Source organism: Phaseolus vulgaris, chromosome 8 (genome assembly GCF_000499845.2).
Source record: "Phaseolus vulgaris cultivar G19833 chromosome 8, P. vulgaris v2.0, whole genome shotgun sequence".
Classification (NCBI taxonomy): Eukaryota; Viridiplantae; Streptophyta; class Magnoliopsida; order Fabales; family Fabaceae; genus Phaseolus; species Phaseolus vulgaris.
In genome coordinates, this window is record NC_023752.2 from 45,212,111 (window position 1) to 45,284,199 (window position 72,089).

The following is a 72,089-nucleotide window of genomic DNA, read 5'->3' on the forward strand; positions in this document are numbered from 1 at the left end:
CCACTCAATCCACCAAACAAATCATGGACTTCCCTCCACCTGTCCTTGAGGCTTTTCTGGCGGTTCTTGACATGATTTTTCTTAATACGTGATAAGCCAACCTCATTTAAAGCCATAACTATGTTAGTGTATCCTTGAGTGGTCCAGCTACCATCAATTTTACACCCTTTTCATACCTCGTCAATCATTGCATTAAGAAAAATTAGGTCTATCTCTGTCGTCCACTTCGTGAACTCTCGATAAGAACCTGATGAATTTGAAGCAACATTTTTCCCGCGATCCATCTAGTTAACTTAAATAAAGTTAGGATGACAAACATTGAAAAATAGGAGAAAATATATTATTTCATGAAATTAATTGTTTACATAATCTTGCCACATTTTGTTTGCTATAGTGTCCCTAATATGACACCTTAGCCTATAATCATGTTCACGAGCATGGGTGGTGGTTGGTTGGACATCTTCTTGTAACAATTCATTATCTACTTCTTCAAGTAGAGACTCATCATTGTCGACCCTGCGTAGAAATTTATGCAGAATACAACAAGCTAAAACAATTTTTGTCATAGTATCCACATCATAATGTGGCTCAGTCTCACTAGCTATAATTGGAAAACGTTTTTTGAGCACCCCAAAAGTTCTCTCAATTACATTTCTAAGTGATGAATGTCGATGATTAAACAAATCTTTTGCATTTTGTGGCCCTCTTCGCGAATATTCTTTCAAATGGTATCTAACCCCGCGATAAGGTTCGCAATTATATTTCGTTTTAACATAAAACCTGCATCACCAAGATAGTATTTTCATACAAAGATTGTGGAAAGTTGGGTTAGTATATACTACTACAACCTTTTAATTCTTCTGCACACCCAATCCATTATAACTAACCTTCTGGAATAACCAAAGGATCGTCTCGTACCAAAGCATCTTTCAATATCCTTGAATCGGAGGCAGTTCCTTCCCAACCGGCTAGGACATATATGAACTTCATGTCAAAGTCACAAGCTACAAATATGTTTTGGGTTGGCTAATCTTTTCTCCCTAAAAAACGAGGTGCATCAGGACGTGCAACCTTAACACGTACATGACTCCCATCTATGGCCCCTAAACAATCCTAATGTAAACAAAATTTCATAACTTTAATTCAACACAAAATAAATAAGAAATTAGACATAATTTCAAGTAATGTTATCATCAACAAACCTGAAAGTAGGGGAAAAATCGATTGTTGTTAAGGATGTGTGGTTCTACAACCGTTCCATTTGGTTGAATTAAGAATTCCCCCTCCAACCTTAAAATTGCAGTCAAAACATTATGAAAATGACGGAAAACTGTTTCTCCATACCGATGGAAAAAGAATGACACACTTCGATTCTTCACATTATTCCCAATAATGTGCAAAAAAATTCGCTATTTGTTCTTCTATGATTGATCGATATGCATCTTTAACAAATCCAGTTGCCCGTATTCGTTCACATAATTTAATGAAAGCTTTGGGTCTCATGCAACAATCACATAATTTAATCAAACAACAAATAAATATAAACAAACAAAATAAACAATAACATAAATTTAATGAACTATCATAACAAATATAACTATATACAAATATTCAAATTTCAGATATATTTATCTCAAATGTATAATAATTTATGTCAAATAAAATTAAAAAACCCTCAATAGAAATTATTTTTTCCATTGTGTCAAAATTTTATTTATAAATAAAAAATTCTATTTTTTAAAAAGAATACAAATTTCAAAAAATAATAAGTAAAAATATAACTTTTCTCTAAACTTTTACTGTTTTTTTTAATTACTACAACATTTTTTATAATGTTTTTAATTATAACATTAATAAATTATGTTAAATCTACAAAAATAAAACTCTAAACATTATAAATTTTGAATTCCATTATGTCAAAATAATTTTTTTAAATAAAAATTCTATTTTTTATAAACAATTCAATTTAAAAAAATAATTACTTTCTATATTTATTATTAAGAAATCTGATTTCTTCTCAAAAAATTTACTGGTTTTTTTAATTAATACAACATTTTTTATAAAGTTTCTAATTATAACATTAACAATGTCAGATATAAAAAAACCCTACAAATGACAAATTTTTAATTTCATTCTGTTAATATATTCATTTTAAAGAAATAAATATATTTACTTATAAATAATTAAATGTTTAAAACATAATAACTATCTACATTTATTCCTAAAAATTGAAATTTCTTATCTAAACTTTTTCTGCTTTCTTTACTTACTAAAATATTTATTTTCATTTTGTAATTTATAAGATTAATTTATAAAAACCCTACACATTACAAATTTCTATTTCCATTTGTAAAAGTATTCATTTTAAATAAATAATTTTTTTTTCTTATAAACAATTAAGTCTTATAAAAAAATTACTACAATATTTTTTTTAATGTTTTTAATGATAACATTAATAATTTATGTCAAATCTAAAAAAAAAATAACTAAACATTATAAATTTTTATTTCCATTCTGTAAAAATATTATTTAGATATAAAAAAAACTATTTCTTATAAATAATTTAATTTTTAAAAACTAATATCTGTCTACATTTATTATTAGAAATTCAAATTTCTTCTCTAAAATTTTTCTGCCTTTTTAAATTACTATAAAAAAATTTATAATCTTTTTAATTATAACATGAATAATTTATGTTAAATAAAAAATAACCCTACAAAATACAAATATTTATTTTAAATAAATAAATCTATTCTCTTATAAACAATTAAATGTTAAAATAATAATAACTATCTACATTTATTATTAAAAATTGAAATAATATTTATCTAAACTTTTTCTGATTTCTTTAATTACTACAACATTTTTTTAATTGTTTTAATTATAACATTAATAATTTATGTAATATATATAAAAAAAACTAAACATAAAAAATTTCTATTTCCATTCTGTAAATGAAATATTCATTTTAAACAAATAAATATTTTTCTTATAAACAATTAAATGTTAAAAAAATAATAACTATCTAAAAAATAAAAAAAAATCACATAAAGGACTTCAGAATCAAAATTAATTTACTAACTCATTAACATAATTAAGTACTCTAAAAACCTTGAACAAATTAAATTACAAAACCATAATCATCCAAACATAAATATAAAACACAAATTTAAAACAAAAACCAAAAATAAATATAAAAAAATAAAAAAAAACCTGAACAACAGCACAATAGATGAAGAACACACCAGGAGAACACAATGCAGTGCCTGAAAACAACATTAACTAACACAAAAATTTACAAATCTGAGAAAAAAATAGAACATAACTGATTATCCCATGATTATATGTTAATTTTGAAGAACATAATCGATTATGTTCAACGTTAAAATATGGTGATAATCCATTGAGTTTTGATAATCGATTAACCACCATATGAAGCAAAGGCAATGCTCACCTGAGATGAACTAAGCACTACGTAAGTCATGCCCCTACCACACTCTGATGCCTTACGAATCTCTCCAAGCCCAGTTAACCAATTTAAAAGTCATTACATATGAGGAGTAGGTTCAATTTCTATGATAAGTGAAGTGAAACAGCAGCCATAGTTAGTTTTATATAGTGAAACACCAACTTATTGCACACACCTACTCTCATCCATCTCACCCACTGCATTCACAGCCTTCAATGGTCAAAGAATTCCTGAGCCAAAGTCAGGAATCTCACGCTCAGGAATCTCATGTGCCATGCACAGTGCATGCAGGCACAATGCTTTGTCGTGTCGTGAAGAAGAAAAACAAGGGTAAAAGGATAAGTTGTTAGGTCTGACGTGGCATTTGTTGTACTACTCTCTACTTTCTCTTCATTTTGGAGAAAATCTCATACCCCCTCCATTTTCTCTACACTTCCTCCCTCACCCGCATGCAACAGTGGAAGCAAACGGGGTGGCACTGAGACTTTCGTCATCGACAACAGTACCACCCCAGAAGCAAACAGTGCCTTACGGTCCAATTCTAAATGGAGGATTAGGGTTTACATTTAAGTGTTTTCTTGCAACTATTTGCAGACAAATTTGCAGAAGAAGCATAGAGTACATAAACAAGGTAATGGTTTTTTAATTTGAAACTGATTTCAGATGAATTGTGGCACCTTTTTTCTTCTACATATACCTCCTTGTCAGGACTGATTTGGCATTGCATTGAATATCCATTTTTTTTATGCTTCTCATTTAATTCTTGGATGCATTTGATATTGATGTTCATGCAGTTTCATTGTTTGTTGCATGTTATTCTCATTTCATTGTTGGGTGCATTTCATGTTGATGTTCATTATATTGTTGTATTTTCCTGTTTAACTTTTTTCATCATATTAATGAACTACAAGAAATATAAAAGTATGAGTTTTATGCAAAACCTCATCAATTGTTCTTGGTAAACTAAATAGGTTTTTACAGACAATGGTTCATAATACATGTTTTTGCACCGCATTTCATATGAATTTGATTCCTCATTATTTTGCTTATATTGATTATGCACTACCTTTCAGTTAGATTTTCATTCTCTTTAGATTATGCACAAAATATTTCATCCAATTGGTTGATGTGTCAGATTATTCTAATTGAAACTATTTTGTTATGTGTAGACAACATTTGAAAAGAGTAGAAACACGACAAGTTCATTATTTGTTCTTGGTAAACTAATTTTTTTTTACAGATAGTGATTTGTCACATGTATTCTTTATTGCATTTACCTTTTACCTCCTCATTGTTTTGCTTCTATTAGATTCTGCAATTTAGATTATGCGCATTTATTTGGTCATGTGCAGTTTTTTTTTTACAGTTAATGGTTCTGTCACATGTATTTTGCTCTGCATTTCATATGGATCTTCATGTTGTTTAGATTGTTCATAAGTTACCAACATGTGCAGTGATTTTTTAGGCAAAGCATTCTATATGTTATAAAGAAGTTCATGTATTAGTCTAATTGCATGGTTTTCAAATTGTTCTAATTGAAAATACTTTGTTATGTGTAGGCAACATTTGAAGTTAGTAGTTGTTTTACTACCATATGATCCAACATTGAGATGATCCTGATTATTGTATAGTGCAAGAAAATTTGAAGAAAACTTTATAACCGTTGCTTATTAAAATTTTATATTTGTAGTTTTTGTATTGTTTGATAAAAAAAAATCTTTATTTGTGTAAAATCAAATTTTGTATAGTTTTGTATTGATGTAAATAACAAATGATGTGACACTGAATATTTTTATTCAAATATATGTATACTCACTGAATTTGATTTACTCCATTCTATATTCAAGTTTGATGTAAAGTAATTGAAGTAGCACAGTCTATGAAATGCAAACTACAAATGAGAACAGTAAATTAGATATTATATTCAATAGGTGTATGATATAATGGTCAGACTACTTAAGGAAAATGATCAATGGACAATGAGGTTCCTTAACAAAATGAAATTTATTATAAATGAAAACAAAAATGCGGAATGGAAAATGAATACTTTAATGTATAGGCCACCATATACATTAAAGAAATCAAATGATTGAATGTTCATAGAAACAAATCCAATTAATAATTGAGTAGTTTTGAGAATACTGTGAGCATTAAAAATATGAATATAAATTCAAAATAAATACACATAATTAGTTATAGAGGAATCACTATTTTCTATTGCATTGAGTATTGGAATAATGTAGAATCACATCAGATTCAATGTGATTTACTATGTTCTTTGTTCAAGCTTGATGTAAAGTAATTCAAGTAGCATAGTCTATGAAATGCAAAATACAAATGAGAATGATGAATTAGATATTATATTCAAATGTTGCCTGTTATAATAGTCAAACTGCCAAAGGAAAATGAACAATGGACAGCGAGGTTCCTTAACAAAATGAAATTAATTATAAGTCAAAACGAAAATGCAGGATGAACAGTGAATACTTTAATGTATAAACACCCTTTACATTAAGGAACACTAATGATTGAATGTTCATAGTAACAAATCCATCCAACAATTGAACAATTTTGAGAATACTGTGAGCATTAAGAATAACATAGAATCAGAACATTGAACATAGAAATAAAAAGATGAAAGTGTAATCTGTGTTTGTAATACCTATTTTGGAACTTAGCAAAAAATAATATTTGAGTGGTTGACTAAGGACAATATTAAAGACTGTTTTGTTACAGTCACAGTTGACTGTGAGGTTCAAAAAATAGTACATGCCATTAACAAAACAACACATTGAGTTCCAATTATGCTAATTTTAGAGTTTTTTAGAAAAATGGGAAAGCATTGCATTGTGTATTTTGATTTGAATTCAACATCATCATTCACAGAAAATATTTTTTCAAAATAGAACAACTTAATATCCAACAAAAAAAACAATAAAGCAAACTCTGAATAACTTCCAATGTTTATTAGAATAGTGTATAAAGTTAAGAAAGCATACGAAATTATCAGAACTTTGTGCAAATTTCCTTTTCTATATATCACATCTATTTAAGGCACCCTGATGTGCTGCATCAAATTTTTTTTGAACAAGTCAACGCAATGCTGAAGTTACCAATACACAAAATTAGTGTGACCCAGAGAAAAAGCATTGCCTGAACTGTGTTACAATTTGTCTGAGACATGGAAAGTTGAATATGAAAAGCATCGTTGTTTATTGCATTCTGAAACTCTACTATACATAAATGTACAATCCTATATTTAGTGAATTAGTGAAAAAATGCAGAGAAAAGTTATTTTCACAATATGCACCGAACAAAAATTCACCATAAGTGTCATATAAGGAAGAATTTAAATGTGTATTTTGAATGGATTAATCTGTATGTAGAAGTTTGTGGCATCCCACTATTTAAATGTACATATTATTGCGAATCATTTGAGTTCTATTGTGTCATTGTCTTTCTTTGTGAAATTTTTTACTCCATTTCTTGGTATACAATATGTCTGTAGTGAAATTGGGTAAACAGATCCATTACTTAAATGATGTGAACTCAACAAAGGATAACTGAAATGTTGGTGTGTAGCGGATGATGACTTTTTATGACAAGTGCACCACGTTGTCAGAAGTAATAATGTGTCCCTAAGGACGGATATCGAACCCACACGGAACAGTTGAATAATCAAGTAAAATGTTTGCTAAATATAAAACAAAACAATAAAAGTGTGTTGAAAGTGGTTGTCTTGGCAATGATTAATCAGAAAACAGGCAAAAAAATGGTTGCTTCAAATTGGAAAAATAGGGATTAGTTTTCATCTTTCTCACTCTTGTGTATTTCGATTAGCATGGTAACATTATGTCCTTTGATTGATACTAATGCCTGTATAAAATTCATTTATATCGATTCCTCGCATATAAAATTATTAAGATGCTTCCTAAATATCGATTCCTTGCATATTTATTAAAACAACTTAGAATCAAGCTCAAACGTTAATAACAATTAACATTTCAAGTCTATTCCTAGCACTCAAATATGTTAAGTGTTATTGTTTAGGTCAGAATCATAAAAATACTTTCTAGTCAGATTTAAGATTCTTGATCAAGAATTAGAAACAAAACAATAATACCAATAATCAATCATAAAGAGAATATTATATTCAAATATCACCTCAATACATAAGAGTTCTAACAAGTTACTCCCAATCCCAAAAGGTATAATTAGCCACTCATGATGACTATTACACGAAAGGATGACATGAAAATAAGATCCAAGATGTTTCTCCTTGACGACTGCCTCCTCTAATGTTTCCTACACCTCCTTTTCTCCCAATTAGATTACAAGTGATGTGAGTTGATTTTAGATGATTCCGTTTTAGATATGACACTTTACTTAGAATTGAGATTTTTATCAGTTATATGGTGAGAACCCAAAGAAGATTCCCACTGGACATGAACTTAACCAAGTGGTTAAGTAAGTGTGAAGGTTCACTTCTAGAGGGCAAAGGAAAAATACAAGTATATGGTGATTGATGATGAAGGGCGAAAATTAAATGAACATGGAAGGACACATAAAAGCATGATGGAAACCGAATTGACAATAAAGGAAACTAAGAACATAAGAACACAAAGATAAATGGAATAATGGAAAAATGGAAGAGATGAAGGAAGGAAATGCTTATGTGATGGAAGAGAGTTGAACACGGTACTTGGAGTGTGGTTTTCCTCCAAGATAAGTGTTAATGGTCGCCACTTGAGAGCTCTCAATCACTCAAGATGAAACCTAATTATAAGAGGAAACAAGCCTCACAAACACCTCACACAAATTGTGTAGAGTAACTTTTCTGTTCAAATTTAACATCAAAATACATGGAGTAAGGCACCCTATTTATAGGAGATGGTGCCTTGGAAAATAAGAAGCAAGGGTAGGATGGTAAATGTGTGAAGGGACTGCCTTTAGGGTTTGACTAAGTCAAAACCACACCTTAGGCCACTTCTCCTAGAAACTATGTCAAAAACAAGCTAAAATGATAACTACACCCCCTATATTATGCTAAAGGCACCTATGCTAGCCTATCTTGCTATTTGGACCCCTAAAGTTAGCCCAATTTGTTTACAACTTGTTTTATTCTTAAGAAAACCAGTAGGAAGAACATTTGATGTTCTGGTCTTTGCCCATTTCTCCTTCCGGTGAGGTTTGTTAGATCCCTGGTGGGGTCTTCACTTGAAAGTTAAGATGACTTCTCATAGTGTGAATGGTAATTTGAGTCCTTGGTCATCTCTTTGTTGGCTTGGATTGTATCAACAAGTCACTTAATGGTGTTTTCCTCTCAATCTGGCTCACTAGGGTTGAGCCTCAAGCCCCCTATTTAACCTAATTTGCTAGGGTTAAGTGACTTCTTGCGTGGTGTTGATGGACTCGTTTGGGCGAATAAATCATAAAAAGGCCCAATGTCTCTGGTGCTATCTCGCTCAAGCGAGATATAGATCGCTTGAGCAAGTAAAGCATTGATTTTGTCCAATGCTTTTGGAGCATTCTCGCTCAAGCGAGAATAGGCTCGCTTGAGCGAGATGCTCTGATGCTAATTTAGGTTTTTTGTGCACTTGTGCATTTCGGGGCTCTCCAGCTTCCTCCTTTAATCCATGGATCACTCAGGAGAACTCTTATATACAAATTTCAAAGTGAGATATGTGATGGATGTGTATAAAATCCAATCGTTTAGTGTTGCATCAAATGGAGGTTCTTACAAAACAATATCATATCCTTATAAAAATGAACTTTTAATTTGGAAGACATATTTCTTTACTAGATAATGAATTAGTACCACAAACTACCCCACAATACACACCTCTTTTAGTGATTTCTGTGTCTGGGTTTGACACAGACTATTTAGTTGGTAAGTTCATATCTATACTTATTTTTAATACATGTTCAATACACAATTCCAATTATTACATTCAATAATGTTAAAATGTGTTATATATATAATGGGAATTCTTATTGGAGTTGGAACATAATGAGAGTTGCAAAAGGAAGATAGAAGTACCAAAATGAAGGTCATATCCATAGAATGTGATGGGTAATTTTCTAACTTAATTTCAACATGTGTTGTGTTGGTAGACTGTCTGTGTAACAAAGTTATTTTTTTTAGAGTAGTTTTAGGATTCAGTGCACCCTGTTCGGGAAATATGTGGATGACTTAATGCCTTCCTATTAGCTGGTGAAGTAGAAAATTTTATCATAAGTATCCAATTTGCCAAAGTGAAGCTCTTTCGAGGTATTTTTTGGATGAATTAAAATCCATTTTTTCTACAAACCAGATCTTAGTTCTATTTCCGATTATTATGTTTGATTTATAACTTCTGTTACATGTTAATTTTGGTTTATATAGACAACGTCTATATTAAAAACTATACCGATTGTACAAAAGTTGAACATAATGTAGTGACTGAAGAAACATTACTTTTGAAGAAGAGGTACTTTTACATATGTGATAATTGTTGTTTTGCTGTCAAATTAATATGATTCTAGCGTAGACTTGTCTAACACTAGAGAGATGATAGTATAGTTGTGATCAGATGACCCCAAGTCGTCTCCCAACGAATCCAATAGTGATTCAGTTAACCGAATTCAAAATCTATCTACAAGTAATGAAAAGTTAGTAATAACAATAATAATAAAAGGGGGGGTTAAGATAATTATGCAGAAAATATAAAAGAGATTGAAATAGAAAATAAAAAAGCGGTTGATCCCCAAGTTCTTCCACCATTGAATTCTTCACAGGTTCTCTAAAGATTAATTCTTTCTCAATCCTCCAACAGAGCTAAACCAGATTGAACATGTGCCGATCTGATTCAACTGAAACTCACCAGTAAAACATGCGTCTACTAGTTTAATCAATACCCACTATGTTCCATGCGTATACTACATGGGAATGCTTATCTCCTCTCTCTTGAATCATGTGCCCAAGAAATTAATTAGAACAATGCGAACTAACTAAGAAACCAAAGTTTAAGATAAGGAAGACTGTCAATCATGCGTTCAAGTACAATCTCTCACAAAAACTAGTTTTCCAGAAGATTAGACAATAAAAACAACTGCTATAAAGAATTCAAAAATGAAACTTTTATTGAACAAAACCTCAGAACTCAATGGAGAATTACAAAAGAATCAACCAAAAAGGCTTAGCCTTCCATGCGGAGGCAAAACAAAAGAATTATAAAGAAGAAAAGAAACTAAGAAAACCCTATGAAGCTCTCCCTTTTTTCTCCTTGATGCTTGTGTCTTTTTATTGGCTTTTCTGCTCCAAGGATCTTGGGAAAATATTGCAGTTTAGATTTTGTGAACAATTTCCACTTTCCATAATTCTTTTTATTTTGCAAAAGATTTGCTTCTAATTCTGTTTTTGGAATCTTGTAGCTTTTATTTTCTCTTTCTTCTCCTTAGAATTTGTTTTCTGTTTTGATTCAAAGAAGCAACTTGGACTTTTGAATGTTTGGCCCATTTACAAAGGTAGATGCTTCAGATCATTTACCCTAAAAACACAAAATTACCAAAGATAATAGTTAAGGCCCAAATAAACTCAATTATATGAATATTAATTAAAACAATGAATTTATTTATTATTATAGTCCAATAATCTATGATTAAAACTATTAAGTGTGAATAAATATATGCTCATCAATATGACATTAATTTGTGTAGTGAAAACACATTTTGAAGTGAATATAATGTAGTTTATATTGTACAAGATGTTGGAAAGTATAGATATCGCCTTCACAGGGGCTAAGCCAATTATCTGAATCTACAAAACAAAGTTCTGAAGATGAGATCCTTCACATGATTGCCAGGAACACTATACAAGGGCTTAAGGATTGTAAAGAAGTAACTATGATAACACATTTTAATCTGATTATTTGTCTTGGGGTTTGATTTATTAAGACATAATACTGAAACAGGTGAACACATTTATAATTCTTGCTACTATAAAGCACGTTGTTGTTGATGATGATTGGTGGTATACTGCTTGCATTTGTACTAAGGGAGTTTACCCAAACTCAAAGATGTTTTTCTGTAATAAGCACGTCATGAAGGTCACACTTAGGTATAAAATTTCGAATTTCAGTTATTGATTTATCCCACAATATTTGTTGTACTACTGATGTAGTTTGAACATATTGTATTTGTATTTCAGGTATAAAGTCTAGCTCCGTGTCATTGATGATGACACTGATTCTACGACCTTCATACTTTTTGACAGAGAAGCAAACTCATTGTTGAATAAGTCTTGTGCTGAAATTTTTGAAAATCATGATAAGGTTAGCCTTAAACACCTTCAAATGTGAATTTTGTATAGTAAGTATTGGTTATATTGAATTTCATTGTAATTGTAGAGCGACAATCTTCCAAAAGAGTTTTCAGATGTATTGGATAAAAAAGTTTTGTTCAAAGTTGATTCCAAAAATGATAAAGGGTTCAGGTTTTAGCAGTCATTTAGAGTTAAGAAAATATGTGTTGAGGAAAGCATTATTCAAAAATTCATTAATGGAACAAACAAGTCATTGGTAAGTTCTGATTTCAAAATATACCTCCTTCTTTACTACTGATTTGTTTAAATGGAAATTTGTTTGAGAAGGAATTATATGATGAATATGGAAAATATGGCAAAGGAAAACTTCCTTTGACTGATACTTCTTATGATAACATCACAAAGGTATTTTTATTTGTGCTAGGAAAGTATAATAACTTTAAAACATTGTTTCTGAATTGTTGTATGCTTTGTAACAAGATTTGTTCACAAAGTTTGATAGTGAATGCAAAGAGTCTTAATCACAAACTATTGATTTGAGCAATGACAATCTTACAGTCACTCCACTTAATAAACAAACTCCACCCTGGTGCAAGTTGCAGAGGACAATCTGCCACTAAAGATATTCAAAAGAAATGTTAAAACTGAGAAGTAAAATCTTTTTTATACGTTATCTATTGATATTTGACATTTTGAGGATATGAGAGTACATTTTTTAATTATGTAATATTTAAGTACACTTGAACTATGATGCATAAACTATGTCTGTCTTTGAATATTATTGTATTGATATTTATCCTTGATGTTATTTATTGATGATTACTCTTATATATGAGTTGTTCTGTATTGTATTGTATACTTTTGTATTTGTTTATTTGTAGGTTTGTATTTTTTCATAAAAGTTGGCTAAAAATTGTGAAAGGATGTATAAAGGATATAAGTACTACGAAAGTAGCAGAGGTCAACCAGAATATTCCAATATGGAGCATAAATCCAATCAATGTCCAATTTCTGAACAAAACATTGTTATAAGATTGAAGACTCTACAAATGTAATATTGGGCAAAGAGCCTCATGAAATGATTTAGTTGTATTACCAAACATCAGGAATTTTGTTTTCAATAAAATTCTATTTATCCAATTTGTTTTAAATGATTTCAATATTATTTATTTTGTAAATTTCACGATGTGCTCTCAATGTTACACAAAATCATCGTAAACAAAAGAACAACATACAATCTAAAGAAAACAATATTTTAAACATCTATAATCAATTAATGGTGTTATCTGAATTACAAATACATAAATAAATTGCGATGATCGATGTGAATGACCGATACAATCCAAGTAGACAAGAAGATGACCAAAGATTCAAAAAACCATTCACATTATGAACAGTCATCTCAACAATCAAGTCGAGACCCCACCAAAGATCTAATGGACCTCACCAGTGAAAGAACAAGGCATAGACCAGAACACCAAATGTTCTTTCTTCTGGTCTTCTTAAAAATAAAACATGTTGTAAATAATTTAGGCTCACTTTTGGGGTCCAAATAGCAAAATAGGCTAGAGTAGGTTCACATAGCATAAAAAGGAGTGTACTTAGCGAAATGGGCTTGTACCAAGCCCACTTTTTTAAGACAAGGCACCCAGAATTAGGGTTTTTAATCTACCTTCTAGAAGTTATGCCTAAAGGTGCGGTTTTAACCATGGTCAACACCCTAGGCAGCCTCTCCCTTGCCATTTCTACCCTTCACCATCTTGCCCACCAAGGCACCCCTTCCTATAAATATGGTGTCTTGCCTCATGTATTTACACATTGAATTTGAATTGTAAAGAAACTCTACAGAAGTGATTTTGTGAGACTTGTGAGCTCATGTTGGGTCTTATCTTGGGTGGGTAATATCTCAAGTGGCGGCTCTAGTTATTTGGGTCTTATCTTGAGTGGGTAATATCTCAAGTGGCGGCTTTTGCATCACTCATCTTGGAGTCCCTCTGCTCCAAGTGGCGTGACTTCATTTCTTTCCATAAGCTCTCTTCATCCATTCCTCTTTTACTCTTTATTTTGTGCCACCTCCCTTCCATATATGTCTTCTTCTTTTTTTTAACTTGTTCTTTACTTTGTCCTTCTTCTTTATTTGTTCCTTGTCTCTAATTCAACTACATCATTGTCACCTTATAATTGTCTCTTCTCTTTGCCCTTCTGAAGTGAACCTTCACACTTACTTAACCACTTGGTTAAGTTCGTGTCCAGTGAGAATCTTCTTAGGGTTCTCACCATAATTGCTAAATCAAACAATCATAAACAAAGAGCAACCAATTAAATGTGCAATCCTAAAATCAACTCACATCAATGACTCAATACACTGTCTAACAACAATCCACATTTTGGTACTCTTCTTGGTTTCTGTCACATGTATTTTGCAGTGCATTTTTGTAACCAATGAATTGTAAATTGAAACAATCATTTAATACACTATAAAATCAAAGTTGAAGCAAAGCATTTGATTTAAGGAAAAGTATGGCACGTTCATGACAGTATCAGCAATACACTGCCCAACTACATAAATACTGTATGAATCCGATAAATAATTATAATCTATTACACATTGATCAACATTGTATCTCAACTACAAATACACGAAGTAATTTCCATTCTTACTGTCAATTACTAAATATACTGTTTAAGACCATTCCAAATATTGCTACTGTTATTTGAAGAATAATTTAATTCAGTATAAAATAAAAATGCAAGCATAGTTTAGAATTTGAGGAACAACATGTCACTTTCAATATCCACATTGGCAACCTACTAATGTGAAGACAAAATATTTTATAAATTTTCATAAAATGTGTTTTTTAAATGTGTTTCACTAATGTTTGTAAGTATCACATCCAAATTTGAAATGTGCAGGCACCTTTAGTCTATACTCTATTAATACAATGGTATTTTATTGTGTGAAACTTTCGTGTCTTGCTTAAAATGTTTGTATCTTACCAGAACAAACATATCATGTAGTACAGATACCTAAACAAACTTACATTAAAATAAACGTAGTGTTTTGCAGACAATTGGAATAACCAAAACTTGAGAAAGTCAAAGGGCAACTAAAAATGATAAATTTTCAATTCCCACTGTGAACTTCCAACGGTCACTACATATTTGAAAAATTGTTTGCTACGAAGAACAGAACATCGTTATTGTAATTGTTGTTGAACCAAGTGGTGTTCAAGCTTTAAAGAATCCAAACCCTTTGAAGGATGTTGAAGGCTTGACTGTACTTGCTGTTGCTGAGCTGTCTTAGTTAGGATCTGGGGTAGTTTGAGTTTTGTAATCCACTCTTGATTGAATCCAAAGCATAGGCATTCTCAATCTTTTAAAAGAAAAGTGTTTTCAAACTAAGTGAAAAACAACCGATTGTTTTGTCGAAACAACCGATTGTTTTATACTTTAGATATTTTTTTTAGAAAAGATTGAAAATTGTTTTTCAAATGGTTGAGTTGTTAAAACCAAAACAACCGATTGATTCGAGGAAACAACCGATTGTTTGTTTTGGTACCATAATAGAAAAATGGTTTTTATTTTGACTGAGCTTTAAATGATTATAACTGTTTACGCTCCAGTCTTTAATGCTTTGACCAATCTTTAAATTCAATGAATAAGTTTGTTAAGATTTGATAACAAACATCTTTGAATAAATTCAAAAAAAAAAAACAAACAGATTTGAATATAACAATCTTTTTAGAACAACAAGATTCTGATTTTCAAAGAGTGGAGATTGCTTAGAGATTGAGATTGATCAAAGAGTGTGAGATAGGATTTTTGCTTGTATTGATTTCAGATTTACTTCTGTAACAAGTGTAATCCTTGTATCTGTTGAACAAGTTTCTTCTGTGTGTTTGCTGAGAAGTGTTGTGTGTTCTTGAGGGGATCAAGATCAGCATTCTTAATGTTGGTGTGTTGGCCAAGAGAAGTGTGTGTCTTGAGGGGATCAAGGTCACTTTCTTGGTTGTGTTGTAACTGATCTAGGTTTGATTGCTTAGGGGAATTCCTCAGTGGATTCTGAGAAGACTGGATGTAGCTATGGGTTTAGAGTGAACCAGTATAAACATTTGTATGCATTCTCTCTCCCTTAACTCTTTAAATTCAGTTTTGATATTTTGTAAACTGGTATAAACAACCGATTGTTTCTGCGAAACAACCGATTGTTTTGCTGGTGTTGTGCTTTTAGCTTTGTGTTTTGAAAAACTGATTTCTTTATCAAGATATTCTTAAAGAAATTTCATTCAAGGCTTAAAAGTTTTCGAAATCCCTTCTTTAAACCATTCACCCCCCTCTAGTTTAAAGTCATACATTCTAACAATTGGCATCAAGAGCTTGGTTCTTGAAAGTTATTCAAGTTAATCCAAAAAAAAAATTCTATGGTTGGAAAACAATCTTTTGAGGAAGGTGCTTCAATCTACAAACCACCTTTATTCTGTGGATTGAATTACAAATATTGGGAAGCCAAAATGAAAATCTTTGTGGAATCTATTGATCAAGGAATTTGGGATTCAATTGAGAATGGTCATTACATTCCAAAGTTTAAAAAGAATGGTTCTTTCATTGCAAAACCCTGGTCTCAATGGACCAATGATGAATGTAAAATGGCCAAGCTTGATTGTACTGCTCAAAACATAATAGCTTCTACACTAGATACTAATGAGTTTTTCAGGATATCAAAATGCAAAACTGCTAAAGAGATGTGGGACACACACAAGGCTGCTCATGGAAACAATGAACTAAATGAGGCAAACTCAAAGAGTCAAGCAAGAAGGAAAAGAAGGAAAAACAAGAAAAGCCTCAACTTCTACTTCATGGCCAGAAAGGAGGATGACTCAAGTAGTGTAAGTTCATCTAACTCCTCAAACTCTAAAAATTATGGTCAATTACTTCAAGCTTTTCAAGAAACGCATGAAGAAGCCAACCGATTGGCCCTCTTGAACAATCGGTTAAAAGAAAAGAATAGTTGGCTTAAAAACAAAGTAAGATCACTGGAAGAGGAATTAGAAAATTCAAAAACAGATTTTGAAAACCTTGAAATCATTTACAGAAACTCCTCTTGCAAGTGTAATACTCTTGTTTGTGAAAATTGCGAAAATCTTGAAAATAAGGTTCACTATCATGTTAAAACTGTGGATAAGCTTTCTAAAGGTCAATCCAACTTTGAGAGTGTCTTAGCATCTCAAAACTGTGTTTTTGGAAAAGCTGGATTGGGTTTTAATCCACAAAACAAACAAGATAGATTTTCAAAATCATTTTCGAAAATGCCAGAAAAACAACCGATTGGACCATCGAAACAACCGATTGTTACATGCTTCTATTGCATAAAAAAAGGTCATTCTGTGAGGTTCTGTAAAATCAGAAAATATGTTGTTCCTAGGGGTTTTATGAAGTGGATTCCTAAGTGCAATAAAGATTCAATTGATGAATATAAACAAAATGGACCCACATTCATAAGGGGACCAAATCTTTGTACTTGAAAATCTTTTTTTAGGAAATCTTGGAGGAGAGCAAACAACAATGGTACTTGGGCAGCGGATGCTCAAAGCACATGACAAGGGACAAATCAAAGTTCCTGAGCATCTCCTTTAAGCAAGAAGGGCATGTCACCTATGGGGACAACAATAAAGGAAGGATTCTTGGGAGAGGATCCATAGGAGACAAAGACATCTTGGTCATCCATGATGTGCTCTATGTAGAAGGTCTAAAGCACAATCTGCTGAGCATTAGCCAACTATGTGACAAGGGATATCAAGTGATGTTCAAGTCAAACACATGTGAATTATGTCTACCCAACACAAAAGAGGTAATGTTGGTATGTAAGAGAGTAAATAATGTGTATCTTCTAGATATCTCTTCACCATGTTCAATCGGATGTCTTCTATCCAAGCAAGATGAATCTTGGCTTTGGCATAGAAGAATTGCTCATATTCATATGAATCACTTGAACAAGCTAATTTCAAGGGATCTTGTGATTGGGCTACCAAAGCTCAAGTTTGAGAGGGATCACATTTGTGAAGCGTGCCAAAAAGGGAAACAAGTGAAAAGTTCTTTTAAAATAAAAAAATGTTGTTTCTTCTTTAAAACCCCTTGAACTTCTTCACATGGATCTCTTTGGACCCTCAAGAACTATGAGTCTTGGTGGAAATTATTATGCTTTTGTTATTGTTGATGACTTCTCTAGGTACACTTGGACTCTTTTCTTGGAATCAAAGAGTGATGCCTTTTCTGCATTCAAGAAGCTAGCAAGAAGGTTACAAAATACAAAGAACTGCAACATAGGTTCTATTAGAAGTGATCATGGAGGAGAATTCCAAAATGAGAAGTTCAGCAAGTTCTATGAGAAGATGGGGATCCTGCACAATTTCTCTGCACCAAGAACTCCACAACAGAATGGTGCGGTAGAGAGGAAAAACAGGTCTCTTGAAGAGCTAGCAAGGACAATGCTTAGTGAATCATCTCTTCCTAAGTACTTTTGGGCGAATGCAGTAAGCACTTCGTGTTATGTGATGAATAAAGTGCTTATTAGGCCTATACTGAAGAAGACTCCATATGAAATCTTCAACAGAAGGAAGCCTAACATCAACCATCTCAGACTGTTTGGCTGCAGTTGTTTCATTCTCAACAATGGAAAGGAAAACTTGGGGAAGTTTGATGAGAAAGCGGATCTTGGCATCTTCATAGGGTATTCTCTCACAAGTCATGCATATAGAATCTACAATAAGAGGTTGATGACTGTAGAAGAATCAGTTCACGTTGTCTTTGATGAGGTAGATCACAGAAACATCCAAATCCCGAAGCCCAGAGCTGAAGAGGATGAACAGAGCATCAGTTTGGAGAAGCTGGAAATCTGTGCAGAAAAACAACTGGTTGATTCTCAGAAACAACCCGATTGAAATTCTGCAACAGAGTGAGTTGCCCAAAGAGTGGAGAATTCCTAAAGATCAGTCAGTGGAAAACATCATAGGGCAGATAAAGGAAGGTGTCTCCACACGTAGCTCCATTTCAAACTTCTGCAGGCACACAACTTTCGTCTCTCAAATTGGGCCAAAGTCAATTAATGAAGCTCTCAAGGATGAGAAATGGGTTGAAGCTATGCATGAGGAGTTAAATCAATTTGCAAGGAATGAGGTATGGTTTCTTGTCCCTAGAACTGATGAAATGAACATTATTGGTTCAAAATGGGTTTTCAGGAACAAGTTAGATGAAGATGGCGTGATCACAAGGAACAAAGCAAGGCTAGTTGCCAAGGGCTACAATCAAGAGGAGGGCATAGATTATGGTGAAACCTTTGCTCCTGTTGCTAGATTGGAGGTTGTGAGGCTACTGCTGGCATTTGCTTGTATGAGTGGTTTCAAACTCTTCCAAATGGATGTCAAGAGTGCCTTCTTAAATGGCTACATCAATGAGGAAGTTTATGTGGATCAACCACTGGGCTTTGAAGATCATAAACATCCCAACCATGTCTTCAAGTTGAAGAAAGCTTTGTATGGACTGAAGCAAGCTCCAAGGAAGTGGTATGAGAGGCTTAGCAACTTTCTGCTATCTCATGGTTATGAAAGGGGAATGGTAGAAAAGACTCTCTTCATCAAAAAGTCAAATTCAGAAATAATTCTTGTACAAATCTATGTTGATGACATCATCTTTGGTGCTACACAAGATAGGTTGTGTGAAGAATTTGTGGCTGCAATGAAAGGTGAGTTTGAAATGTCTATGATGGGAGAACTATCTTTCTTTCTTGGATTGCGGGTTAAGCAAACAAAGGATGGGATCTTTCTAAGTCAATCAAAGTATTGCAAGGAGATTCTCAAGAAATTTGAAATGAAGAATTGAAAAGAAGCAAGCACTCCAATGCCATCAAGCTGCTACATGGATGCTGATGCTGCTGGAAAGAGTGTAGATCAAACCAAACACAGAGGATTGATTGGCTCCTTGCTATATCTAACAGCTAGTAGGCCGGACATCATGTTTGTTGTGTGCCTTTGTGCTAGATATCAAGCAAATCCTAAAGAGTAACACTTCAAAGCGGCAAAAAGAATTATGAAATATCTCAAAGGAACATCAACTGTTGGGTTATGGTATCCTTCTCACTCTCCAATTCATTTAATTGGTTATTCAGATTCTGACTTTGTAGGTTGTAAGCTAGATAGGAAGAGCACAAGTGGGACTTGTCATCTCCTTGGCTCAAGTCTAATCTCATGGCATAGCAAGAAGCAAGCATGTGTTGCTCTCTCTACTGTTGAGGCTGAGTATATAGCTGCTGGTAGCTGTTGTGCACAGATTCTATGGCTTAAACAACAACTTGCAGACTTTGGATTAAAGATCAACAAAGTTCCTTTGATGTGTGATAACACAAGTGCCATCAATCTTACCAAAAATCAAATTCAGCACTCAAGGACCAAACATATTGAGATAAGACATCATTTTATCAGGGATCATGTAAACAATGGGAACTGTGAAGTAAAGTTTGTGGAGACCCAACTGCAGCTAGCTGACATCTTCACTAAACCACTACCAAAGGAGAGGTTCTTCTTCCTAAGAAATGAGTTAGGTATTCTTGATCTCAATAATCTCTCTTAAATATGTTTTGTTACTGTTAAAGTCTATTTGTGAAGACAAATAGGGGGAGAATTAATTGGTCTTGTGAATCCTTATCTGAAACTGTTTAAATATGTTAAAATCTCTGATATAAATCTGATTTCTGCTGCTGCTGATAGAAACAACTGATTGTTTCGAGTAAACAGCCGATTGTTTATCAGGTTTTATGATTTAAGTATGTGAAAAACTAACTTGTTGTTGTAAGAAGAATTGGATGGTAAATATGCTATTTTTGCAAGTACTGCTTCAGATTCAATCAAGTCAAACACAAGCACAAGGGATTTGTCTTCATCAAATAGGGGGAGATTGTTGAACCAAGTGGTGTTCAAGCTTTGAAGAATCCAAACCCTTTGAAGGATGTTGAAGGCTTGGTTGTGCTTGCTGTTGCTGAGTTGTCTTAGTTAGGACCTGGGGTAGTTTGAGTTTTGTAATCCACTCTTGATTGAATCCAAAGCATAGGCATTCTCAATCTTTTAAAAGAAAAGTGTTTTTCAAACTAAGTGAAAAACAACCGATTGTTTTGTCGAAACAACCGATTGTTTTATACTTAGATATTTTTTTAAGAAAAGATTGAAAACTGTTTTTCAAATGGTTGAGTTGTTAAAACCAAAACAACTGATTGATCTGAGGAAAAAACCGATTGTTTATTTTGGTACCATAACAGAAAAATGGTTTTTGTTTTGACTGAGCCTTAAATGATTATAACTGTTTACGCTCCAGTCTTTAATGCTTTGACCAATCTTTAAATGCAATGAATAAGTTTGTTAAGATTTGATAACAAACATCTTTGAATAAATTCAGAAAAAAAAAAAAAAAACAGATTTGAATATAACAATCTTTTTAAAACAACAAGATTCTGATTTTCAAAGAGTGGAGATTGCTTAGAGATTGAGATTGATCAAAGAGTGTGAGATAGGATTTCTGCTTGTATTGATTTCAGATTTACTTCTGTAACAAGTGTTATCCTTGTATCTGTTGAACAAGTTTCTTCTGTGTGTTTACTGAGAAGTGTTATGTGTTCTTGAGGGGATCAAAATCAGCATTCTTAGTGTTGGTGTGTTGGCCAAGAGAAATGTGTGTCTTTAGGGGATCAAGGTCACTTTCTTGATTGTGTTGTAAGTGATCTAGGTTTGATTGCTTAGTGGAATTCCTCAGTGGATTCTGAGAAGACTGGATGTAGCTCTGGGTTTAGAGTGAACCAGTATAAACATTTGTATGCATTCTCTCTCCCTTAACTCTTTAAATTCAGTTTTGATATTTTGTAAACTAGTATAAACAACCGATTGTTTTGCTGGTGTTGTGCTTTTAGCTTTGTGTTTTGAAAAACTGATTTCTTTATCAAGATATTCTTGAAGAAATTTCATTCAAGGCTTAAAAGTTTTTGAAATCCCTCTTTAAACCATTCACCCCCCTCTAGTTTAAAGCCATACATTTTAACAATTGTGACTGAAAATTGAACTCCACTAAGAACTCTATACTAATATGGATCTAGATGAGGCAAAGTGTGCAACAAATTGAAGGAAGATGATCTTGTAGAATAAGTTACACAGAAAAACTAGCAAAGTTTCAGGTAGAACCTCATACGCAGTTTGCATTTTTGGAATGTAGAATGTAAGTTTTATCATTGATGGATGTATTTGTTGAGGCACTTCAGATAAAAATCACATAGAACAAACTCCTCAATGAAGAATAATCCAACAAAGAAAATAAAGATGGTTGTTAACCAAGAATGCACAAACCAATTGTGTTTTTCTATTTGTCCTCTAGAAGTGAATCTTCACACTTACTTAACCACTTGGTTAAGTTCGTGTCCAATGGGAATCTTCTTTGGGTTTCTCACCATATTATGTTTAAAAAAACTCAAACAAAATGCAACCCATAAAATGTGCAAGTTTAAAATCAACTCAAATTATGTGGTATTCAAAGCATGGTTATCTTGTGCTTTATTGCTTTTGAGTTGATTTATGCTTTAAAATTCCATCACATTTTAATTATGTCTTTATCTTCCAAAAATTTCAATTCTGCTTTACAATTCAGTACCTTTCAATTCAGTCTTTAAATTCCTTGTCATTTACATTTCCACTTTTATTCATTAAGCAATTTAAATTATGCTTTTGAATTATTTTTGTCAATTTTTTTTACCTTAACTATTTTGCTTGAGTCTTATGTTCTTATTGTTATAGGAGTCTTTAAATCCATTATGCTTATTTTTCTTTTAATTGTGAAGAACTCAAAGTAATTAGAATTTGTTTAAGTGGTAGTTGATTTAGTTCCAAACAAAGAATTCAAGTGATCATATGAATTGAATCTCAATTTATTTGTGAAAAATGAAAGAATTAAAAATATGCATGCCAAGATTATGGAAAATTTGAATCCATAAAAAAAAATAAAGACAAAAACAAGTTTAGTGCAATTCACTTTTCAAGTTCAAAATTGCTAAAAAGAGGATTGTTTTTGCGTGGCAAATTGTTTTCATATTTGTGGAATTTTATCCTTCTCGCTTTCACAATTATATGAAAATTAAAACTTCATAGTTATAAGTTTAAGTAAGTTTCTTTGAGTCTTCAAAAGTGTTTTTCTTATTTGTCTTGTTTAAGTTTTGTCACCATTTTAATTCCATTTACGTTTAGCTTTCTTTTTTCAACTTTTCTTGCTTGTCTTTAAATTCTCTTAAAGTTTAGTTGGGGATTCTTTGTATGAGCAAGTTATAAGAGCTTTGACCTCTTTCACTTAAATTGTTTCTACCAAATATAGATCCTTTGGCATTTTTGAAAACCTTTTTGGAGTGAATCTAACCTTTTTTTCCATCCTTTACTAAACAGTCGAGTGATACACGTGAGTGAGTGCATAATTTGTTGTCTAAACTAACTGTTTGTTTTTTTGTGCACAATTATGCATCACTTATCTTTAGGGGAATCTTTTAAACCACCCTCTCCCCAAAAGTTACACCTTTTGGTGGAACTTGAGGAGACCAAGAAAAGTTTGGCTCAAAAGAAGCAGACATGGGGCAACTAGTAGAGAGGATGCAAAGACTAGAAGATACCCAAGAAAAATAAGTCAGAGAAAGGAGGTGGGAGCCTAGAAGAACTAATAGACATTACATGCACTATGGAAGCCAAGAAGAAGAAGAAGATTGGAGAGTGCAAAATTTCGAAGCTAGGCGCCATCATCACCAACATTAACAACCAAAGAAGACTCTACCTTTTGTAAAACTACCTAGTTTTAATGGGGATAGTGACCCAAATGTATATCTAGGATGAAAAGCTAAGGTAGAACAATTTTTTAATGTGTATGAGGTCAAAAAGGATCAAAAGGTTAAGTTAACTTCCCTAGAATTTGAGGATTGTGCCATGCAATGGTGGGATCAAACTGTAATGGGCACTGGACTAAATGATGGCATTGAGCTCTTCTCTTTTGTGATTTTTGGGTGGTGGCGGAAGCTTGGACGGATTGGTGGTGGATCAAGGCCCTCCTAGGAGGTGTGGTGGCCTTGTAGGTGTAGGAAGAGTATGGATGTGAGGGAGGTTCGACCAGCCCTCTTTGGTGGGTGAATGGGTTGAAGATCAATAACCTAAATCTAGAGAGATTATAGGCAAAGGGAGTATGTATGGCTCAAGTTTGGCAGTATAACAATACTCAAATTAATCTTACAAAATGAGAGCCAAGCACCTCCTTATATAGGATTGGAGGGCTGGAATTTGAAGAGCCAAATACAAATGAAATGCTAGCCAAATTACATGTAAGTGTGAGCACATGGAAGCATATGGAGCACATGGCACATGGGAGCACATGGCCACCTAGCCTTCACATGGTCGGCCTAGATTAGTGTGGTAGGTTCTAGAAACCGTAACTAATATAGGTAATCCAAACTTAATCCTAATTTGCAAAAATTAAACAAGGTTCACAATGCTATGCTACTTGCACCACAAACACAACTATGCTAACGCTTGATGGGCCTTCTTGGAACATCAACTCTCTTGGTCATGGACCTTGTTGGTCCTAGACGCTCTTGTGGGTGCCCTTCAAGCAAGGTTGGTCCTAGACGCTCTTTTGGTTGCTTTTCATGCAAGGTTGGTCTTAGACGCTCTTTTGGTTTCTTTTCATGCAAGGTTGGTCCTAGATGCTCTTGTGGTTGCCCTTCATGCAAGGTTGGTCCTAGACGCTCTTTTGGTTGCTAGGGCCTCTTCCATCACTAAATAAGAGACCAGTTGTGGTCTCTTGGAACGATTTAAAGTTATGCATGCGTGTGTGGTTTGTTCCTCCTCATTATAGGAAGGAACTCTTGTTGTAGTTCCAACGACTTAATCTAGGATCTAAGAGTGTAGATGAGTATTTCAAAGATTTAGAAGTAACTTTGACTAAAATTAATATGCATGAAAGTGAAGAGTCAAACATTGCTAGATTTGTGAGTGGATTCCGACGAATAATACAAGATGTTGTAGAATTATATGAGTATACTTCTTTGAAAAAATTGGTTCACCTAACCATCAAGGTTGAATCACAAGTTTTGAAGAGAATTAATTCAATTATTCTTTCTTTTATTTTTACTTTAATTATCTTTTCAATATGAGCTCCCAATTGTCTAGACCAACCTCCTGACACATCATTCGGCTTACCATTTATCTTGGACTGAGCTAGGTACCTCCCCAAATTGACATGACCAGCCAAGTTAACATGCTTAAGTGCTTGGGTCGGAGCCCTGAGCACATTCGACTAGTTCACAGCTCCCCAGCCTCGAGTCGAGCTTCACGAGGCAAAGAGGCTTACCTCCATCAACGACTGACATGATGTTTCTCTCAGAGAGTAGCTGGGAAGCGGTTTCCGAAGCGTCTTTTGAAATGACGTCTCACCATACTAAATATGGTGCATACACGTGGCATCTCATCAACGGTGCAGAGACCTTACTGTTTCGACTTCAAAATTAACACTTTTGCCTCTTCGAACTCACTACTCTCACTTTCAGTGCAAAACAAAATTCTTTTCCCCATCGCTGCACCACCTTGCACCGTCGTGCCTCACCAGAAAACAAGTATGTTTCCTCCATACAAAATTCTATTTAAATGATGGTGATTATCATTTGGTATTGATTTCACATAATACTTCAATTTAGCTTATTTTGTATATGTTTTTCCTGAACTATTATTTGTATTCCATTTTTGTTTATGTCTTAGTTTCTTTCAAAGATGGATTTTAGCTATGCTTATCCTTAGGCCAAAAAGGAACTTCCTAAAAAAACTTTTATTTACACTTCCTATTTGAGAATTACAGAGTTAAAGGAATCAGGGGCGTTAAGTAAGAAAGATGAAAACTTAGTAAAAGTTGTAGCCTGTAGGGAGGGTGAGTCTATATGTAGTGATGATTCATCGGACCCTGACGGGCTGTTCTTCTTTTTCTATGCCACCTTTTTCTCTAAAGTTTTGTTGCTTCTTCCCTTGTAGATCTTTTGAAAAAGAATTGTTAACCGAGCTAAATGTAGCTTCCCACCCAGCTACATCTAAATAGTTGGGCGTTCATCCGATGTTTTATTATTTGTGTTCCTAGCTCGGCATTTCACCAACTGTGGAAGTTTTCTTTTACTTTTTCGAACCCAAACACTCTGATCGTTAATTATGGGCTTCCTTAAACGATGTCCCTGGAGGGGTTTGCTTACCCTTTTTCAATCTTCATACAAAAACTTCAAAGGCTGATTTATCAAGGTTCGTGCCTCGACTGGAGATCCATCTTTATTAGATGTTTCCCTTTGTATTGGTCGCCCAACCCCCGATTCTAGAGTGCTCGATGTCTAGAAGACATGTCTCCAAGGGAACGAGGTATTTGTGAATTCTTGGAAAACCTCAAGGTCGTTTTCGACACGCCAACACTTTTGACCAAGGAATAACTTTTAGGTTCTCTCAAGGCCTACATCAGTATACCCCTTTTTTAGCCTTACCCTAGAAAGGAAATTTCAATTCATGAATTCTGAAACTTTGTTTGTCTTTGCAGATAACATGCTTTCTAACATAAGCAAAGTCGAGCTGACCGAGCGAGCCAAGAAGATATGGGCAGCTGCAAATAAGGACTCTTCGTTGCAGAAGAAGAAAGTCTCAGCTGGGGTCGTTCGTGTCCAATCTAAATAAGACGAGCACACAACCTCGGGTCTTATTTTTAAGAGGAAAAGATTGAAGGCGGCTCCCCCCTCAAAACACTCGCATTTAGATGATCAGGCTCCTGATCAGAATGTCTTAACCATCCAAGAGTGCAAAGTTGTAGGAAGTTCAAAAGGAAAGAGCTTCTGGGATCCCAACTTTAACATCCTAGCGCATGGCGAGTCATGCTTCTTACTAGACGAGGATAAGGCTTGTCTGATGGCCTATGGAAAAGATCATCTCCGCCAAGACTCTAATATGCTTTTCGGCCAGGCGTTTTCCTTTGCGTGTTTAGCTAATGTCAAAGCAAAGGATCGGAAAAAGGCTGAAGACAGGAGAGCCCAACAGAATGTCGAACTCCATCAGGATGTTGAGCGCCTCCATGCTAAAGTAAACTGTTTAGGCTTGGAGTTGGCCAACAAGACCCAAGAGGGGTTTGTCTTTGCCAAAGAGAATAGTAGACTTTCCAATGAGATTGAAGATTTGTAAAAGAGGAAAAGAAGAGGGGATGACGCGAGGAGAGGGAGTTCTCCAAGGTGGTTGATTCCCTGAAAGATGATGCAACCCAATCATTCATCGTTGGGTTTGAAACCGCCTTAAAGCAGGCAACCATCATCCACCACGCAATGGACTGCTTGGAGTTTAACCCATGCAAGAGCATAGTTGACGAGAAACTAGTGGAGGACTCCTAGTTCTAAATTTTAACCATGTTTTATACGTACATTTTAATATTGGAACTTATTTGTCATTTTGATTATCCCTCTAAAATGTGTATTTAACGTTTGAACTCAGATCATCCTAAAAGTGTTTATCATTTTTTATAACTTAAGGTCATGGTGTGCCTTATTAGGGCGTTAATAGACTTGCCTATAACATATAAATACATGCAAAATTACTTTGCCAAACAAATTGACTTCGTATACCAAACACAACATAACTAACATATTACAGCTTTGCTAACCTGATTGAGATGAAACATATAAAGCGAGAATAGTTCTTAACAAAAGTAGCTAAATCTTTAACGAATGACACCCTTCTAGGTCAGTCGAACCACTTGCTGCTTCAACTTTCCCTACATTATTGGTTATCTTGACATCATGGCACACATCTTGTCGAGCAATCTCACTTTATTGTGTACATTACAAGATAGTCTGGACTCATGCTCGGGCCAGCGATGAGCGTTGAAGTTGCCCACCCCCAAGTTAGGTCGTCTTATGGTGTGCCTACTCGGGTAACTATGTATGTTCCGAGTTAAGTCGTCTCACCATGCACCTACTCGGATAACTATGTTTGTTCCAAGTTAATTCGTCTCACAGGGCGCCTACTCAAGTAACTATGTCTGTTTCGAGTTAGGTCGTCTTACCATGCCTACTCGGATAACTATGTATGTTCCGAGTTAATTCACCTCACAGGACGCCTACTCGGGTAACTATGTTTATTTCGAGTTAGGTCATCTTACCATGCCTACTCGGATAACTATGTCTATTCCGAGTTAACTCGTCTCACAAGGCGCCTACTCGAGTAACTATGTATATTTCGAGTTAGGTCGTTTTACCATGAGCTTACTCGAATAACTATTTTTGTTCCGAGTTAATTCATCTCACTGGGCGCCTACTCAGGTAAATATGTTTGTTTCGAGTTAGGTCGTCTTACCATGAGCCTGCTCGGATAACTATGTTTGTTCCAAGTTAATTCATCTCATAGGGTGCCTACTTGGGTAACTATGTTTGTTCCGAATTAGGTCGTCTTACCATGTGCCTACTCGAATAACTATTTATGTTCCGAGTTAATTCGTCTCAAACGGCGCCTACTCGGGTAACTATGTTAGTTAGGTCGTTTCACCATGTGCCTACCCAGGTAACTATCTACTCGTGGACTTCCAAAAAAAAAAATTTCTATGGGTGACCTCATTAAGAAAACCCCTTTAGAGGAAAAAAAGTGTTGCCAAAGGAAACAAGGAAACATTAAAATATCTGAAAACAAATTATAAATAAATTTCTTAACTGAAATAGAACCTAAGGCTTGCTGCATTCAACGTTCGTGGGATGATTCCATCGTCTAGAATTTCCAGTCGATAAGCTCTGTCGCCCAAAAATTCTATGATCCTGTATAGTATAAGGGTTTGGTGTTGTACTACCATTTACTGTCGAGCTATAGTAGGACATAATCATTTGTCATTCTCAACACATGAGTTATGGAAAACTTGTCAAATGTTTGATCTTTGTTGTATGTATCTCCTTTTTTTATTTATTTTGCCATAGAGTTAAAATAGAAATATATGTTATGAATAATAATGTTTACTGGAACAATGATTGTATATCGTGAACTAGTACACCAGGTAAGTTCCCAGGAAAGAGAGGTGGGTCACCAATGGACGCACTTAAATACCAAGTTTTTCCTTGCCAAAACTTTCCTAGACATGTACTGTTACACTACGCTCTATATCCAGTACAAGAATAATTTCTCTCATGTGAGAGATCATGATAATGATGATGATGAAGCGACATCTCGGTTTTTACTGGAACAACGATTGTAAATTGTCAACTAGTACCCCAGGTAAGTTCCCAGGAAAGAGAGGTGGGTCACTAATGGACGCACTTAAATACCAAGTTTTTCCTTTTCAAAACTTTCCTAGACAAGTATTGTTACACTACGCTCTATATCCAGTAACAAGAATAATTTCTCTCATGTGAGAGATCTTGATAATGATGATGATAATAATATCACAACAGATTTAAATGATAATAAACATTTGTGTTATCTTCAGAATAACAAGATAACAAATTTAAATATATTTGTGATTTTTTGAAATAATATGATAACAAATTTAAAATATCACAACATATTTAAATGATAATAATCATTTATGTTATCTTCAAAATAGTATGATAGCATATTTAAATATGTATGTTATTTTCATAATAATATGATAACAGATTTTAATAATAACAATTATTTCTTATCTTCATAATAATGTCACAACAGATTTAAATGATAATTAATCATTTATGTTATTCTCGGAATAACATGATAACAAATTTACATATATCTATTATTTTCATAATAATATGATAATAAATTTAAATAATAACAATTATATTTGTTATCTTCAAAATAATGTCACAACAGATTTAAATGATAATTAATCATTTATGTTATCTTCAAAATAACATGATAAGAGATTTACATATACTTGTGATTTTCATAATAATATGATAACAATTTAAACAATAACAATTATATTTTTTATCTTCAGAATAATATCACAACAGATTTAAAAGATAATAATCATTTATGTTATCTTCAGAATAACATGATAACATATTTAAATATATCTATAATTTTCATAATAATGTGATAACAGATTTAAATAATAACAATTATATATATATATATATATATATATATATATATCATAATAATATCACAACAAACTCAAAAGAAAATAATAATTTATGTTATATTCATAATAACATGATAATTGTTATCTTCAGAATAACATGATAACAAATTTAAATATATTTATGATTTTCCTAATAATATGATAACAAATTTATATAATAACAATGATACTTTTTATCTTCAGAATAATATCACAACAAACTTAAAAGATAATAATCATTTATGTTATCTTCATAATAACATGATAACAGATTTAAATATATCTATAATTTTCATAATAATGTGATAACAAATTTAAATAATAACAATTATATTTTTTATCTTAATAATAATATCACAACAGGCTTAAAAGATAATAATCTTTTATGTTATCTTTAGAATAATATGATGACAGATTTAAATACATCTGTGATTTTCAGAATAATTTAATAACAAATTGAAAATATCATAGCAGATTTAAATTATAATAATCATTTATGTTATCTTCAGAATAATATGATGACAAATTTAAATACATCAGTGATTGTTATAATAATTTGATAACAAATTTAAAACATCACAACAAATTTAAATGGTAATGGTCATTTATGTTATCTTCATAATAATATGATGACAAATTTAAAAACATCTATGATTTTCAGAATAATTTGATAAAAAATTTAAAACATCACCACATATTTAAATGGTAATGATCATTTATGTCACGGGTTGTTAGCGGGATCAGTTTTACCTGCCCCACAGTGGACACCAAATGTTCTCACCGGCTAACCTAGATCGAATCTTGGTGGTGGACTCCAGGCTTGACTTTTCTTTTTTGTTGTTACTGCTTTAAGATGCTAATAATTTACAGTGAGGGGAGCTCCACCTGTTGATCACACTCTGACGATCAAGTCAGTGAAAGCATATAACTATCAGTATTTGAATATAAAGTATATGTATGAGTGTAGTATCGCGAGATTGAACTTACCTTTGCTCAAGGTCTCAAGCGCTTTTTATAGTATTCGTAGACCTCCTTCAGGAGTTTAACAAACATAAAGATATTCTGTTAATATATACCTTTTGTTTATTTTCATTGAGATTTACGATAATATTTGTGCTTAACTAATTCAGTTATTCTTTCTGTTATAATTTGTGCTTAAATAATTCAGTTATTCTTTCTGTTATTTTTACTTTAATTATCTTTTCGATATGAGCTCTCAACTGTCTAGGTCGACCTCCTGATGCATCATTGGGCTTACCATTTATCTTGGATCGAGCTAGGTACCTTCCCAAATTGATCTAACCAACCAAGTTAACATACTTAAGTGCTCGGATCGGAGCCCCGAGCACGTCCGACCAGTACAAAAACAATTAACGTAAAGCCAATCACAAATTTCATAAATTCATAACTATATAGAAAATGAAAAAAAAAAGAGTCAAAAAAAGTAGTGTACCAATTTCTCTGTTCCCTCAAAATAAAGTTGTCCACATCTAGCAACCGTTAAATGACAATAAATAAAATAAATTTTTAAAACTAAAAAATTGTTTTGTTAACTGCTGAAATTACAAAATGGCAACATAACCAAAATAAATTAATAAAATAAAATATTAATAAGGATAAAATATGAATCAAATCGTTTTTTTATTCACAAACAAAACTACTAACCATTCCCTACACTCTCTAGTGGAGGTAGAAGCATATGCAACTTCTTTTCAAGAATGCAACATGCACCGAATCCATATTACACACCGCTCTTAAGAATATTCCTTCGCATTGGAACCTTGCGCTTGGGGTAAGCACGACAGTGATAGGAACGTGCACAGGAAATAGTGCCTTAGGGTTCAGTGTCTTCCTCTTTCTACGTTCTTCTAATTGAAGGTTCTCCATGTATGAAGATTGTAAATAAGTAATAATAAATGAAGAAAAAAAAATGGCGAGAAGATGAACTCGTGGGAAGAAGACGAACTTTTGTTGCTGCTTCTGAAGTTTTTCCTTCTCTTCTTCCTCTATTTTGCTCTGAAATTTAACCATCTACAATTAACAAATAAAGAACAAACAAAACATCAGTATAGCATATAAAAAAGTAAGTTAAGAAGTTAAGAAAACGATGATATTAGACAAAGGTCAAATTAGAGTTTCACAAAGATTAATCAAAACATAGAAAGAGAAAGAGAAGTGAGAATAAAAGTATGTTTTTACATGAAAGAGAAAAGAAAAGAAAAGAAATTGGGAAGTAGGTACAAAAAAGAAAGTGAGGAGTATGGTCAATCATGACTTTTAAGAGAGATGAAGATATGGAGAAAAAAATTGTTTCACATCGTACAAAACTTTTAATAAACTATTTCACATTCAAAATTTAAATTTGGTAACTGCTTTCTACAAAATGATATAATATTTGTTTTAAAAATAGAAAACCAGTTTCCAATTAATTATAAGAATAATTAGTTATTTATTAAATACTTAAAAAAATAATGAAATGACTGAAATGTCTAAGATAAAATAATAAAATAAATAATAATATAAGAATAAAATTGATAAATATCAAAAGAAAAATCTCATTTATATATAGATATAAATAATATAATAGAACATATAACTAATTACACAACAAGAAAAATTCACTTTAGCTTCCAACAAAAAGTGAGGGCTATTAAAAAGAAACCACTAGCAAGGGTGAAGTCTACTCAAGTTGGACACAAAAATAAATATCAAACATTGTGTCTACAATGGAGACCTTTAACTCACACTAAAAATTATTAAAATAATAATAATAAGTTAGCATCTAGAATGGGGACAGAAAGTAGATATAATGAAAAAAAAAAGGTAACAAAATAATATTGAGTCTAGAATGTGGATACAAAGTGGATGCAAGTTAAAAATTATTAAAATAATAATAATATGTTAACGTATAGAATGTGGACACAGAGTAGATGCAATAAAAAAAATAAGTTGCAAAATGATACTGCGTCGAAAATGGGGACACAAAATGGATGTAAGTTAATATTTTATTAAATTTAGCGTAGGTATATGCGACACTAATATTTGTTTCCCAGGTACTGTCCCCAATGGAGACGATTTACTCACATTTGTTCGACTTTAAGTTTAATTATTGTTGGAGATCCCACATCGACTAGATATTAGGACATTTCATAGTATATAAGTGGGTATAAACCTTACCTTATAAGCTGGTTTTATGAAGTTGAGTTAGACTTAAAGTCCACTTCTTAATATGAGTTGGTAGTCTCGGCATGAGGGGGAGGTGTTGTTGGAGATCTCACATTGACCATAGATTAGGACCATTTCATAGATATAAGTGGGTGAAAAGACTTAAAGTCCACTTCTTAATAATTATTTAATTTTATAGCTATTTTAGTGTCCCCTAAACCTACGCTATAGTTAAATAATATGTTTTTCTTTATGTAGGCTAAGCCAACACTATCTTGTAAATTTGTGTCCCATTAGAAGTTGTCTCTAATGCATTAACCACCAAAACATTAACTTCTATTTTTATTGGGACGCTAAGCCCATACTAGTCCCATGTAAAGTCTCTTTTTTACTCTGTGTCACTCTTTTGAGGACTATACCATCATTATTTCTTGTAGTGTTAAGCGAGTACATGTTACAGGTTATACCATTATAAAAATAACAAAAATGCAATTACTTAATATTATAAATCAATAAGTATATTAAACATTAAATTAAATTTTAACAATAAAACAGAAAACAAATCAAATAGGAAATATTATTTTTATTAACTTTCACTTTTTCTAACATATTAAAACGGTTTGATCCAACCTTAAATAATAAATTTCCCTAGCTAAAATAAAATAAAATGTAAGTAAACTGTAATTTTGATATTTTTGTGACTGCATGTGCAAAACCGTATTTTTTTCTTACTATACCTCTCTCTTTGTACACAAAAGCAATATTCAAAATCGAAGCAAGTGAAAGGCACAGTTGTTATTCCCTTTTCCCTTCTCCGCTTATAGTTTCTGCCGAAAATGGGAGGCGAAGATAATGTAAAGCATCTTGAAGACTGCTCCGTTTCCAAGTCAGTGTCCTTTCTTCTTTATCTGTGTTTTTTGTGACAGTTTTTTCCTTTTAATGTTTACTTGAATTCATAACTTGATTAACCCATCTCACCCAATTGATGATTCTTACAAATCGTATTGGTTAATACTCGATGCCATCTTTTTGAAGACCCCATTAATAGTGAAATCAAATTTGATTTTAGAACTAGTTAGAAACTAGGAAAAGTTATGATCTTTGGGAATTAGGGATCCTAATTTGCACCCACCTTTGTTATGGGACAAATTTGTTTCCTTGAAGTGCTGAAGAAGGTAGTTTTGGACATGACATTGGAAAAGTACTTTCTTTTGTCACTTAGTTATTAAAAGGGACACTAATGATGATTTATGGTTTGATTATAAGGCAGAGTAAGCGTTTGCTTGGCATGGTTGCTCTACAAATGCTCATTTATTTTGTTAATTGCAGATATTGTTTGTTTGCTAAGTGTTTTTATCTTAACGAGTTGTCATTGTGCTTGGTGTTACTTGCAATGCAGTAACCAATGAATGTTTGACAATTCATGATGATATTGGTACTCAGGAACACCAGGAAACAAGAATATCGAGTAGACTATATGCTTCCATAAATTATGCAGTAAATAATCCAGTTGATCATTCAAAGTTCCACGAGTCACCGTGTTAATCCTCCAAAAAAAAGTCTTCAAAATTATTCTGACAATGTACAGAAAGGACACCAAGTTATCCTTTTTGGTTCGCCATTTTAGTTCTTAGGGCATATTTAATTATGTTTTAAATCTTTGAAGGAACATTTGAAATAAAAATCTCTGGAAAACTAAGTGGTGGTGACATGTGAAACCTCAGGATGCAGTTGAAGATTTACTCTAAATTTTGCTGTATTGTCTTGTCATCCAGATGGGGTTTGTTTGTGTCATCAAATCTTTGTACGCTTAAGTTAGTTGTCAGTCACTGAACAAAATTGTATCTTAGCTGATGAATTTAGTATTAACTGAAATCATGACACATTGCAATGAACTTAGTCCGTCACTTCTTAACCTCTTGCCCTCGTTTATAATTATTTGGTTTTCTAATAGGTTCTGACTTGTGAATTTGGGTAAGGTTGGTATCCTTATAATGGTTTATATTTTGCTTCTCTGGAAATCTTTCGTTTCCTTGAAGTTTAAGTTTGTTCAGTTCACAGTGACGTTTTTGTATTTTCAAAGGTGAATTTTGTTAAACTCTTGCTGAACATGGAAAGTTTGCAGTGCATTGGGCACTTGGGTGTTCTCAGTTGCAGGAGCATTGCTGGCTATTCCAGTTGGGATAAAGCGCAAATCTCTGGCACCCCTTGTATTTTTTGGCACCACGGGTACTATGTTGGATATTATCATGGGAATCACTGCTTGCGAAAGGGAACACGCTGAGCGCCAAATGAAGCTACTTGAAGCGCAAAATGCTGCTGCCGAGACTTCTTTGGGTGAAACAGAAATTGATTCATAAACTGCTATCTTGAAGTTTTCAGCATTGTCAAACTTGTTTGAGCATGATTATAACAAACTAAATGCACTTTTCTGGTAGCCACTAGTCAAACGTTCATCTAGTTGATGTATTTTGTTAGCCTTTTACAGTTTTTCCTCCAGCGGTGTTTTCAGAAGAAGGTGGATATGATGGATTTCTTTGTTAATTCATACAAATTTCAGGAATGTTTGATTACAATGTGTTTCCTATATAATGGTAATTAAAGAACACCCTTGTCAGATTCTTTTTGGGATAGCTATAGCACCCAATAAAGGATTATTTTGAGTGGCACACTGTACATCGAATAATTGGAGCAGTGTACTCCTTATTTTTTTTATCTAATAAGGTTTTACCTTGTTCATGGGCCATTGTCACAATTTTGTGCACGATAATGTAATATTGGATTGTTATATGCAAGATTTGGTAGACTAAAATACTTTTAATTTCCTTTGTGTATAGTTCTTGAAGATGCACTTCTATGAGTTCTACCCGATTGCCTATTCGATTGTGCATATCATGCTTTTTCCTGTAAAATGTTTTCACAGAATACGAGAAGCTATATTCGATTATCCTTTCTATTTATTTACTTTTCAAATTTAAAATTTTGCAAATTATATTTTAGTTCTTATGCGAAAATGATATTTGGTTCCAATCCTTAAAATGACAAAAAAACTTTATCAGTTTGTTGTAGGCAAATTATATTACTTATGCTTAATGTAAAGATTCTACCTATCTTCTAACTTTCACATTTTCGTTGAAGACAATTCATAGTATTCCTTACTTTCAGATTGATAATAGATTGAAATTTACTTAATTTAATTTTTTTTATTAGACTTTTTTTCCTAAGAAGTATAATTTTTTAATATGACTTTTTGTTTGGAAAAGTTGGGTGGTATGTTTTTTACATTGACTTCATTTTGTCTCCCCATATTTTTATGTTTGTTTTTCTCTTTTCTTTTATGCAGCTGTGGTATCAATTTTCTAATATAACTTTTTGTTTGGAAAGGTTTGGTTGTATGTTTTTTACTTGGACATCATTTGGTCTCCCATTCATTTGGTCTCCCATGTTTTTATGTTTGTTTTCTTCTACTCTTTTATGTAGTTTTCCTTGTGATGAATATGATGGTTGAACTTTGGAGTGTCTATGAAGTTCGGACACTCCTCTTAAATATAGAAAACGTATACGTAAAATGTCCAATTCAAAAAGTATTTTTATTAGATTTCTAATAATTCTAGTATGATCCTAACACAATTTAAAAAAAAATACATTAATTTTTTAAAAAATCAAACTTTATTGTATAAATTGTTATAAATAAAAAACAAATTTTTGTAAACCTGTAGTAAAAAAAACATCTTTCTGCTCCAAAAAATAATCTAAAACAATTTATATAATTCATAATTATATAATATATAGATTTGTGTTCCGATCTTTATTATCAATTTATATAATTTATAATTATATAATATATAGATTTGTGTCCTCATGTCCTACATTTTAAAAATTTTACTCTCCGTATTCTTATCCGTGTCGTATCGATGTCCGTATCGGTGTCTATGCTACCTAGGTGTCAACTTGCTTGGTATGCTTAATATGTAAATTTTTAAATAAATGAAAAAATTGGTATTAAAAACATAATATTTACAGCATAATATTTGAAACCGGGTGTGGGAGTGTTCAAGAATTTGCTGTTTGGAAGATGCGTAAGCAAATATGCAAAGTTCAGGATAGGTGAAATCATTAGGTTCCAAAACAAGGCATTGTTGCAGAAACCATTTCAAATTTTCCACTTTCGATATCTAAGCTGGGATCAACAATGATCTCAAATTTCAGAGGGCTGTTCTTTCCTTGTTTCAGCAACATTTTCAGAAGAATTAACCAGACACGGTAAAAGTTGAACTTATCAGGAAGATGCTTTTCCTCCGATTGCAAGCCCTTATCAACCTCTAACGTATTAGAACTCGGAAGTCCTTCCCCGGAGGGTCTTGGGTTAATAACAGGTCTTTCACTGGCATCGTTATCCTTGCATTCATTTCTTGGACCAAGATTTTGGTTATGGATTTCTTCTTTATAAGCTGAGTATACTCTCCCAGCCTTCATGTTCCCAAACAAGATTTCTGCAGTCCTGTTTTTAACGAGAACTGGCATGTAATCAGATTCGTCCCACAAGTATAGCTGCCAAAAATTGCATCAATAAGCAATGGTAAGCAAGTCTATAAGTTTATAAGAATAATCTAAAATGTCAATATTCATATGCATGACAAGACTTGGCTTCCCTCTTGCTATCTGATATCTTTAATTAGGAAACAAATAGTGGCACAAGACACATTCAAGTATACTTTGAAATTTATACACTTGAAAGATGCCTCAAATTTCATTGATTTGGCTATGGATAGTTTTGTTTCAAAAATAAAAAATATATGGAATTGTGAATTGTTCTTGGACAAGAAGCCATCTTTCTACATTCATATGAACTATGATTATGAAATGCAAAATAAATACAGCACATAAATTAATCCTCAAAATCTTATAAGATCTGGATGAGGAGAAACACATGAGCAAGAAGTGTGAACAAGCAATTACCATGAAGGGTCTATATATCGAGCATATTGAGTGACGACGGGTTGAACTTTTCCAACAGATCAGTGGAACAGCACTTCGCTCAAATCTGAAAGAAGGGAAGAATTATCATTCATCATAATGAAAGGCACAACAAGAAGGCTTAATTAATCATATAATCTAGTACTTTGAATCCAAGGGCGAACCACAGAGCTGGCAGCCAGTGCATATGAGATCATCCATCAACTTACTATCCTCAGTTCTGTAAACTCTCCTGCTAATGAAAACCTTCTCCTTCTTGGTATCACCAAGAGTCCTGGCGGTATGTAGTGGAACAATTTCACCAATAGATGCACAGACTATCGCCTTGCAGGATGTTGTTAGCTGAGACACTTCAATAAGTGAAAAACAGTCCCTAGGCCTTTCCTCTTCAAGCACCGTCCAGTTTCTTGGCAGATGCTCTATTTGCTGCGTCTATCACATTCAGAAGATTCATCAGTATATCTTAACTAACACCGTATGGATGAAGCGTATTGGTAGTTTATCTAAGTGAGAGAAGAAAACATGTCAATGACAATATTTTTGTTAAGGAAATTCAAATGTAAAATATGAAATGAACATGACATAATAATCTCAACTACCACCATCATTTATATATTTTGTTCAGAAGATAATTGAATTACAATGAAACCAGACCGGTATATAATACTAATGACATGTACAAACAGATGTTCCTTTTCTATGTAAAAATAAAATAAAAGGATTTGCGAGTAACTTGCCTCAGGACAACTGAGACAACTGGAGTCAAATGGATAGAATGGATAAATTTTAACTTTTTTTTACAAAAAATAGAGTATGCAAAAGCATCCCCTATAACATATGATCCTAATCAACTCGTAATATCAATAATCTGCAGCATTCCTAAATAGAATAAAAAAAAGAAATACAAAAGAGTAGGGGGCTATACCAAAACCTATTCAGGAAACAAACCTATAACGAGGTTGAAACACCTATTCCTAAAGAAATCATCTCCAACAAAACTCGGAATGTCATCCCACCACTGGTTACATTTTTCTTTTACACCGAAGCAAGGAAGCTTATCACCACAATGATAAACTTTTAATTGCATTATAGTGGATGGATTAAAAGTAAGACTATTTTTCGTTGGCCCACTTTCCAAAGCAACCGAATGTGAAAGAAAAAAAAATGTTAGATTGGCACTCAATGAGGTTTAATTTTAAAAGTAAAAGAAAAAACACTCCAGATGATTAATCACTTGGGATCTGTTAAAAATGTATTACAAAACTTCAATCCCTTCATGACTCAAAAAAATCATTTAACTCTCCATTAACCACTCTTTTTAGGATTGGATATTCAACTCGTCTATTTAAAGTATATGATATTTATTTTTTCAAAAAAGTTATAAATAAAGTTTGATATTTAGTCTCATACTCAAACACCAGATGCTGTACCAAAAACTCATCAGAGTCCAAAATTCATCCCTCAAAGACCTATGCTGAAACAATGAACATTGAACTATTTGACCCAGGGAATTGCAAAAAAGTTATTGTCCATCCAATAACAAATGGTGATCGAATCGATTGTTTTTAATTTTCATAATGTGATGGATTGATTGGATTTATGCATGAGTGAATTGGATGATTAGTTGGCAAATGGTACTCTCGTCTTACATAGCACAATCATCATATACTAGACACGAATTGGACAGACAAGTACACAGATTTGAATCCTGTAGTGTTTTTTTCTCTTTTGAATACACCTATGTGACTTAATCTTCTAATAATGAAACCAAAAACCGTAGGATACTAGGATGTTGTTTGCTAATGATACTTTTATGGTTCCATAATGTATTCTCTCACCCTTTTGATAAATTATATAATAGGGAAAACAATTACAGGGCAAAGAAAATACTTGATTGGACTGCAACTTGATGTTACAAATAGTGGATCGAGACTGCTGCACCCACTTTATGACCCTCCTAAGCTTATCCTTCGTTGTCGCCCCAACACGGCACCCTGTTACCAACTCTTCAACAGCTGCATAGAACCAATTATAAAATCAAAACCTTTTAAAGCTTAGACAAACAAATTGTATCCACATTCAAGAATTCTGCACCTCAAATAGTATCTCACATCTAAACGGGAGAGTGGAGAGTTCTAGCAAGACTAGCTGCAAACAGATGGTAAAAACTGTGCACATGTGAAGTGAGGTAACACGTGTAATTTGCAGGCTTCATTAATCATCAGCACGAGAAAAAACTTATGTAAGCAACATAAAACTTATGTTCAGTACGCTGAGTATTGTTTTGCAATCAAAATTAAACTTTCACTTCGGCAGCTCATGAAATAAAAGTTAACAGTAAAGTTACCACGGTGAACTCCAATATCAACTATAGATAAAATTAAAAACACTTCTAGCATATCCAATGGTCAACCATGGTGGTGTTGCCAGACTCACTTTTGGCCAACCCTACACTGGCACACAAGATTTAAGAACATCAAGTTTTATTTGTAATTTTGTTGAGATTTCACGTAGACTAGCTCTATGCTTAAAATTAAGGTTTAATTTACAAACTAGTTTTATAAGTTGAAGTTAGACCTTAACCCAAACTATAAAACAGTATTAGAGCATATTTTTAATGACCTTATTAAGTCACTAGTTATCACGCTTATCATAACACACTCAAAATGTGGAGATCTCACATTGATTCATGATATCACTAAAATAAAGTGAGATACAAACTTCATCTTGCAAACTAATTAAGTAGGTTTGAGTTAAAAGTCTTTACCTAAATTGAAATCCTTGAAAACTGAAAAAAGGACCAACAATCGTCTCATAATTCCCAAGAACCATTAGCAACGGTTGCTTATATAAGAATTGTTGCGTAATTGCTACATTGGTGAAACTGCACAACCATCGATTCTCAAATTTAAGAATTCCGTAAACGTCTAGCCTTTAAATGTTACGTAAGTCAAATTAGTTCTCAAATGTTTCATTTAAGCGTTTTCAAATTTGAAATACAAATGGAGTTCATTTAAGCGTTTTCAAATCCAGTGACCGTGTAAAGGTGTATTTTGCTGAGTCATGATCAGTTGCTTCGAATATATATATATATATATATATATATATATATATATATATATAAACAGACACAGATGTGCGAAGAATTGAGAATAATGAAGATAATAATCTAACCAAACAGACAAAATAACAAAGAAAGAACAGAGAAGTACAGAACAGACCCTTCGAGAGAAGAGAATGGTGAGGGTGGACCAAGGAAATCAGCGAAGACCACTGAACGGTTCTGGCCTCAACAGCGTCTCCATATTTTGCAATCTTGAAATCTGCCGCGAATAAAACAAGCGTTAGTTAACGCCGTCAAGTCAACAGATACAAGTTTGGAAGAAACGGAATTTACTCTGTAACAAGACGAGATCGCCGGCTGCTACCATGGAGCCCATGTGTTTCTGCCAAAGAGAAACTAGGAAATACGGCGTCGTATCGTCGCCGACTTCAATGTCGGTTCGGGTTATTTCTCGTTTGGAGGACTTGCACTGGTGATGAGAAAAAAAAAAGGAACGCAATTAAGTTAACAGGAAAAGAAGAGATTGAGTGGAGTACCGAGTAAGAACCTGAACGGGGAAGGAACGGTGAACGAAGACCAGAAGCTGAACGAAATCGCCGATGTGGGAAGAGGCTTTCGAGAGATCGATGAGAGGACCGAACCAGCCAAATGCTGAAGCCATCATCGACTGCGGCTATTGTTCTTCTTCTCTTCTTTTGCCGCCAAAAAAGCGGTTCACCTAATAAGAAAATGAAAAAATTCGACGCGTTTTTATTATTATTACATTTATAACTATTATGCTTAATGTAACCTGGGTAAATCTAGTGTTACATTAAAAAAATAAACTTTCTTTTTAAAATGTCTTCGAAAAACAAAAATATAATTAACGTTTATAATAACATTCTATTTACAGATAGTTACGATTGAAAAAATTATCGAAATTGTCCAAATAAAAAATAATTTAATTGAATTTCCATGATTCAGATATGAGAAATGTAACGGGAATACCAGTCAGTGTAAAAAATGATAACAATAAAGATGAAGGGTTGAACACAAAATTATTCGATTTCAACGCTGACCAAAGTCAGAAAGTAAGATACAAAAATGTTTGATAAAGCAAATGAGTAGTACAAGTGATGACCCAAAATAAAAAATTATTGGGCTGCAATCTAAAGAAAATAGAAAGGACGTATGAATCGGGTTCTGAGCCTCAATTAGAGAACCAAATACGTGCACACAGTAAGTAGATGGAACGGGCGGGCCAACAAAAACAAGCGCCAATTCCAATAGGAAAGTTCTGTTAGAAAGAGGCACTGAGGCCAAATCTATAACAGAACCTCCTGCTTTTATCTACACTCCTACACCCAAATCTCAGTTTTAAACAAGTTCATGTTCATAGTACATTGGCAAACTCAGACAATGTAATTTTCCCACCTATGTCGAACTATACACTATTATTCCACAGTAGAGCCGATCCCATTTCTTTAAAAGAAATCAACACTTGATCCCATAAAAATAGGAGCTCATATACAGCCTTACTCCAATATCAAGGGGCCCATCATCACCACCAACAGCATGAAGAGCCACTGGAATTGTTGAAAGAACATGCACTGTGAGAGGAAAAACTGAGGGATCAATTTCAGTTTCCGCTTTATTACCATCCACTTTTTTTATTACATCACTCTGGTTATACGGACAAGAAAGCAGTGCAACTTCTTCAATCGCCCTCCACTTGTTAGACCAGCCCCTCCTAAATGTACACGTATTAGTAGACATGCTAAGCACCAATGTGGATGTTGTTTCAAGCCATTCTGCAGTCAAGCCTTCAACATCATCATAATATATGCGTCGCTCAATCTGCATATGAACAATGCACAAAACAATAATAAGAATGACACCAATTACTTGAAAGAAAGCACCAAATTGCACAAGTAGAATCAAGCAAAGTCTTCATAAAATATCTACAGATCTTTTTTTATCAAGAGCAATGTATAGAATATGCAAATCCTGCATTTGATGTCTCCGAAAGATAACACGAGTAATTATGCACTTGATAGATACAATATTCCTATTTCAAGAAACTGATTCATCGTAAATCCATAGTGAAATGAACAAGGTACTTCTCTTATAGTAGAAATTGGATAAATTACAAAAAATAATAGTAGAACATTCTTATTCACTTTACATACATATGATACCAAGTACCAAGAACCAAGCCTACTTTTTCCATGATAATGTTATGTCAATAGACAAATTATTCAATTAATAGCCAACCTCTTAAAATCGTAAGTTTTCAAAACATGATGTCATCATTGCCTACAAAAGAAAACGGTTATCTTTGACAGCCATCCACACAAAACAGAGAGATTGAATAACCCATTTTCTTAGTCCTGTGATGTGTGAAAGCTACTCTACATACAAAAAGAACATATCTATTGAAGAGACACATTGACTCTATGTGCAAATTAGAACGGCATATGGTCAGAAGTCACTTACAGCTAGCTTTTGAATGTAAATTGACATGAATCTCGGGCCTAGTCCCAGAATTCTAGCTTCTGAAAATAAGACCTGCAGAATAGAAAGATAGACTTTAAGTGCAAAGGAAAATATGAAATCAAGACCTAGGCTTGAAACAAAACAAGAACAAAAAGCTTTCCCGAAAACAAAAAGCTAAGAAAGTTGCATGATGACGACTTTAAGAGAATGATTTAGAATAACTATACCTCCTTTTTCTTTAGGAGAAACCATATGTAAAGTTTATCACAGGCATCCTTAACATTTCTGCTAGCTAGCTTTCTCTCGTTGCAATGAGCAGCAATTTTTGCAAGTGCTTCAGCACCTGGAACAATATACTTCACAGCTGCAACTGATAGTGCTTCCCTGCCTTTGATGGATGCTGCAGCACTCTTATCAAAATTGATACCTGTGAAACATCTTTTCTCCACATCTATTTCCTTATAAACCTGCTTCGCATACAAATCCTCAGCCTCTATGGTAGCAAGCAATGTCCGGTGAACAATAATATCTGGATACCGACGCAGAGGTGATGTAAAATGAGTGTAAAATGGGACAGCCAAAGCATAATGACCCCATTCATTTTCACTATCTTTTAAATCTCCACTACAGAAGTAAGAAGCCAACTGCATTGGCCGAGTAGCATAAGAAATAAGTATGTAGTAAAGCACAGGATCACCCTTGAGCTTTTCCCTGATCTGCTCTAGTGAACAATGGAATTGACCAGAGGAAGTCGTGTTCAATTCAAAACCATGCTTCTGACAAAATGCCATAAACTCTCTCAGCTTTCGCATATTAGGTTCAGGATGCCTCCTTAACAATGCAGCATCAGGATAAGCTCTGCATATGACTTCAGCAGCAACTCTATTGGCCAAAAGCATAAATTCCTCAACAAGAAAATTTGAATCTTTCCTTTCAGAAAGCATACTATCATAAGGAACTCCATTTTCATCAAACAAGATAACAACTTTTGGGTTTTCAAGCCGTAGAGCCCCATCAGTAAACCTCTTGCGTTTCAAGACATTCGAAATTTCATAAAGACTCTTCAAAGACATAATAACATCGGACCATTCAAAATTTCCGTACACTCTGGGATAGCCATCTTCAGTATTGTTTAAACCTTCAAAATCAAAATCCTGGTCAATGATGTCCTGAGCATGGTCATATGAAAGCTTACAACATGAGTGTATAACAGAACGACCAATCCAACGGTCTACAACATCCCCCACATGATTTACATCCAGGAGTATAGAAACAGCAAGTCGATCCACTCCAGGACTAAGTGAACCAATATTCTCTGATAATAATGCAGGCAACATAGGTAACTTCCTTTGCAACATATAGACAGATGTTGACCTAGACTGAGCCTCACTATCTAAGGCTGTGTTAGGTAAAACAAAATATGATACATCAGCAATGTGAACACCTACTCTATAATTTCCATTAGGTAACTTCTCAATTGACAGTGCATCATCCAGATCAGTGGCAGTTGAAGGATCAATAGTAAATATGCACAAATTTCTGAGATCTATTCTACTTTGAATTTCCTTCAGTGGTACCTCCCAAGGAACACACGGAAGACAGGACAGAGCTTCAGGAGAAAATTCAGACGAACAGATTGCATTCTGAAACAAAATTGCATCTAATTGGGTCTGAATTTCATCACCTTTTCCAAATACACACAAGATGTGAGCCTCGGGAAAAGGATTTTCCTCAACCCAACCAACAATTTGTGCAGCTACCAGATCCTTTTCAATTGTCATGTCACCACTTTTCAACCTTTGCATAATGCACTTGGGTAATTTTCTAACAAGAAGCATCATATTAGGAAACTTTGGATCAGTTGGTATCATCTGGATGTAATCATTATCAGAAACCAAATTATTATTCTTCTTGACGTCCTTTTTGGTTATGTCCTTGTAACAAGCCCACTGCTTCACATTAAGATGACCGACAATACCCTCCCGACGAGGCGATCTCTCAATAATAGAGACCACCCTGCCAGTTGGTCTTTTAGAAGGGACAGAATTAACCAACAAACACATCTTTTCCACAGCATTAACTACTTCACTTTGTCCACTACAAGAATTGTTCCTTAAGGAATCAGGAGTAGCATAGTGATGTCCATTAATGCTGTCCCGGTTGGCTATTCCAAGTAGATCTAAATGGTTAGTAGAAACCTGGGAGGTATTATCCTCGCAGACAATTCTTTTTCCAGTCAAAGAATCATTTCTATAGGATATGGAGTTTTGAACAGCATCCTCCTTGTTTTGAACAGGATAGCTTCTGTAATGGGCAGACCCATGATCAGCATCTACCTTATGTTTCCCTTTACTATCCACTTCATTATCTTCTGTAAAAAGGTTGCAACCTTCCGGTGTTGAAGTGTTGTTACAAGACACATTTGGCCCTTTCATTTTTGTCCACAATGGCAAGGGATCAATCTTAACTGCAACAATATCACCTTCCACCTACACAGAACAATCATTAGATATATATCATACAGCAATACAAGGCATAACAAGACAATTTCTGTTATAATATCAACTATAAAAGAAACAATGCAACTAAATCTAAAATCCATGGAATTAGAAATGAAAATTACAATTGTCCAATATAAAGGAGAGAATTACTTCAATCACACATGACCAAAAATTATAATTACTAAACATCTTAGAGAATTGCTTCAGATCCACCATCCACTCCATAAGCCAGTACACACAAGTAACAAAGGCCTTATTTTATTAGGTGAGGTCAACTACATGGGAGAAGACACATTAACAGATATATTCTAGGTAGGTAATTACATCAATCCATGCAAAAGATAATATATGAATATCAGAAAATCTTAACGAATGGACACAAAAATGTATAAGCAAATGACCCAGAAAAAAGCAGAATAATAACTCACAGTGATTTGTATGTGATCATTAGAAAACAAAAAAAGAGGCAGTTTTCCATTAAAAACATTGGAAATATAACAACATTCATACTTACAGCTCTATTCTGGGCTGGAATCCCATTAATCAGAACGTCAGTTGGCACTCCATCAATTTTGCAGTAGGCCTACAAATCCATAGAAGATTTTAAACATCAATAAGCACCAGGTAACTGCAAAGTATATCTTAAATTACCTCCACTCCCACTCCCATAAACAACAAACAAAAATACCAACAAAACACAGCAAGATATAAGTTAGAGAAAAACCTCAACTCGATTGTGAGCATTGACATGAAAGAGAGCTTTAAAAACATCGCCCTTCTGCAAGCCAGAAGAAATTAACCAAATGTTATTTTCATAACAATGGTAGCCATATTAAATTGTGTGGAGACATGTGAGTAAAATAATACCATGTTACTAACCTCTAATGCCTTCTCAACAACCTCTAAAGACAAGTGTGGACTAAAATAACTTTTCTGGCCACAAATCCGAATTGGACCACAAGGGACTGAGTCCTTGTTTTTACTAATTCCCGCCGACCCTCTGCAACCAGCGGGCTCAGAAAATGATTTAGAATTAACTCCTCCGCCATAGATAGGCACAATTCGCAAATCACAAGATTCCACTTGCTCATTGATATGCATGGGGGGCATTGATGTAAAAGCGACATTAAATGCATTGGATAATCCTTGCTCATTAGGAGAACCCACATTGACCTGCTTCAGTGAACCCTCCAAGGATGTGGATACATGTGTAGGTGTTTCAATTTTCCCTGAATCTGGCAACATGCCCTGGGCCTCGTTCGCTTCAGATGCTATCAAATAACAGAAAAAAAACACCAAGAATCACACAAGAGAAAAACTGAAGACTTCATTTTTTTCGCATTTACCAGACACACAAAAAAGCCTCCTCAAACCATTTCGCCTCAATTATTAATCTAAAAACTTCAAGTTTAAGAAAAATAAACAGTTGATCACCGTAGCAGGTAAACCAAACCACCATGATACATTTTTCATTGATTAAAATAATCAAAAACCATACCCAACAAAGGAAACAGTAGCAGTAATAAAGACAAGACCCACCCGAAAACATAGGAACCATTGGTAAAGAACTGCGATCGGTGTTACAATCAAGAACATATAAATCGGCACACCCTTTCTTTTTCGCTTTGACTTGTCATAAACAGGACAAACACACAATACCAACTTCAACACACACAGAACCGTGTTCACATAATCCACAATACCCATAATCAACACAATAAAAAAATTGAATTTTGTCTTCCGGGCAAGAAAGAAAAATCTCCAACATCTCCACAATAATTTTAAAAAAATAATGAAATTACAGTACCTGAAGTGGAGGAAGGGTTTTGCTTGGATCGACGATTGGATCGGCGCTTCTTCTTCTTCTCCTTTTCAGCGTCGTCCGACCTCTCGACCAAGGATCCTTCAACCACGGTCCTCATAATTGTCGAAATTAAAAAGATGGGAAAAAAATCCTTTCTTGAAATAAAATAAAGGAAAAGGAAATTGAGGAAAAGGAAATTGAGGGAAACGAAAGGAATGAAGATTGAAGAAGAGGAAAACTAAGCTAGAAGAAAGAGGTCTTCCGTTTTTTGGAAAAAAATAAAATGGGAAGAACCCGAGAGAAAGGAATGAAAGAAAAACAAAAGAGAAAGAGGAAGAAGGGGTGGAGTGACAGATAGGGTTTTAAGGTTTACCTAAGAAACCGAAGCTTGTTATTGATTAGAAAAAGAGGAAAGAATGAAGAAGAGTAGAAGAGAAGGAGAAGGAGAGAGAGAGAAAGAGGTGGGTATGGTATGATGAGGTTGAAAACGACGTTATGATTGGTCGGCGGGGACAATGGGCGCCGACTCTCCTTTTCTTTCTCTCTCACTCTTTTCTTCCCAAATCCTCTCTCTCTCCACTTCTTTCTTTGTTTTTTCTTCTCTCTTCCATTACCTGCTTCCTACTCCACTTCAATATCACCTTCTGATCTTCTTTTTCTCTTTTTCTCTTTTTCTCTTTTTCTTCACCCAATAATCCTGAGGTGGGTAATACGAAACGTTTAATTAATGCAGGAATGTAATAAAGATACACCTTCAAGTAAAGATATTCAACTCCTGAATTAATGGTTAAATATATTTTACGTTTAATAAATTTATTTTTGTTTTTAAGTCTAAATTTAATATTTTTATTAAAATAAATTATTATCAATATTTATTTTAATAATTGTATTCTTGTCGGTTGACTTGTTCGCCAGTTGACTGATGACAAGTTCTAATTCCGTCTATCTTTTCACGAATCCGTCATATCTCTTGCTGCTCTGGAATGTGGCTCCGTTGAAACAGAGAGGTTCCTACCTGTTGATTGTACTCCAACAATCAGTCAGGGCGTATAAGAATAAAAAAGTAACAAATTTCAGTCTTAGAAACAGCGTACCTTATCCTGGGGACTCAAGTCCCTTTTATAGCTTACCTTTTGCAACTGCTTTCCATCACGATAATCTAATCATAATTGAAAGCATACTCAACAGGAAAATATTCTGCTCAAGGGCAGACTCTCACGGTGCTGCAACCGAACAAAATCTTTCCTCCAGAGAGTGCATAAAATAATAACAGAATAACCATCAGGTTGTCAACTTAAGTACCAGCATCAGGAGTCCAATTTGTTTACGTAAGCACCCTCAACGTGGCGATACGCTTCTTCTCATCATACATGCAACATAACCCTACGTGCCCTAAAACACATGGGCTTAGGTTTAAAAAGAAAGTATTTACTTAAGTTAGACCCCATGCGCACTAAGCACACCCCTAGGTCCATAATTACCCCTCGCCAGCCGCCTAGGCCTTATGCACAAAGGATTACCTGAATTATACAAAAATGGACTTATACATATATTTTGGGCCCAATTACATGGCCCGCTATCCTGGCCCAAGAGCCGAGTTGACTTGCCTGTGATAGGTGTTGAGGTCCGACCACTAAGCGCTGAGTTCTAAGCGCTTTGGTCCAGTACACAAGCCCGCAGTCTCGAGCTGAGCTTGCTTCAGCAAAGGGACTACTTGCACGCCCTTGGTGGCTTACGTCTCCTTCTCGTAGTGGCGGGTGTGGTGCAACACACGAAGCGTCTTTGAGATGACATCTCACCATACTCCATCACGAGCGTACATGTGGCCTTTCATCAACGGTTGGAAGGAATTGTCACTTGCTCTTCCCAACATCGTTTTACTTAACGTTGAAAAATCCTCAGCGTTTCTCAATGTTTCATTTCTCCTTTACGAAGCTTTTGCGTCTCTCTCAGACTCTTTGCACCTCCTTCCTCAATCTTGGAAACCTCATCACCTCGACTCGTTCTCTGAACACAGGTACCTCCTTCCACTCAACTCATGACTATGTTCTGGCATCATTGTCAGATTGACGCTTTCATTATGACCATATCGCCTGGGCTGAGACTGTTTTGTATTCATTCTTTTCTAATTATGTTGATTGTTATTCCTACTAGCTTCATCGTTTTTCTTGAATCTGAAATGCGTGTTGTTTTCATTGCCTGAATGTGTGTCTGCATTTGCTTGTTGTTTTATGTTCTAGATACTTTGTATGATGGATTACCAAACCATGTACCCCTGGAAACCTGAGAACCTTCTAGAGGAAACCTCCATATACACCTCTCATGATCAAATAGTGATTTACACGAAAAGCGAATGCCCCAAGAAGTGTATTTTTGGTAGGGAAAACGACAGAGGCCTTAAGTTAGTGCCATGTAGAGAGGACGAGCCAGTCTGTTGCGATGAGTCCTCGAACCCTGATGGTCCATTTTTCTATTTTTTATACCACTGTATTTAAGAAAGTTCTCCTTCGCTTTTGATATGAATCCAAATAGAAATGACAATAAAATTGGGAATTTAGGGTTACGGAACGAAATAAATTCAAAACAGTAACATTAGAAACATGGATAAAGGAAGGCGCCACAAACAAAGTTTGATAAGCCTAAGAATGATCACCACAAGAATCGGTGGATTCTTGATAAGATCGCAAGATGCAGGGAAAAACCCTAGCAGAGAAACACTCTCTAAAATTGTCAAAATATTCGTTTTTCCTATTCTGAGTTCCAATAGTGTATAAATTACAAGATTAGCTAGAGGTCTTTTCTTGTTTGTAAGAAAATAAGACGAAACTACAATCCTTATATTTCAAGAAGGATCATTTGCCCCAAAATATTAGCCACCTTGTGCTGTAAAGTCTCTTAGGCCTTTTTAAGCCCTCCTCTTGTCATGGGTCTGGGATGGCTTGGTCAAGTTCCTCCTCACTATGCCCTTTGGTTTGGATGTCCTCATCAGCTTTGCCTTGTATAATTTTGAAAAAGAGCTCCTTACCGAAATCAACATTGTCCCAGCTACATCCAAATAATTGGGCATTTGTTCGGGGTTTCTCCATTCTTTGCACACATTTTGGTCTTTTGCCATCTGTGAAAGTCTTCTTATATTTCTTTAAGGCCAAGCGTTTGGGCTGCCAATTGTGGGTTTCATTTAATGGAATGGTTGGGAAAGCATTGTTCTCGCTCTTCCAGCAATCGTATAAAAGCTTCAAAGGCAAGTTTTTGAAGGTGCGCTGCAACAAGAGGGACCCAACTCTTCTATATGGGTTCACCTTATACTGGACTCAGAAATTGACCTTCCAGGGTGCTCGATGCCTGGAGAGCATGTCGCAGAGGGACCAGGAAGTGTGCCACTTCTTCTCCAACCTGAAGGTGGTTTTTGATACTACCACTCTCATAAGTCAAGCGTTCTCCTAAGGGGACTAAAAGCGTACATTGGTATCTTTCCTTCTTTTACTCTTACTGATGCTGACTTGCTAATTTGTTTGCTAAACTTCCCTTGTTTTTCTCGCAGACAATATGTTGGGTAAGCTCAACAAGAAGGACTTGGCAGCTAGAGTTAAGAAGATGAAGGCAGATGCCCAAGCACTCCCCACTAAGGACCTTAAGCTAGAATTTGTTGTCGACGCCGCCCCTGCTCCTACTGAAGATGAGGAGACCTATTATGGGTCGTTCTTCAAAAGGAGACGAAAGACCACCACTGAACCCTCTGAGCTTTCCATCTCAGATGGGCATGCTCCTTTACAATAAGCTCCGCCACCAAGCCCTCCTCCTCTTGGTGACATGGTAGTGGTGCAGGAAGGTGAGGGCACAAACACTCAGGAGGAAGGGTTGTGGGATCCTAACTTGGATGCTCCTTCCTTCTTCCTTGAGAAGGTTTTACTACCCACTAAGACCAAGGAAAAGTTGGTTGGCCTCGAGGAAGATCACTTGGTAGAGCAGGCTCTAGTTACGAACTGTCTAGCTATATCCAAGCTGAGGGAGTGGAAAGGGTCGGCTGAGAAGAAGTCCCATGAGGTCACTGAGCTCCTACAACAGGTTGGAGGCCTCAAGCAAAAAATGTCAAAGCTTCATGAATAACTCCAACGATCGCAACAAGAAGCTAAGGCTCTCCTGACTGAGAAGTCCAAGGAAACTTTATTATCTGACAAGAATGCGAGGCTCCAATCTAAGGTGGATAGGCTAAAGGAGAAGCTGGCTCAAAAGGACGAAAAGCTAGTTCAGAAGGCTGAGGAACTAGTGAAAGATAAGGAAGCCCTCATCGATGACGCTGCTAACTCATACATGGCGGGCTTTGAAGACGTCGTTGCCCAAGCCTCAGGAATCTATCCTGGGATGGACTTCTCCCAACTCGACTTAGGCAAGATGGTGGCGGACAGGCAACTTGTAGATGAGTAGCATTTCTTGTAACCAGCCGCCCTTCGTGGCCTTCTAAACAATTTTAAACTTTCTAATATCTTGTATGTATTAACACATTAATTTACTTATTTAACTCTTTTAGTTTCGGCACACCTCGACTAGTATATTAACAATGCATGCCTTGGTGAAAAACGACTAGCATAAGCTTATCATCTAGTAGTAATATAACTAACTACCTAAACAACATAATGCACCAACCAAGTATGGGAAATTACAATGCTCTGGTAGAGCTAACCTGTGGATGATTCATACCCCCTGGCCGCAAAGAACGTCTTACTCGTTCAAACGTTAATTGATCATGTGAGCAAGAATCAGGCCTCTCGATCTTGTTGAACAAGACTCACATGCTTAGAAAGACCACCCACTTTCTGAGTGCAAATTTCCCCAGCATTGAGGATGACTTGAGTATCTGACTTGGGTGCTAATCTCCACACCAAGTTTACTCTTAAGTAATTGCCTTTATTTGCCTGGAGTATCTGACTTGGGTGTTGGCTTACATACCAAGTCTACTTTTCACACCTTCGTGGTACACTGCTACCCCGCAAGGTTAACCTTAGCTTTTCCTACAAAGTGCCCAAGCTCGGGTGGTTTCACCAACGCCGAGGTGGTTCGCATTACTGACCATAGATAAACAATTTCCTCAGGGCGCCTACTCGAGTATTCTGACCGAGTGACCTTACCTGTCTTTAGCTACACATTCTTAGTTATAGCTAATCACAACTTAGTACGTCTGGGCCAAGAATCTTACTGAGAAGAGAGCGTACTACCTCATGGTGGATACTTAGGGTGCATGAACTCATAGTCTTACCAAGACAGGTCATCTTCCCTAATTTAAGCCGAACTATCTTAGTTACGATAAACAAAAATTTAGGATACCTGAACTCAGAATCTTACTAAGACAAGGTCGACCCACCTCATAGTACATGCTCAGGACACCTCATAGTACAGGTCGTCTTCCCTGACTTAAGCCAAACAATCTTAGTTATGGCTAAACGTGATTCTGGGCTCCTGAACTCAGAATCTTACTGAGAAAAATTCGTCCCATCTGAATCATTATGAACTTTAGAACACCTGAACTTGGAATATTACCAAGAAAAAGTCGTCCTACCTGGGCTTAAATAATCACAACTTCAGAATGTCTGAACTTGGAATTTTACCGAGCTAACTTTTTACTGAGAGTATCTGATTCGGGTGTTGGCTTACACACCAAGTCAATTTTTTCAATGTTAGGGTAGGTTGACTTACCTACCCTCAGCGGTCAAACAGTCTTAATCCAATTTTGGGTGCCTAAACTAAGAGTCTTACTGAAAAGAGGTTATACCATCTGAATTATGCAGGCTTTGAGACACCTAATATTGGAATCTTTCCAAGGGCACAATTTCTTTCGCTTTAGAGTTTATGACTTGGGTGTTGGCTTACACCGAGTCAACTCTTCGATGTTGAGGTAGGTTGGCTTACCTGCCCTCAGTAAAACAGCCTTAAGCCAATTCTGGGTGTCCGGGCTCAAAATCTTACTCAGAAGAGGCTTCCCCATCTAAATTTTACAAACTTCAAGGCACCTAAACTTAGAATCTTACCAAGGAAATAGGTTGCCTCGTTCAATATTCTCGTGAGTAGTTATACACACATGGCGCTTACTAGGATAATTCACCGGCCAAGTCGCCTTATCGTGCGCCAACAAATAATTTTGATAACTCATCTTTCAATAGCAGTTTTTCATGGGGCGACCTCATTAAAAAACCATCATAAAGGAAAAAAATTGCCCCTTAATTATTTGAATTGTTCATAAAACATTGATAAAAATATATCAACTAAAATAAAACTTGAGGTTAGCCCCATTCCCCGTTCGAGGTATAGCTCCACCCTCCAGAGTTTCAAGCATGTAGGCTCCGTTTCCAAGCACCTCCACCACGCGGAATGGGTCAGTCCATTTGGGAGACAACTTATTCTCTAGCTGATAAGGATGAGCCTTTCGCATTACTAAGTCAGCGACCTGGAACTTCCGAGCTCTTAGCTTGGACTTTTGCTTCAGCTCCACCCTTCTCTTCAAAGCTTCAGCTTTGACACGTGATTGCTCTCACACCTCGTCGAGTAGGTCTAGGTTTACCTTCTTCCCTTCATTAGATTCTTCTATCACGAAGTTCTGGAATCGCGGCGAGCTCTCTTGAATCTCCACGGGTATCATGACATCTGACCCATACACCAAACTGAAGGGCGTCTCCTTCGTGGTGGATTAAGTAGTGGTGTAGTAGGCCCACAAGATTCGAGGCACCTCTTTCGCTCAGGTCCCCTTAGCCTTCTCCAACCTCCTCTTTAAACTTATGAGCAAGACTCTATTGGCAGACTCGACCTGACCATTCGTCTGAGGATGCTCCACCGAGGCAAACACCTGTTTAATCTCGAGCTCTATGCACAACTTGCACAACTGTTGACTTGCAAACTGAGTACAATTATCAGACACCAAGTGTCTTGGAATACCGAAACGGAAAACAATGTTCCTCCCCACGAAGTGTTGGACCTTATGGGCGGTTATCTTCGTAATTGGTTCTGCTTCTATCCACTTGGTGAAGTACTCAATCGCCACCACGAGATACTTCATTTGACGAATTGCCAAAGGGAAAGGACCCAAGATGTCTATTCCCCAAGTATGGAAAGGCCAAGGGCTATGTATTGATCGCAACTCCTCGGGAGGTGAGTGATGCCAATCAGCATGCTTTTGACACTGCTTGCATCATTATGCATACCTCATGCATTCCTCCCTCATAGTTGGCCAATAGTACCTAACTCGAACGACCTTCAAGGAGAGAGCTCGCCCTCTGACGTGGCTTCCACAAATGCCTTCATGGAGTTTTGCCATGACACGAGTACACTGATTCCCACTTACACAGGTGAGGATAGGATAAGTGTAGCCATGGTGAAACAACTTTCCGTCAACTAGGGTGTACCTTCCTGCGTTCCTTTTGACCGTCTTTGCCTTTGCGGGTCCTACCGGGAGTATACCATTAACAAGATAGCGTTGGTATGGCGTCATCCAGGTTTCCACTACGTTGACCTGTAAGACCTCCAACGACTCCTCTCCCGACAAGCCATAAATGCTTATCTAGGGCACCTTCAACGTTTTTTGTGTCAATGACCGGTGCCTCCTGACCTCCAAGGTCTCTACATGACTGACCTCTGTTGCTCCATCTGTAATGGTCCTGGGTTACTTTAGGGTTTCTTGGATAACTGACCTTTGTCGACCTTCCTTGCCTGAGCTCGCCAGCTTGGCCAATAGGTATGCTCGGGCATTTTGCTCCCTTGGAACATGCACCAGCTCGAAGATGGGAAAAGTTTCCCTCAAAAGTGTAAGATACCACAAGTATAAGGCCATTTGTGGATCTTTGGCCTGATACTCACGTGTGACTTTCCTGGTTATTAGCAACGAGTCACTTTTTACCAACAAACTTCGAACGCCCAATTCTTTGGCCAGCAGCATCCCAACTACCAGGGCTTCATACTCAGCCTGGTTATTGTTGGCCTTGAAGGCAAATCTAAGGGCCTGCTCAATCAGCAGCTCGTTAGGTCCTTCCAGAATAATCCCAACACCGCTACCTTGCTGATTAGAGGATTCGTCCACGGAAGGACCCACTAAAAGTCTCCACCATCCACCTGGGTGGCTTCTGAGGATAGCTCTATCAGACAACTCGACTACCCAGCGCACCATCTAACCTGCTACATTGGGCTTTGGAGGACCTTCTGGATTGGCAGATCGATCATTACGATCACAGTGAAACTCTGAAAATAGTGTCAGAGTCACTGAGCTGCAAACACCACTGCCAAAACTTCCTTTTTGATGGTTTGATATCGTACCTCTGGCCTTGTAGCACCTTGCTCACAAAGTATATAGGCCTCTGAGCTTGATCTTGTTCTTGCACAATGATTGAGTTGATTGCCCGATCTGTAACTGTAAAATAGAGACGAAGGGGAGTACCTGGTAGCGGCTTACAAAGGACAAGCGGGCTGGCTAGCTACTCCTTCAACTTGAGGAACGCCTCTTCACACTCGTGAGTCCATGTGAAGCGGTTGTTCTTCTTCAAACATTGGAAGTAAGGGAACCCTTTATCTCCTCCTACTGATAGGAACCTAGACAGGGCGACCATACGCCCAATTAGTTGTTGTACTTCCTCCACAGTGGCGGGGCTCCTCATCCCTATGATTGCTGCACATTTGTCCGGGTTCGCTTCTATCCCCCGTTCAATGAGCAAGAACCCTAGGAACTTCCCTGTGTCTACCCCAAACACACACTTCTATGGGTTTAACTTTAGATTGTACTTAGCTATTGTAGTGAATAACTCTTCCAGATCAGCGACGTGATGATCCCTTTCTCCCGAGGTGACGACCATGTCATCCACATATGCTTGTACATTTCGTCCAATCATGGGGGCGAGAATCTTATCCATCAACCTCTGATAGGTGGTGTCGGCGTTCTTCAACCCAAAAGGCATGACTTTATAACAATAGCTGGAGAGCTCCGTCATGAATGCAGTCACGGGGTGAAGGCGGATCTGATTGTACCCTGAGAACGCGTCTAAGAAGCTCAGAAGTCGGTAACCTGAAGCATTGTCCACCAAGGAATTAATGTTGGGCAGCGAATATGAATCCTTGAGACATGCCTTATTCAGGTTTGTAAAGTCAATGCACATTATCCAACTTTTGTTTGCCTTCTTTACCAATACCACGTTTGCCAACCACTTAGGGTACTGGATTTCCCTTATGCGGCCAACTTTCAAGAGCTTTTGGGTTTCCTCTTTGACGACTACGTCTCTCTTCATTGAACTTCCTCCTCCTCTGTATCACTGGCTTGACCTTCTCATCCATAGTGAGTATATGACATAAGAAGTCAAGATCTATGTCGGGCATGTCTGCAGAAGACCATGCAAAGGCATTCATGTGCCTTGCTATCACTTCGGCGATCTGGTCTTGCATCTCTCGACCTAGTAATGAATTGAGCTTGAACTTCTTCCCTTCAATCTTCTTTTCCTGAACCTCACCAGCAGGCCCAGGTCGTCTCTCGTTGGTGTCTTCCACTTGGGTGGTCATCTCTGGCCCCCGTGCTTGGGTGGTGACCATACACACTCCCTTTCTGCCTTTCAGGCTATTCTCGTAGCACTTTCTCGCTGCCTTTTGGTCAGACTTGATGACGATCACCCCTCCGGGCAACTTCATATTCATGTGCCTCGTCGAGGCCACCACGCCTAACTTGTTCAAGGAGGGCCTACCCAAAAGCAAATTATAGGCTGAAACAACATTGACCACTAAATACCTTATATTGATCATGCGTGATGAAACGCCATCTGAGAAGGTCGTTTTTCGGCTCAATGTGTCCCCACACCTCCACCATGTCTCTAGCGAAGCCAAACAAACAGTCGTCATACGGTCTCAACTAGTCAGGTGATAACTATAGGTTATTAAACGTTATTCAAAACATCGCATCAACCGAGCTCCCCTGGTCAATGAGAACTTAGTGTACTCTTCTTCCCACGGTAACAACGGAGACCACTACTGGATCATCCTCTTGTGGGACCACGTTTTCCAAATCAGCTATTGTAAAGCAGAGGTTGGGTTCGGCTGGCTGGTCAGACTCCTGAGCCTTTACTATCATCATCTCCCTCGTAAACTTCTTACGCTTGGAGGCGAAACACTCTCCTCCTGAAAATCTTCCTGAGATGGTGTTCAGCTCGCCGTGGACTGGCACCTCATATCCCTGGTCTGCTGAAGGGATTTCTTTCTTCGACCCTCCTGGGTCCCTTCCAAATATTCCTTCAAAAATCCATCTTTTATCAAGCCCGCTAACTACTAGCCTAGGGCTATACAGTGCTCCGCGTCATGCCTGAAACCTTTATGGAACTCGCACCAGATCTCCTTGCGTAACCCCAAGTTCCTATTCGATTTCGGAGGGAACCTTAGCTTATCTGCCATTCCTGGCATACCCAACAAATCCTTGTAAGTCATCCGGAACTTTGGCCGGAAGGGCAAATCGTCTCTCGCCTTCGTCCTAGGTTGGCTCTTCCTGGACGCATAGGGTGTTTGTCGTGCGTCTGACCTCTTCTCGGTCGTGGCTTCATGGAGCCTCAAAGGCTCAGCTCGACTGCCTTCTTTGGGCTTGACTTGCCTTGGGTGCATGCTATTGTGCTTCACTGATACGACCTCTTCTACGGCGATATGAGCGACAACTCATCGTCGTATCTCCCCAAATTTCCTTGTTTGATTTCCGATTAGTGAGTCGCTGAACGACCCTGACATAATCCACTGCCCAAAGGTGTGGACCATCAAGGCCTCGTCCTGGGTCTGAAGCTTCACTGCGAACGCCCCAAACCTGTTCAAAAAATCCTTCAGAGGCTCTCCCTGTCTTTGTTTTATGCCAAAAAGGTCGAAAGAGACTGGTGGTTGGGCTTGATTGAAAATGAATTGTTCCCTGAACAATCCAGAAAACTGATCGAAAGAGGTTATGTGGCCATCAGGAAGGCCAACAAACCACTGTAATGTCGTGCTTGTGAACGTACCCATGAATATCTTGCAATGCATAACATCTGGTCCTCCCGAGATCATCATCTGGGCGTTGAATGTTGTAAGATTGGTCTCCAGGTCTTCTACACCTGTAAACACAATCTTGGGCGTTATGAAATTAGTTGGTATGATAGGGTCCATGATCGCCTTTGAAAATCGTATGGGGTGAGCCCATAGTTGAGCGATCGAGCCTCGTTCTCCTGCAGAGCATTCGTCGAACTGTTGTAGACTCCTACGCAATTCATCATATCATCATTAGTCTTGCGTAGCTCGTCATTGCTTGCTCGAGACACATCTATTTCTGCTATCAACTGGTCTTGCCTGAGCAGTTGCTCAGCTCGAACTTTCGCCATGAATCTCTCCTGTTCAGCCTTGGATGTCGTCATTGCTTCCTGGAGAGCACTCACAGTTTCCATAAGTTGTTGTATGGTGGGGTTGTCATTCCCTTTAGATCCTAATGGGCCTTGCCTTGTATTCCTCCTCACGTCTAGGATCTCGAGCATGACTGCCGGTGGGATCTGGTTTTATCGGGCCCCACGGTAGGCGTCAAATGTTCTTGTTGGTTGACTTGCTCGCCGGTTGACTCTGATGACAAACTCTAGCTCCGTTTGTCTCTTCACGAATCTATCCTATCTCTTGCTGCTCTGGAACGTGGCTCCGTTAAAATAGAGGGGGCCCTACCTATTGATTGCACTCCAACGATCAAGTCAATACAGGGCGTATAAGAATCAATAAGTGACAAGTTTTAGTCTTAGAAATAGTGTACCTTAACCTGGGGGCTCAAGCCCCTTTTATAGCTTACCTCTTGCAACAACTTTCCATCACGAGAATATAATCTCAACTGAAAGCACACTCAACAAGAACATATTCTGTTTAAGGGCACACTCTCATGGTGCTGCAACCGAACGAAATCTTTCCCCCAGGGAGTGCATAAAATAATAACAAAATAACCACCAGGGTACCAACTCATGTACCAAAATCAAGGGTCCAATCTGTTTACGTAAGCACCATCAACATGGCGCTACGCTCCTTCTCATCATAAATGCAACCTAACCTTACGTGCCCTAAAACACATGAGCTTAGGTTTATAAAGAAAGTATTTACTTAAGTTAGACCCCATGCACACTAAGCGCACCTCTAGATCCATAATTACCCCTCGCCAGCCGCCTAGGCCTTATACACGAAGGATTACCTAAATTATACAAAAATGGACTTATACATATATTTGGGGCCTAATTACATGGCCCGCTATCCTAGCCCAAGAGTCGATCTAACCTGCCTATGACAGGTGCCGAAGTCCGACCATGGAGCGTTGAGTTCTGAGCGCTCTTGTCCAGTACAATAACAAATGAATTTTTTACGATGAGTTAAAATATTTTTATTATTAATATCACAATTTTTATAGTATGTTTGGATAGAAAGTTTTAAGAAATGTAATTTTGTTATAAAATTTGAAATATTTTATAATAAATTGCATTGTTTGGATAAGTAATTTAAAAAAAAATACAAATTTTAAATAATTTTAAATTTTGTATATAATATATAAAAGTGAAGTTCTTCGTGTTTAGGGTTTAACAGAAATGGGTCGAACAAAAAAGCATTGCAACACAAACTGCCAAGGGAAAAAGGGTAAGAATGGACTCCAATTCTCCTGAACCACCATCAAGAAATAGGTTTTGGAACAAAGAAAAACAAAGAAGATATGAAGAAACCAAGAATTGGGCCTTCATTACAAAGAGAAGAGTGCAGTTGCAACCCGAGCAGTATGATCTATTTTTAAATGGGTTGCAAAGAAGAAACTGGATGAGGCTAGCATAACCCTTAAGTAAGTATGATCTTGAGATAGTACATGAATTTTATGTTAATGCTAGGACAGGAGGTGAAGGAACTCAAGAAATGAGGTCAAGAGTTAGAGACAAACGGGTGCCCTTTTATAGGGACTATATCAGTGCTTTTATGGAAGATCCATTGCAACTGAGAGGTGATGATGATTGCACTTATCACCAGATGAAGGCTAGAACTTATGGCTTTAATGATGATGAAGTGGATAGAGAAATCTGTTTAGCTAAGCCCAACAGGGAAATCATGGACAATTTAAAAAAAAAACATATGAAGACCTTATCTCAAGTTTGGATGGTATTCATGTTAGCTAACATGGTGCCCATTGGTCATGCGTCAGACTTGAATATTCCCTGGTGTCATCTTCTCTATTACCTCTTAAAAGAAGATTATTTTGTTAATGTTGCTAAAATTATTTGTTTTGAGATATATAAATTTGTTAGATTAGAAGTTAATTAAATAATCAAAAGGCCAAAGGTTCCTTGGGGTTCCTTGCTTTGATAACTACTTTATGTGCAGCTCAAGGGGTTGAGGTAAACCAACAACAAAAAACATATCAGCCATTGATTTGAAATTTATTGTGAATAATGAACAAACTCTGCAAGTTGGTGATGCTCATATTCATCATTCACCAATCCACCACCCTGGCTGATACAACCCAACTTGACAAGCATATGACCAATGACACAACAAACACTTCACAACTAGGTCAGTCATCTCAACATACAAGACCAGACCCACCAGGCCTTAGAAAAACCTCAACAGAAGAAGAACCAAACATGGACCAGAATATTAGTTGTTCTTCCTTCTAGTCTTTTCACAAGACAAGTTTATGTAAAATAAATTGGGCTCACTTACAAGTGCCAAATAAAAGAATAAGCTAGAGTAAGGTGTGCTTAGTAATTAATAAGTGCCTAAATTCAGTAATATTTCATTTTAAAATATAGACACTTATGAGTACTAATTGCTAATTTACATATAAAATAATCCTTAATTTATGAATTTATATATTTATACACTTTTATGATCTTTATTTGAATAAAATCATTTTATTCCCAAATTTGATGTTAATTGCAGGTTTCAAGGGAAGAATAGAGATTTGGAGCAAAGAAAAATTATATAAGCTAAAAGGAGAAAGATGGAAGGTCTATAATGTGAGTTGATTTTAGGATTGTGCATTTAGGTGACACTTTATATTTGTGATTGAGATTTTTTTGGCAATTAAGAGTGAAAACCTAAGGAAATTCCCCACTGGATATTAACTTAACCAAGTGGTCAAGTAGATGTGAAGGTTCATTTCACAAAGGCAAAAGGAAAAATTATAATGTGAAGATGATGACAATTATAGGTGCGGAATTAACAAGGAAAGCAAGAATGAAAGGTAATAACCGAATGGAAACAAGACAACAAAACAAGAACATATTTATGAATTGAATGGAATGACAATGGAAGGAAAAGATGAAGGAAAAGGAAGCTTATGAGAAATGGAGTTTGAGATGATGAGCACGCCACTTGGATGATGAAAAGACTCCAAGATAAATGTTGGAAGCCGCCACTTGAGAGTTCTCAAATTCTCACATGATAAGACTAAAAGACTAAGAGGACAAGCCTCACTAGCATCTCACACAAAATGTGTAGAGTAACTTTTCTCTATTTCATTCAACTTGTAAATACAATGAGGGAGGCCTCCTACTTATAGGATGAGGAGCCTTGGAAAACAAGAAAGAGGGTAGAAGGGGAAAAGGAAAAGTGGTGCGGTTTTTAGGGTGGACTTTGGTCAAAGCCGCACCATATACATAATTCTAGAAGCTAGGGTTTCCTTCCTACCCTAAAGGACTTCTCATAGGCCCATTTGTATATCTTCACCTCCTATTTATGCTATATAGGCCTACTATATGGAAATTACAGAAAAGGAAACCAACTGATGCTCAACACCGAGAGTTTGTGCTCTGCTCCTAGTAATCCTCTGGGGTATGGTGGGTGTTGAGGTCATGGTTTGGGCTTGGTCAATAGGTGCCCTCTTTCCTTGGTCCTCATCAGTCCAAAACGCACAAAAGAGAGAAAAAAGTCAAACTCAACAGCGGAGATTCTCGCTTGAGCGAGAATGCTCCAGTAAGAATTTTCATAAATTAACGCTTTACTCGCTTGAGCGAGAATGCGTTAGACAAATTGGGCTACTTTTATGTTTTATCAATAAGCCCATTAGCGCGACGCAGGAAGTCACCTAACCCTAGCAAATTAGGTTAAATAGGGGGCTAGAGGCACAACCCTAGTGTGTCAGATTGAGAGGAAAACACCATTGAGTGATTTGTAACCAATTGGGAGAATGGAATGTGCTAGAAGTATGCGTGGCTAATTCTACCCTTTGGGATTGAGAGTTATATATTCAAACTCTTATGTATTGAGGTAATATTTACATATTATATAATTCAGTTCTTGATTGATTATTGGTATTATTTTTTTGCTTCTAAATAGTTGTGACATGTTTGAGAATATTAAATCTGACCGATAGATATTTTTAGGATTCTGACCTAAACAAGAATACTTCACATATTTGAGTGCTAGAGATAGACTTGAAATGTTAATTGCTATTAACGTCTGAGCGCGACTCTGAGTTTTTTTTATAAGTATGTGAGAGATCGATATTTAAGAAACATTCTTAAGAATTTTCTATGCGAGAGATCGATATAAATAAATTTTATACGGGCATCAATTTCAATCAAAGAACTTAATATTAGCATGCTAATCAAAATACATGAGAGTGAGAGAGATGAAACCCAATCCCTATTTTTCCAATTGAAGCAATTACTCATTGATTTGTTTTCTTGTTAATTCTTGCCATTATAACAATCTTCAAACCAATTTTTTATTGTTAGATTATAAGTTAATCAGAATAATCATAAGGCCAAAGGTTTCTTGGGGTTCCCTACTTTTTGTTCAGCTCATGGGGTTGAGGTAAACCCAACAACAAGAAACAGACCAGCCATTGATTTGAAATTTATTGTGAATAATGAACAAGCTTCACAAGTTGGTGATGCTCGTATTCATCATTCACCAATCCACCACCCTGGCTGATACAATACAACTTGACAAGTAGATGACCAATGGCACAACAAACACTTCATAACTAGGTCCGTCATCTCAGTATACAAGACCAGACCCACCAGGCCTTAGAGAACCCTCAGTAGAAGAAGAACCAAACATGGACCAGAATATCAATTGTTTTCCTTCTAGTCTTTTTCACAAGACAAGTTTCTGTAAAATAAATTGGGCTCACTTTACGGGTGCCAAATAAAAGAATAAGCCAGAGTAGGGTGTGCTTAGTAATTTGGGCTTATGTCAAGTCCACCTTTCATGACATGTGCACCTAGGTTTAGGATTTCTTTGACCTACCTTCTAGAAGGTTTCTCACAAATGACAACCTACCCCTCTATCTTGCTTTCCAAGACACTCTCTCCTATAAATAGAGTGTCTTGCCTCATGTATTTCACACATTGAATTTTGAAAGTAAAGAAACTCTGTCAGGGTGTTTAGTGAGCTGAGTCTCTTATTATCTTTGGGTCTTATCTTGAGTGCACAACACCTCAAGTGGCGGTTCCATACCATTCATCTTGGAGTATCCCCTCCTCCAAGTGGCATGACAACTTCTCGTCATCCATTAGTTTTCTCTGATATCTTCATCTTTTCTTTACTTCACCATGCACCATTTCCATTCCCTCATATGAATTTGTGTTCTTCTTTTTCCCTTTTCGATTTCTATATTGTTTTCCTTTCCATTTATGCTTTTTAATTCTCACACCTCATCATCATCGTCACCTTATATTGTGTTTTTCTCTTTATCCTTTAGAAGTGAACCTTCACACTTACTTAACCACTTGGTTAAGTTCGTGTGTAGTGGGAATCTTCTTTGGATTTTTCACCATATTCTGCTTAAAAAATAAAAAACTATAAACAAAGTGAAACTCATAAAATGTGCAATCTTAAAATCACCTCACATCATGTTGTATTCAGAGCATGGTTATCTTGTGCTTAATTGCTTTTGAGTTGATTTCTGCCTTTAATTTTCATCACATTTCAATTATTTTTTTTTCTTCAAGCAATTTCAATTCTTCCTTTAAATTCTCGCCATTTACAATTTCACCTTTTTTTTATTCATTAAGCACTTTATATTCTGCTTTTGAATTATTTTGTGTCAATTTTTTTCCCTTACCTCTTTTGGGTTGAGTATTTTGTTCTTAGTGTTCTAGGAGTCTTTACATTCATTCTAATTATTTTTTCTTTTAATTATAAAGAACTAAAAACAACTAGAAATTGTTTAAGTGGTAGTTGATTTAGTTCCAAACAGAGAATTCAAGTGATCATATGAATTGAATCCCATTCTCTTTGTGAAAATTTGAAAGTGAAGTAAAAATATGCATATCAAGAATGTGGAATTATTGAATCCATAAAAACAAGGACAAAAGAAACAATTTGAGGCATTCACTTTTCAAGATAAAAATATTAAGAGGATTTTTTTATGTGGTAAATTATTTTCACATTTGTGGAACTTAATCCTTCTTACTTTTACACTTTCTAAGAAATTTAAAAACTTCATAGCTAAAAGTTTAAGTAAGTTTCTTTGAGTCTTCATAAGTGCTTTTCTTGTTTATCTTGTTAAAAGTTTTATCATCCTCTAAGTTCTAAATTGGTTTAGCTTTCTTTCATTTATCTTTTCTTGCTTGTCATTAAATTTTCTTAAAGTTTTGTTGGGGATTCTTTGCATGACCAAGTGATATGAGCTTTGACCTCTTTCACTTAAAGTGTTGCTACCAAGTGTAGACTCTTTTGTTCTTTTGAAAACCTTTCTTGAGTGATTCTACCCTTTTGTTCCATCCTTTACTAAATAGCTGAGTGATACACGTGAGTGAATGCATTATTTGTTGTTAAAAAACTAATTGTTTATTTTTTGTTGTGCACAAATATGCATCATTGATCTTCAGCGGAATCTTCCAAACTAAAATCTCCTCAAAAGACACGTCTTTTGGGGGAGCTTAAGGATAATAAGAGGAGCTTGGCCCATAAGAAAGAGGAAATGCGACAACTAATGGAAAGGATGCAAAGGCTAGAGGATACACAAGCGAGACAAAACCGCGAGAGGAGATGAGAGCCTAGAAGAGCTACAAGAAATTACATGCACTATGGAAGTAAAAAGGAAGGAGATTGGAGAGTGGAAAATTTTGAAGCTAGGCGCCATCATCAACAACCAAAGAAGACTTTACCTTTTGTAAAGTTACCTAGTTTTAATGGGAATAGTGACCCAAATGTATATCTAGGATGGGAAACTAGGAAGAGGAGATTGAGCAAAAACATGGTTTTATCTTTCTAGTTTCTTTTTTTTTCAGTTATTTAAATTTTTTATCTTTCTAGTTGTTATTTTTTTTCAGTTGTTTATTTTTGTTTATTGTATTTTATTATTTTTATTTTTTTTGCTTCAGTTGTTTAATTTACTTGTATTGTTATTGTTGAATTATTTTCAGTTTTAATTTAATTGTTGAGTCGTTTTCTAGTTTTATCTTTTCTTGAATAATAAGAACTACAATATTAAATTTGAATAATAGAAAAAAGTATTAATCAGACTTTGTGTTTGAATAATAAATAGTAGAGTGAATTAGACAAAGGTTGAATTTTTTTTATTAAATCCATATTCAAATGTGGTTGAAATTAGGATACATAAAAAATTAACAGGATGATTAATTAGAACAAAGAATGAAAAAAACATTAAGGAATGAGACTAATTAAACCAAGTGAGTGTATGAACCTTAAACAATTTTGAGAGGTTTACTGATGAATTGACAGTTGTGGTTGCTTAATTTTTATTTTATGCTACATCATAACAGAGCATGAAGATGATTGAGCCATTTGTGTTAATTATGAACTCAGGGCCAAATAGCTAACCTTTATATAAGTATAATTCGCTCTTTTATATATCCCTTTTGAGCCAATTTTTATTGTTATTATTGCACCCTAAACCTTTAATGATATATTTTCCTACCCATTGACATGTTTAAGGAAGGAGAATATAGATGCAATATATATAGAAAGGGAATGGTTGGTTCTAGTTGTTTTAGAGTTTAAATAATTCAGTTATTGGAAATAGGAATAATTTGTTCATATTATTTGAAAAAAAATCATGTTAAAATAATGAATAAGTAAAAAGAAAATGAGGAAAATTACGAAGTCAAAGAAAATGGCGATTAGATAACACATATGTACTATAAAAGACCTTAAGATTCATGTTTCTAATATGATTGTGATATGAAGATGAAATGAAAAGCAACTGTGACTTGTTAGGATTCAGTGAAATAGAGAGAAACACTTACCTATGGGCATATGAGAAGAAATTTCTTGATGAATTGTCATTTTATTGTTTTAGTTTGATCCTGGAAGTTGATTGTATCTATATTTTGCTATATTTGAAGTTGGAAGCAACATAAGTTTCTAATTTAATCTGTTGTTAAGTGAATAAAGTTGTTTTAATATTTAAATTCAAATATGGTTCAATTACTTTGCTTTAGGACAAACAAGATTTTAGGTTAGAGGGAGTTGATAAGTGCCATATTTCATAATAAAATACAAACAGTTATGAATATTTATTGATAAAATAATTATAATTTAACCCTTAATTTATGAATTTAAACATTTTTACATATTATTTTTTATTATAATACGAATAAGAACGATATATTCTCAAATTTGTGTTAATTTCATGATACTAGGGAAAAAATGAAGATGAAAGGGCAAAAGAAGAATAAACAAGATAAAAAGGGAAAGTTGGAACGCTGATTCAACTCACTCAAACTCGCCTAAGCCCAAAGCACTCTAGAGGAACTCACCTAAGCGAGCTCAATCTCGCATAAGCGAGATCACTCTAGAGAAGTTGGACTTTTTCTCGTCCAACTCGCCCAGACGAGTCCAATCATGCCCAAGCGAGAAGTCACTTAGCCTAAGCCCAACTACGTTAAATATGAGGCGTAAGGCACAACCCTAAACATCATTGGGAGAATAAAAGGTGATAAAAAAACCCTAAAGGAGGTAGCCGTCAAGGAGAAATAACTTGAATCTTCTTTTCTTGCTATCCATGCTTGTAATGGCTAACATGAATGGCTAATTCTATCCTTTGGGATTGGGAGTAATTTTTCAAACTCTTATATATTGAGGTGATATTTAAACATAATATTTTATTTTTGATTGATGATTCATATTGTCATTTTATTCTTAATGCTTTTTTTATCATGATTTTGATCCTTAGATTTGATTGAAAAGTACTTCTAAGCATCTGACCTAAATGATAATGCTTAATATATTCGAATGTTAAGAATATATTTAAAATGTTAATTGCTATCAACATCTGTTTGTAACAATAACGAGTTTTTATAAATATGCGAGAAATCAATATTTAGGAGACTATCTTAATAATTTTGTATGCGAGGAATCAATATGAATGAATTTTATATGAGCAACAATATTTAGGAGACTATCTTAATAATTTTCTTTCTTCTTCCCCTTTCATTCCTTACAAAGCAAAAAAAATCCAAAACCCCTTCCTAGAATCTGACCACCACATAATTGATTCTAGGCGAAAGATTCAAATGCTAAAATCAGAAAATGGAAGCCAAAATTACATTTCCCAAAAACCAAATTATGATTACCCATCGAACAACCTTCTTTTGCTCTTGTCCATTGTCAAAAAGAAAAAAAAAACATCACCAGAATTTGGTCCCTTAGAAACTAAATTCCAAAAGGGTTTTTGTTGCGAAAATGAAAAACAAAGGCGAAAATTTGCTTATTGGGGGAGTCGAATTATCACATTTTTATTGTAAATGATTTCATTTGGGGAAATAATCTTGGCACTGGCCCACTTAGGGAACAAATTCCTAAGTTTGTACCACTGTGGGAAATTTCTCGATTAAAGAAGAGACAAACTTGGAGTTTACAAAACATGGAGGTGCAGGAAGATGTAGTGTGCATAAGAAAAAGTCTACTTTGAAAGGGGTTAAGAACATATATAGAAGAAATAAAATCTACTTTAAAAGGGGTTAGGAATATAGATAGGTCTTTTTTGGTAACTGAGGTAGCTATTTAAGTTGAGGATATGGAGATTTTTTTTTTCACCTTATGCTCCTCGACCCAATCGACGTATATAATAGATAAAAATATTTCTATTTAAAAATTTAGTTACCTTTGTTATGTTTTTTCTCTTGCTTAGTTATCTTTTTTTTTTCTTTGACTCTTTTTCTTGTTATGTTGTTACCCTTACTATTTTTTATTGTTGTTGTCATCTCATTGTTGCTACTGTCAAATGTCACCATCAAATGTGATGATTGTGTTGTCACTAATTCTATGAAAAGTGTGAGGTTTACATTGTTTCTTTCATTTTTCTGAATTTTGCACATACTTTGGATTACGTACTCTAAAAATTTCTCATAATATAGAATTTGAAAATTTACTTTAGATTATGCAATCTGGTAGTGTTCTTTTGGGAATAGTAACTTTTGGATTCAGGAGAGTATTTTATATTGCACAATTTGAAAGTTTGTAAAAAATACTTATGAATTGTGCAATCTATTTTTTTTTTTCAAAATTGTATTTTGGATTATGTAATATGAGAAGACAATTTTGTATTTTGGATTATGTAATAAAAAATCGGTTCTAAATGTCAAATAACTATTTCAAATTGTGTAATTGATAAACTTTTCTTCAAGTTCTGGATTTTACAATCTAAAACAATCACTTTTGTCATGTGAATTGCATAATTTAAGAAGTTTCCATCTTGCCTAACCTAAAAAAATATGTGGAATGCCTAATTTAGATATAACTTTAAACCATAAATACAAGACAATTTGAAATCAAAACCTAACATATCAAATTCTTGTCGACCTTCAAACTTCACATTATAATCTTCAACTGAATCTCAACTAAACCATAAATAATAGAAAGCAAAAAACACCCATGTATGATACGAACCACCATAAATGTAATGATAAAACTTTCTTCATTATCATTTAATACAAGAATGTCAAAATGCGAATTGACAAATTTATGGAGCAAAGGAAGAACTTATAGAGGTGTTAAAAGTAATACCTTGAGAATTGATGGAATCGGGGGTGTGTCTTCCTACAACCCTACGTTTTTCTCCCTGTACCTTTACATTCATGTGCATTCACAAAATTATCCATGGCAATGCAAACCAGCCTCACCATCCTTCTTTCTTATCTACAGTTTGGTGCACACTTGAGATAAACCCCATCATTCTCCTTAATAGTCATTTTAAGGTTCTAGTTAATATTGACCTCTAACTTGCCAATTGAATCAAGAAAAAATTGATTACGGAACACCCCACTTGAGAATCCATTTTCCCCCTTACAGATTAAGCATTTCGTGATGCATTTTGTTAGAAATATAGGCCTTAAACAAGAGGGGGTGAATTTTTTATGAAATATTTTCGCAAATATTGAAATAGACTAAAGGAAATGTAGAATCAATCAATTAGAAATCAGATCAGCCAATTTGAAAACTGTTTTTAATGATTGCAAAAAATCAACCGGTTGTTTTTGCGAAACAATCGGTTGTTTATATCAACAATATTGAAAATCAAAGAAAAAGTAGTTTTAAAGAGTGTAAGGATACAGAGATTAATAGAGAATGTTTATACTGGTTTACTCTTTATCAAGAGCTACATCTAGTCCTCAACAACCACTGAGAAATCACTAAGTAATCAAACCTTGATTACAAACAACACACCAAAGTGGTGATCTTGAACCCTTCAAGAACACACACCACCTTTGGCAAATACCACACAATTTTCAGAACAACCTCTGAAACTGCACAACACCAATTTACACAAAATTACAGTAATTAAGAAAGAAAGGAATGGAGTACACCTCAGTATAATCACAGATTAAAGCACAGTGAATACATGACAATCCTATTCCACACTCGAGAATGATCCAAAGCTCTTTGAAATCTCGAGAAACTAATTTGAATGATTTCTCTTAGTTGATTAAAATCCAGGAGCGTAAAATAACTTATTTAAACTCCAAACAATTGGTCAAAGCATTTAATACAAGATCCAAAATCAGTTTAAATCATTTAAAATAGATTAAAGTCACTTAACAAAATTCTGTTAAGGTTTTTAGAAAATCAATCGATTGAAGACACGAATCAACCGATTTAATTGGTTTGACAACAAAGTCAATCTTTTTCAAATCCTTTTCAAAAAAACACTAAGTGTAAAACAACCGGTTGAATCGACATTTCAATAGTTTGAATTTTCACTTTCTTTAGAAAACACATTTTTTTCAAAAGGATTGAAATCAAATAACCTTGGATCATTACAGAGAGTGGATTAAAATATTAACAAATACAAATACATCTAGACACACACACAACCAGCAACAAGGATCTTCATTCATTCCACTTGGACTTGGAGACATCAAAGCACCTTTTTCAACACATTTTTCTCTTTTGGATTACCTGTTATGTACGTGAACCCGATTTCTGAAAACCTTTATGTTTGATATCTCAAGCTACTAAACTAAATATGTTTGATGAAGCCATAAGCCTTGAAGAGAAGACTTGCTGCCTTATGATAGTCTAGGTAACTTAGTTTAGTGTTTGTATCTTGATTTATCTTCTATCACAAGCATATGATGAAGGGTCCAAGCACAAACCTTTTTTAAAAGATTTAAACTGTTTTACTTACTAAAAGGTTTTTTCAATCAATTAAAAGTGCCTTTAACTAGTGAAAATTTTGTTTCCTGACACATTGTAGCTTTTTCAATTGATCGAATCTGCTTTCAATTGGTTAAAATTGTTTTTACATGAAAAGTACAGTTTTTAAATTTTTTATTTGAAGAAACAATCTGTTAAATTTTCTCTGATGGAGTTTATCTCTAAAACTGTTTTGAGTTAGTTTTGTTTCCATTTTCAGTTTTAACTACTTAAAATCTGTTATTAACTAAGTGTTTTTGGAGAAATCAACTTGTTATTTCTCTTTCAACCTGTTATTTTCTTAACAGTTTTCAAAATTGATTTGTATTTTGTTTATGTTTTGAATCTATAAAAGGAAGGCTTGGTTTCTGATTTGAGTATCTCTTCACTACACACATACCTACTTGTTTTCAAGCTTGAGAGAATTATGAGTGAATTGGTTTTTGGAGAGATTTTAAGGAGAGTTCTTGGTGCTTTCACTTTCATCACTTGCTTGAGGTCAAGGATTCATCAAAGTGTTGTTGTTTGGAAGTCCCTATTTGAGTCTTTTGAATATGCAAAAAAGGTGTTTTCGTTTCATATCACTTCTATTTTGTATGTTTGTG

The 72,089-nt window shown here is 35.1% G+C and overlaps 4 protein-coding genes across 5 annotated transcripts; 1 reads left to right on the forward strand and 3 right to left on the reverse strand.

Annotated features, from left to right (window-relative positions):
* The first annotated feature begins 33,810 nt into the window (after positions 1 to 33,810).
* Positions 33,811 to 35,822, forward strand: LOC137825987 (uncharacterized). The gene is made up of 2 exons (XM_068631815.1): positions 33,811 to 33,969; positions 35,209 to 35,822. The coding sequence occupies exons 1-2, from the start codon at positions 33,920 to 33,922 to the stop codon at positions 35,441 to 35,443; spliced, it is 285 nt and encodes a 94-aa protein (XP_068487916.1). The 5' UTR covers positions 33,811 to 33,919; the 3' UTR covers positions 35,444 to 35,822.
* A 1,365-nt stretch (positions 35,823 to 37,187) lies between these two features.
* On the reverse strand, positions 37,188 to 42,143 carry LOC137823337 (uncharacterized). Its single transcript, XM_068628427.1, has 7 exons — positions 41,672 to 42,143; positions 41,458 to 41,593; positions 41,282 to 41,383; positions 39,951 to 40,075; positions 38,206 to 38,492; positions 38,043 to 38,127; positions 37,188 to 37,634 (listed from the first exon to the last, which is right to left on the reverse strand). The coding sequence occupies exons 1-7, from the start codon at positions 41,786 to 41,788 to the stop codon at positions 37,200 to 37,202; spliced, it is 1,287 nt and encodes a 428-aa protein (XP_068484528.1). The 5' UTR covers positions 41,789 to 42,143; the 3' UTR covers positions 37,188 to 37,199.
* Positions 42,144 to 42,149: 6 nt separating this feature from the next.
* Positions 42,150 to 48,635, reverse strand: LOC137823336 (DIS3-like exonuclease 2). Of its 2 annotated transcripts, XM_068628426.1 has the most exons (8): positions 48,278 to 48,555; positions 47,908 to 48,003; positions 46,980 to 47,371; positions 46,825 to 46,878; positions 46,615 to 46,683; positions 43,827 to 46,088; positions 43,600 to 43,671; positions 42,150 to 42,960 (listed from the first exon to the last, which is right to left on the reverse strand). In XM_068628426.1, exons 3-8 carry the CDS (start codon positions 47,343 to 47,345, stop codon positions 42,598 to 42,600), a joined length of 3,186 nt encoding a protein of 1,061 aa, XP_068484527.1. In that variant the 5' UTR covers positions 47,346 to 47,371; positions 47,908 to 48,003; positions 48,278 to 48,555; the 3' UTR covers positions 42,150 to 42,597. The 2 variants fall into 2 exon arrangements, with proteins under 2 accessions (XP_068484527.1, XP_068484526.1); XM_068628425.1 differs by having other exon boundaries at positions 47,908 to 48,635.
* A 6,917-nt stretch (positions 48,636 to 55,552) lies between these two features.
* On the reverse strand, positions 55,553 to 56,053 carry LOC137825212 (uncharacterized). The gene has a single exon (XM_068630885.1). The coding sequence runs from the start codon at positions 56,051 to 56,053 to the stop codon at positions 55,553 to 55,555; it is 501 nt and encodes a 166-aa protein (XP_068486986.1).
* Between the last annotated feature and the right edge of the window lie 16,036 nt (positions 56,054 to 72,089).

Bases quoted from the DNA above. Each gene is read 5' to 3' on its own strand.
- LOC137825987 (XM_068631815.1), top strand. From the start codon at position 33,920: ATGGGAGGCGAAGATAATGTAAAGCATCTTGAAGACTGCTCCGTTTCC. The intron at 33,970-35,208 runs GTCAGTGTCCTT...GAAAGTTTGCAG, and splicing joins GAAGACTGCTCCGTTTCCAA to TGCATTGGGCACTTGGGTGT.
- LOC137823337 (XM_068628427.1), bottom strand. From the start codon at position 41,788: ATGATGGCTTCAGCATTTGGCTGGTTCGGTCCTCTCATCGATCTCTCG. The intron at 41,594-41,671 runs GTTCTTACTCGG...TCTCATCACCAG, and splicing joins ACCGTTCCTTCCCCGTTCAG to TGCAAGTCCTCCAAACGAGA. The intron at 37,635-38,042 runs GTAATTGCTTGT...AATTTTTGGCAG, and splicing joins CGATATATAGACCCTTCATG to CTATACTTGTGGGACGAATC.
- LOC137823336 (XM_068628425.1), bottom strand. From the start codon at position 48,022: ATGAGGACCGTGGTTGAAGGATCCTTGGTCGAGAGGTCGGACGACGCT. The intron at 47,372-47,907 runs GTACTGTAATTT...GTTATTTGATAG, and splicing joins AAACCCTTCCTCCACTTCAG to CATCTGAAGCGAACGAGGCC. The intron at 43,672-43,826 runs GTATAGTTATTC...TCTATTCTGCAG, and splicing joins TTCTCCTAAAGAAAAAGGAG to GTCTTATTTTCAGAAGCTAG.
- LOC137825212 (XM_068630885.1), bottom strand. From the start codon at position 56,053: ATGGTGCGCTGGGTAGTCGAGTTGTCTGATAGAGCTATCCTCAGAAGC.